The 71,137-nt window shown below is 47.7% G+C and overlaps 5 protein-coding genes across 6 annotated transcripts; 2 read left to right on the top strand and 3 right to left on the bottom strand.

The window, feature by feature from the left end:
* Nucleotides 1-28,892: 28,892 nt before the first annotated feature.
* LOC125516301 (heavy metal-associated isoprenylated plant protein 27-like) lies at nucleotides 28,893-29,878 on the bottom strand. Its single transcript, XM_048681783.1, has one exon. It carries the CDS (start codon nucleotides 29,753-29,755, stop codon nucleotides 29,276-29,278), a length of 480 nt encoding a protein of 159 aa, XP_048537740.1. The 5' UTR covers nucleotides 29,756-29,878; the 3' UTR covers nucleotides 28,893-29,275.
* Nucleotides 29,879-44,588: 14,710 nt separating this feature from the next.
* On the bottom strand, nucleotides 44,589-46,667 carry LOC125512678 (probable metal-nicotianamine transporter YSL7). The gene has a single exon (XM_048677769.1). It carries the CDS (start codon nucleotides 46,665-46,667, stop codon nucleotides 44,589-44,591), a length of 2,079 nt encoding a protein of 692 aa, XP_048533726.1.
* A 5,274-nt stretch (nucleotides 46,668-51,941) lies between these two features.
* On the top strand, nucleotides 51,942-58,864 carry LOC125512219 (transcription factor IIIA-like). 2 transcript variants are annotated; one of them, XM_048677310.1, is made up of 7 exons: nucleotides 51,942-52,055; nucleotides 54,400-54,543; nucleotides 55,038-55,178; nucleotides 57,239-57,533; nucleotides 57,695-57,930; nucleotides 58,034-58,177; nucleotides 58,310-58,864. In XM_048677310.1, the coding sequence occupies exons 2-7, from the start codon at nucleotides 54,400-54,402 to the stop codon at nucleotides 58,496-58,498; spliced, it is 1,149 nt and encodes a 382-aa protein (XP_048533267.1). In that variant the 5' UTR covers nucleotides 51,942-52,055; the 3' UTR covers nucleotides 58,499-58,864. The 2 variants fall into 2 exon arrangements, with proteins under 2 accessions (XP_048533267.1, XP_048533268.1); XM_048677311.1 differs by lacking the exon at nucleotides 51,942-52,055 and adding an exon at nucleotides 55,326-55,485 and having other exon boundaries at nucleotides 54,395-54,543.
* Nucleotides 52,064-54,460, top strand: LOC125512218 (putative pentatricopeptide repeat-containing protein At5g59200, chloroplastic). Its single transcript, XM_048677309.1, has one exon. It carries the CDS (start codon nucleotides 52,330-52,332, stop codon nucleotides 53,929-53,931), a length of 1,602 nt encoding a protein of 533 aa, XP_048533266.1. The 5' UTR covers nucleotides 52,064-52,329; the 3' UTR covers nucleotides 53,932-54,460.
* Nucleotides 58,865-59,636: 772 nt separating the features above from the next.
* On the bottom strand, nucleotides 59,637-60,503 carry LOC125512220 (protein H2A.6-like). The gene is made up of 2 exons (XM_048677312.1): nucleotides 60,225-60,503; nucleotides 59,637-60,130 (listed from the first exon to the last, which is right to left on the bottom strand). Exons 1-2 carry the CDS (start codon nucleotides 60,399-60,401, stop codon nucleotides 59,861-59,863), a joined length of 447 nt encoding a protein of 148 aa, XP_048533269.1. The 5' UTR covers nucleotides 60,402-60,503; the 3' UTR covers nucleotides 59,637-59,860.
* Nucleotides 60,504-71,137: the final 10,634 nt, after the last annotated feature.

The following is a 71,137-nucleotide window of genomic DNA, read 5'->3' as shown; positions in this document are numbered from 1 at the left end:
AACATTTGAAAAGTTCAAAGAATTTCAGAGTGAAGTGAAAATCATCATAACAAGAAAATAAAGTTTCTACGATCTAATTGTGGAGGAGAATATTTGAGTCACGAGTTTGGTCTTCATTTGAAACAATGTGCAATAGTTTCGCAACTCACGCCACCCTGAACACCACAACGCAATGGTGTGTCCGAACGTCGTAATCGTACTTTACTAGATATGGTGCGATCTATGATGTCTCTTACTAATTTACCGCTATCGTTTTGGGGTTATGCTTTAGAGACGGCTGCATTCATGTTAAATAGGGCACCATCTAAATTCGTTGAGACGACACCTTATGAACTGTGGTTTGGCAAGAAACCCAAGTTGTCATTTCTTAAAGTTTGGGGTTGCGATGCTTATGTGAAGAAACTTCAACCGGATAAGCTCGAACCCAAATCGGAGAAATGTGTCTTCATAGGATACCCAAAGGAGACTGTTGGGTACACCTTCCATCACAGATCCGAAGGCAAGATATTCGTTGCTAAGAATGGATCCTTTCTAGAGAAGGAGTTTCTCTCGAAAGAAGTGAGTGGGAGGAAAGTAGAACTTAATCAGGTAATTGTACCTACTCCCTTATTGGAAAGTAGTTCATCACTGAAATCAGTTCCAGTGATTCCTACACCAGTAAGTGAGGAAGCTAATGATCATGAAACTTCTGATCAAGTTACTACCGAACCTCGTAGGTCAACCAGAGTAAGATCCGCACTAGAGTGGTATGGTAATCCTGTTATGGAGATCATGTTACTTGACCATGATGAACCTACGAACTATGAGGAAGCGATGATGAGCCCAGATTCCGCAAAATGGCTTGAGGCCATGAAATCTGAGATGGGATCCATGTATGAGAACAAAGTGTGGACTTTGGTTGACTTGCCGATGATCGGCAAGCCATCGAGAATAAATGGATCTTCAAGAAGAAGACTGACGCTGACGAAAATGTTACTGTCTACAAAGCTCGACTTGTTTCAAAAGGTTTTCAACAAGTTCAAGGAGTTGACTATGATGAGACCTTCTCACCCGTAGCGATGCTTAAGTCCGTCTGAATCATGTTAGCAATTGCCGAATTTTATGATTATGAAATTTGGCAAATGGATGTCAAAACTGCATTCCTTAATGGATATCTTAAAGAAGAGTTGTATATGATGCAACCAGAAGGTTTTGTCGATCCAAAAGGTGCTAACAAAGTGTGCAAGCTCCAGCGATCCATTTATGGACTGGTGCAAGCCTCTCGGAGTTGGAATATACGCTTTGATAGTGTGATCAAAGCATATGGTTTTATAAAGACTTTTCGATAAGCATGTATTTACAAGAAAGTGAGTTGGAACTGTCGGTGTCAAAACCGGCGGATCTCGGGTAGGGGGTCCTGAACTGTGTGTCTAGGCCGGATGGTAACAGGAGACAAGGGACACGAAGTTTTACCCAGGTTCGGGCCCTCTCGATGGAGGTAAAACCCTACGTCCTGCTTGATTAATATTGATGATATGGGTAGTACAAGAGTAGATCTACCACGAGATCGAGGAGGCTAAACCCTAGAAGCTAGCCTATGGTATGATTGTTGATGTGTATGTTGTCCTACGGACTAAAAACCCTCCGGTTTATATAGGCACCGGATAGGGTTAGGGTTACATAGAGTCAGTTACAATGGTAGGAGATCTTCATATCCGTATCGCCAAGCTTGCCTTCCACGCCAAGGAAAGTCCCTTACGGACACGGGACGGAGTCTTCAATCTTGTCTCTTTATAGTCCAGGAGTCCGGCTGAAGGTATAGTCCGGCCATCCGGACACCCCCTAATCCAGGACTCCATCAGTAGCCCCTGAACCAGGCTTCAATGACGACGAGTCCGGCGCGCATATTGTCTTCGGCATTGCAAGGCGGGTTCCTCCTCCAAGTACTTCATAGAAGATTTTGAACACAAAGATAGTGCCCGGCTCTGCAAAATAAGTTTCCACATATTGCCATAGAGAGAATAATATTTACACAAATCTAATCTGCTGACGTATTCCGTAGTGTGACATCACACCACGGCCAAGCTTTTATTCGAACCATTTTACTGTCCCATCTCAGCGCGTTATGCGAGGCGGTTTCCTTGGCACGTCTTGTTAAAGCAGAGATCGTGTCCCCTTATTCCAGGATTCTCATCAATACGGGCGTGGGTAACCCAACCGCGCCATTGATTATGGAGCTTGGGAGATAAGCGAGTTTTACCAGGCTGGTGGGGACGCGTAGTCGCGTCCACCCATATAAGGGGATAAGGATCCACCTTTTCACCTACGCCTTCTTCCTCCTTCGCCTATAGGCGAACGCACCCGAGCTCCAGCGCCCAAGTCCGCACTCCCCACCTCAACCTTCTCCAGCCATGTCCGGAGCGGGAGGCAAGTGGATGGTCTCCTCCGTCACGGAGGGACACATCAAAAAACTAAGGAAGGCCGGATACCTGTCTAACGACATTGCGCACCGGCTTCCCGAAGAGGGGCAGCTCATCCCCACCCCTAGGCCCCATGAGAGGGTGGTGTCCCTCCCCCATTTCCTCTGCGGACTGGGTTTCCCTCTCCATCCATTTGTCCGGGGGCTCATGTTCTACTATGGCCTGGATTTCCACGATCTGGCCCCGAATTTCGTCCTCAACATCTCGGCGTTTATCGTCGTGTGCGAAGCTTTCCTCCGCATCCGCCCCCATTTCGGCCTATGGCTCAAGACTTTCAACATCAAGCCAAAGGTGGTGCACGGCAACCAGGTGGAGTGCGGAGGCGCCATGGTGGGCAAGATGGCCAACGTCCTATGGCTCGAGGGCTCCTTTGTGGAGACCATGAAGGGGTGGCAATCGGGGTGGTTTTACATCACCGAGCCGCGCGACCCTAAGTGGGTCGCAGCCCCCGAGTTCCGGTCCGGACCCCCAACGCGGCTCGCGTCCTAGAAAGAGACGGGCCTGTCGTGGGGTAAAAAAGGAGAGCTGACCGGACTCCAAACATGCGTCAAAACCCTGGTGGACAAGAAGCTCAAACTTGTCAACGTAGTCTAGGTTATGCTCATCCGCTTGATCCTCCCGTGCCAACAACAGGCTTTCAACCTGTGGGAGTTCGACCCGGCGCGGCACCAAACTCTGAGCAGGCTCTTCGACACGACATACGAAGATGCCTGGAAGGTGCTTTTCAAGGGCGCCGAGGCTCCCGCATCCGCTACTGAGGATCGCGGATTCAATGCGCAGCGTCACGCTCTTGTGGTAGGGTATCAGTTTTTCATAGTTTGACTCCATGCGGGATCTAAGCTCCGTTTCCTTTGACAGGATTGGCAGGTGACGTCCGGACAGATCAACTGTCCGGCTCCTTTGCCTGAAGGCCCAGTGGACGCTCGCTTGGCGAGGCTGCTGGTTCCGGCACCCTATGTGGTGCCGGAGAAGAAGGTCAAGAAGAAGGCCACGGGGACTCGAAAGAGTGCCCGACGCCCGGAGGTGTCGGATTCATCATCCGACGAATCCAAGACGCACTCCTCCCGCGAAGACGAGGAGGAGGAGGAAGAGACCCCTCCCCCTCCAGCGAGGGAAGGGAAGAAAAGGAAGGCCGCCCCAACTGGGGAGGCCGAAGGGTCCAAGAAGGGGAAAACCCTTCCTCCGGACTATTCCGCCAACGCCGACGATGGCGGAGGGGAGGGGGCGCCCAGGGCCAAGCCCCTGGCGAAATCATAAGTATTCGGACACCAGAGTGATTCATAGTATTCGTTTATTGCACAGCTTTCCCTTATGTCGAATGTGTTTATGCAGCCCACCCAAAGACCGGCTCGACGCGTCGTCGAGCGGCTCATTGGACTCGTCGGATGTGAACTCGCTTCTGACGGCTTCCTCCCCCCGCCCTACGGACGACACCGAAGTGTTGTCCCAGCAGGTTCCAAGCCGGGGGAAGGTGGTCCTGGAGGCGCCGCAAGGCGACCTCCCGGACTCCAGGAGTAAAGGGGATGAAACCCCCCAGGGCTCCAAGTCCGGCCCTAGGCCGGACACCGCTCCGGAACCTTCAAAGGTTCCAGAGTCCGGCGGGCAACCTCCTTCCAAGAGGAGCAAGCCCGCCGTGCCGGTGACCTCCGTCCAACCAGAGGCGCCGGACAATATGTTGGAGGCGCTCCAAGGCGCCTCCATCGACGAGGGGCACCGCACTATTATGAGTGCGGTGATCCAGAAGGTTCAGTCCGCCAAGAGCGGACTGACTGAAGCTTGTACTAGCCTTTTAACAGGCTTTGAGGTAAGTAAAGAATGTGTAAATAATATTACCGCATAGACAGTAGCCCCTGATGCTCTGTTTGGCGTTCGGGAAGAAAAGCCGAATAGAGGATCAATTAAAATTCGCAGGAGTCTAACAAAAAAGGAGTCAATATGCGTATGCGGGCTTCTCTGCTTGCGTCCGCCGCACTGACTGCGGAAGTGGACACGCTAAAGCAGGACCTCGAGCGGTCCGAGCAAGAGCTCGGGCGTGCCAAGAAGCAGCTCGAGGACAATGAAGGTAAGAAATACCTTGTTTAAATATATATAAAAAAGGTGCAATTGCAAAAAATGACAGGATTATTGTGGCTATTGTAGGGGCCACGTCTGAGGTGGCGACCCTTAAGCAAGCACTGGACGAGGCCGAGAAGAGGGCAGCCTCGGAGTGCACCGAGCGGGAGAAGTATGAGGCCAAGGTTGGCAAGGTGCGGCAAGAGCTCCAGGCTCTCATGGAAAAACATGAGAGTTTGGAGCTTGACTCAAAGACGCGAGCGTCCGAGCTCGCGGTGGCTATTGAAAATGCCAAGTCTGCCAAGGCTGAATCCCAGAAGACCCTCCAGGAGTTGGAGGAGGTGAAGAAGATAGCGGCGGGTAAGGCATTCTTTATGCAAAGCAAACACATAAACGTGAGTTACTTGTTACTTACCCGAATCCAGAGCTCTCCAGGGGCGTTCGTAGATCTTCCCCGAAGTGTGTCCGATGCCGCCGCATTCTATCGAGCTGAGGAGGGCAGCTCGACGGAGAAGGTGTTCTCGTCTTAGTACGCTGAGGCCGGACACCCCGTGCCCCTGAGCGACCAGCTGAAGCAACTGGTCGAGCTCCACAAGGCGGCCGAACAGGCCATGAAGGGCCTCATAGTTCGGCTGTGGCCTGGAGAGGCTCAGCCTGGGAGCTATTTCAGGCTAGTGCGGCGGCTGGTGGAGGCCTGTCAAGGCTCGAAGTCATCAAGCACTCCGTCTGCATTGAAGGTGCCCGTAGGGCCCTTGCCCGTGCTAAAGTGCACTGGGGCAAGCTGGATGCTGAGAAGCTTGTGAAGGACGGGCCACCACCGAGGAAAGAGCATCGCAAGCCCGAGAATTATTATAAGGATGTTCTGAAGGGTGCCCGCCTTGTGGCGGATGAATGTTCTAGGGATGTAATTTTTGAGTGAAACTTGCTCGTTTTGTCCTGTTCGCTGAAAACTTGTTCATATGCGCTAAGCAATGCTGTTTGAATTTAAAATATTACCTTCTGTATGGCTGTTTATCAATTCTGAGAGATGGCGAGTCGTCGGCTTCTGCCCCCGTGCCGCTAGTGCTGGGGTGTTCGGGGATAAACCTGAGTGCTCTTTTTCCCATGTTTGGGTCCTTCGAGGGAGGCGCTCAGCCCAGCGAACAAGGCAATCGGACTATAATGCGTGAACACTCTCACTTAGCCATAGAATTCTATAATTTTAAATTTCGGCGAAGCCCCTGGTATTCGGAAGACCGAGTTCGGGGCGCTATCCACGCCTTGGCCGGACAGAGCTGGCTCCTCGCCCTAAGCGGCATAAGTCTTTAGGGACTCGAAAAAACCTCTCGAACAGTGACCAGCTCTCACTTCATCATGACAGTCAGTTTTAACTTTCTCCACTGAGGTGCTCGACCCAGCTCAACTGGGGCACAATCGCAGTGGTTCTCCTAGTGCTACCTTAGCCGATATAGCGGAACGTAAGGCACCAAAACATAGGAGCCGGGCAAACCCAACTATTGACCCAAGACATGATTCGGAGCCGATGCATATAATGCTATAAGTTCGGGGTGCCGTACTTGTTAAAGTGTTCGGACTTCTCGCACCATGTTGAGGGGTACTGAAGCCCCTGGCGTATTTTGGCCGTACCAAAGTGTACGGGTGCAACATGTCGTTAAGGAACATATATATATATATATATAAGAGTAATGCAAAAATAGACAAAAGCTATGCATTGTTTATTAAAGAGGGCTGCGATCAAAGCAGAACGATACAATTAATGTGATAAGCAAAAGGTTGGACTATGTAACATGTCCGTTCCAGGGGCAAGCTGCGGAATAGTATGCGAAACAGGTATACTGCTCGTGATAGAGACCACCTGGGAGTTCCGTAATGCGGCGTGGCTTGTCTGCTTCCCTGGTTCTTGCATCGTTTGTGCGGCAATTGAACTGCCGAACAGGCCTTCCGAAGGATGGAGTCCTGGAAGTAAGAGAAAATTTAAAAAATCGGCAGCCCTTGGTGCGGTTTAAGCCGTGTTTCGGGCGTGCCGTGATGGTGCCCCTCCCCCTGTGCCCATGGTATCTCTAGAGCGTAGTTATGTACGCGAAGTACTGGCGTCGCCTTTTTGCGAGGGTTGGGGTTGGGGCCGCATTGCTACGCCTGCTCGGATCATGCCAGGCGGTCTTGTTGTAGGTTACTCCGGGCGCGCTTGACGGTGGCCGGTCGTTTAGTGGCCAGACTGGAGAACTGCCTGGAGAGGCTGCTTTGTACTTCCGCTGCAAGGGCCACCATGTGCTCCTCCGTTCGGAGGGAGCGTTCGGTGTTTCCATTGACCGTAATTACTCCTCGAGGGCCTGGCATCTTGAGCTTAAGGTATGCATAGTGCGGTACCGCATTGAACTTAGCGAATGCGGTTCGCCCGAGCAGTGCGTGATAACCACTGCGAAACGGGACTATGTCAAAGATTAACTCCTCGCTTCGGAAATTATCCGGAGATCCGAAGACCACCTCAAGTGTGACTGAGCCTGTACAGTTGGCCTCTACACCTGGTATTACGCCTTTAAAGGTCGTTTTGGTGGGCTTAATCCTCGAGGGATCTATGCCCATTTTCCGCACTGTATCTTGGTAAAGCAGGTTCAGGCTGCTGCCGCCGTCCATAAGGACTCTAGTGAGATGAAATCCGTCAATAATTGGGTCTAGAACCAATGCGGCGAATCCGCCGTGATGGGTGCTAGTGGGATGGTCCCTTCGATCAAAGGTGATCGGGCAGGAGGACCATGGGTTGAACTTTGGGGCGACTGGCTCTATCGCGTATACGTCCCTTAGCGCGCGCTTCCGCTCCCTCTTGGGGATATGGGTTGCGTATATCATGTTCACCGTCCGCACTTGTGAGGAAAAACCCTTCTGTCCACTGTTGTTCGGCGGCCAGGGCTCCTCGTCGTCATCGCTATGCAGCCCCTTGTCCTCATTTTCGGCATTTAACTTGCCTGCCTGCTTGAACACCCAACAATCCCTGTTGGTGTGATTGGCCGGCTTTTCGGGGGTGCCATGTATCTGGCATAAGCGGTCGAGTATCCGGTCCAAACTGGACGGGCCCCTAGGATTCCTTTTGAATGGCTTTTCCCGCTGACCGGATTTAGAGCCTCTGAATCCGGCACTAACTGCCATATCATCAGTATTGTCGTCATTAATGCGGCGCTTCTGCTTGTTGCGACGCGACCTGCCACTACTGTCCCTGGTGTCCGAATTACCAGGGTTCTTGGTCATATTGTTGCTACGAGCAAGCCAGCTGTCTTCTCCCGCGCAAAAGCGGGTCATGAGTGTCGTGAGTGCTACCATAGATTTCGGTTTTTCCTGACCAAGGTGCCGGGCCAGCCACTCGTCACGGATATTGTGCTTGAAGGCTGCTAGGGCCTCAGCGTCCGGACAATCGACTATTTGATTTTTCTTTGTTAGGAACCGTGTCCAGAATTGCCTAGCCGATTCCTCTGGCTGCTGAATTACATGACTTAGGTCATCGGCGTCTGGGGGTCGCACATAAGTGCCCTGGAAATTGTCGAGGAATGCGGCTTCCAGGTCCTCCCAACAACTGATTGATCCTGTTGGCAAGCTGTTAAGCCAATGCCGAGCTGGTCCTTTAAGTTTGAGTGGGAGGTATTTGATGGCGTGGAAATCATCAACGCGGGCCATGTGGATATGAAGGAGATAATCCTCAATCCATACCGCGGGGTCTGTTGTACCATCATATGATTCGATGTTTACGGGTTTGAAACCCTCGGGGATTTGATGATCCATTATTTCGTCTGTAAAGCAGAGTGGGTGTGCGGCGCCTCTGTATTGGGCTATATCATGACGTAGCTCCAGTGAGCCTTGTCTACTGTGTTCGGCCCTGCCGAATTTGTGGCCGGCGTGACGGATGCCGTCTCGAGCCGTGGGGCGCCCACGCGATCCGTAGATCGATCTTGTTTGCCTTGCCTTGTCCTCCAACATGTCTCGTAAGTCCGGCGCATATTCCCGTGCCTTGGTACGGGGTGCGGCTTGAGTGGAGGGCCGAGAGGCCTCTCTGTCGCGGCCACGAGGTGGTCGGTCAGCCGCATCAAGTGCTTCCTCCTCTAATCGGGTTAGCAACCTGCGCTTTGGGTAGCTCTTGGAGGGGCGTTCGAGTTTATGCTCTTCGGCCGCAAGGACTTCAGTCCATCTGTCGACTAGCAAATCTTGATCAGCTTTAAGTTGTTGCTGTTTTTTCTTGAGGCTTCTTGTCGTGGCCATAAGCCTGCGTTGAAAACGCTCTTGCTCGACGGGATCCTCTGGCACGACGAATTCGTCGTCGTCGAGGCTTGCCTCGTCTTCGGAGGGAGGCATATAATTATCGTCCTCGACCTCTCTGTCTGCCGCTCTCTCATGAGGGCTGGTTTCTCCATCCTCCTGTGCTAAATCTTGCTGGAGGGGGTTTTCTTCGGTGCTTTCCGGAGTATTATTATCTCCCGTGTTGGAATCACCGTGTTTGTTTTGGCGGGATTTTGAGCGGCGCCGCTGACGCCGGCGCTTAGCCTGTTTCTTGGAGGGGTCATCCTCCAATGTTCCATCGCCATCTCCTTCTTTTGGGGTGTCCACCATGTATATGTCGTATGACAAGGTGGCTTTCCAGGGCCTAATAGGCGCTGGTTCTTCATTGTCTCCTTCATCGGCGTCCATACCGTCGATGTCTTCGGAGTCGAAGTCGAGCATGTCGGTTAGGTCGTCGACAATGGCTACAAAGTGGGTGGTGGGTGGGCTTTGAATTTCTTCATCGTCCGTACCCCAACCTTACTGATCGTAGTCCGGCCAGGGCTCTCCTGATAAAGAGAGAGACTTCAGTGACTTCAGGATATCACCGAAAGGCGAGTGCTGAAAGATGTCCGCGGTAGTGAACTCCATAATCGGCGCCCAATCGGATTCGATCGGCAGGGGCGCGGAGGGTTCGGAGTCTGGAGAGGAGTCCGGCTCCTTGGAGTCACGAGTCTCGCAGAGTGCGGGGCTGGTGTTCGGCTCAATCGCCATTAAGGTTGCAGCCCCCGAGGCGGCGTCCAACCGCACATCCTCGATCGGCGCAGTTGGCTCCGAATTAGGGATCGGAGCCGATGCGGGTGCGGCCTCCAGGGCACTGTTCGGCGGCAGAGCTAAATCATGCTCGTCGTGACAGAGCGGCGCGCTCGGCAGTGGCTCGAATCCGTCGAAGATCAAGTCTCCGCGGATGTCAGTCGTGTAGTTTAAACTTCCAAATCTGACCTGACGGCCAGGGGCGTAGCTTTCAATCTGCTCCAGACGGCCAAGCGAATTGGCCCGCAGTGCGAAGCCGTCGAAGACGAAGATCTGTCCGGGGAGGAAGGTCTCACCCTGGACTGCATCGCTATTGATGATCGTAGGAGCCATCGAGCCTGACGGCGACGACACAGAGGAACTCTCAATGAAAGCACCAATGTCGGTGTCAAAACCGGCGGATCTCGGGTAGGGGGTCCCGAACTGTGTGTCTAGGCCGGATGGTAACAGGAGACAAGGGACACGAAGTTTTACCCAGGTTCGGGGCCTCTCGATGGAGGTAAAACCCTACGTCCTGCTTGATTAATATTGATGATATGGGTAGTACAAGAGTAGATCTACCACGAGATCGAGGAGGCTAAACCCTAGAAGCTAGCCTATGGTATGATTGTTGATGTGTATTTTGTCCTACGGACTAAAAACCCTCCGGTTTATATAGGCACCGGACAGGGTTAGGGCTACATAGAGTCGGTTACAATGGTAGGAGATCTTCATATCCGTATCGCCAAGCTTGCCTTCCACACCAAGGAAAGTCTCTTCCGGACACGGGACGGAGTCTTCAATCTTGTCTCTTTATAGTCCAGGAGTCCGGCTGAAGGTATAGTCCGGCCATCCGGACACCCCCTAATCCAGGACTCCCTCAGGAACTCTGTAGCATTTTTGATATTATATGTAGATGACATATTGTTAATCGGAAATGATATTGAATTTCTGAAGAGCATAAAAGGATACTTGAATAAGAATTTTTCAATCGAAGACCTCGGTGAAGCTGCTTATATATTGGGCATCAAGATCTATAGAGATAGATCAAGACGCTTAATTGGACTTTCACAAAGCACATACCTTGATAAAGTTTTGAAGAAGTTCAAAATGGATCAGGCAAAGAAGGGGTTGTTGCCTGTGTTACAAGGTGTGAAGTTAAGTCAGACTCAATGCCCGAGCACTGCATAAGATAGAAGTCATTCCCTATGCTTCAGCCATAGGTTCTATCATGTATGCAATGCTGTGTACCAGACCTGATGTGTGCCTTGCTATTAGTTTAGCAGGGAGCTACCAAAGTAATCCAAGAGTGGATCACTGGACAGCGGTCAAGAACATCCTGAAATACCTGAAAAGAACTAAGGATATGTTTCTCGTATATGGAGGTGACAAAGAGCTTGTCGTAAACGGTTACGTCAATGCAAGCTTTGACACTGATCTGGATGAATCTAAGTCACAAACCAGATACGTGTTTTTATTAAATGGTGGAGCTGTCAGTTGGTGCAGTTCCAAGCAAAGCGTCGTGGCGGGTGAGGGAGTCCTGGACTAAGGGGTCCTCGGGCGTCCGGCCTGTTATCTATGGGCCGGACTAATGGGTTGTGAGGATATGAAGACTGAAGACTGTACCCGTATTCGGATGGGACTCTCCTTGGTGTGGAAGGCAAGCTTGGCGAACAACTATGGAGATTCCCTCTTATGTAAACGACTCTATGTAACCCTAGATACCCCCGGTGTCTATATAAACCGGAGGGTGTAGTTCGGAAAGGATATACTCAATACCTTAGTCATACATGCTAGACTTCTAGGGTTTAGCCATTACGATCTCGTGGTAGATCAAATCTTGTAATACTCGTATTCATCAATATCATTCAAGGAGGACGTAGGGTATTACCTCCAACAAGAGGGCCCGAACCTGGATAAAACTTCGTGTCCCCTGTCTCGTGTTACCATCAACCTTAGACGCCCAGTTCGGGACCCCCTACCCGAGATCCGCCGGTTTTGACACCGACATTGGTGCTTTCATTGAGAGTTGAACTCAAGACCTCCCGCTTACCAAATGGGTGCTCTAACCAACTGAGTCTACGTGTGAAGCGGAGAACATAGTTGCTTCGGAAGCAGCAAATGAAGGAGTTCATATCCGATCTAGGTGTCATACCTAGTGCATCTGGTTCAATGAAAATCTTTTGTGACAATACTGGTGCAATTTCCTTGGCAAAGAAATCCATATTTCACAAGAGAACCAAGCACATCAAGAGATAATTCAATTCCATCCGCGATCAAGTCAAGGAGGGAGACATATAGATTTGCAAGATACATATGGATCTGAATGTTGCGGACCCGTTGACTAAGCCTCTCTCACGAGCAAAACATGATCAGCACCAAGACTCCATGGGTGTTAGAATCATTACAATGTAATCTATATTATTGACTCTAGTGCAAGTGTGAGACTGAAGGAAATATGCCCTAGAGGCAATAATAAAGTTGTTATTTATATTTTCTTATATCATGATAAATGTTTATTATTCATGCTAGAATTGTATTAACCGGAAACTTAGTACATGTGTGAATACATAGACAAACAGAATGTCACTAGTATATATGCCTCTACTTGACTAGCTCGTTGAATCAATGACGGTTATGTTTCCTAACCATAGACATGAGTTGTCATTTGATTAACGGGATCACATCATTAGAGAATGATGTGATTGACTTGACCCATCCGTTATCTTAGCACGATGATCGTTTAGTTTGTTGCTATTGCTTTCTCCATAACTTATACATGTTCCTATCACTATGAGATCATGCAACTCCCAAATACGGAGGAACATTTAATGTGCTATCAAACGTCACAACATAACTGGGTGACTATAAATATGCTCTACAGGTGTTTTCAATGGTGTTTGTTGAGTTGGCATAGATCGAGATTAGGATTTGTCACTCCGATATCGGAGAGGTATCTCTGGGCCCTCTCGATAATGCACATCACTATAAGCCTTGCAAGCAATGTAACTAATGAGTTATTTACGGGATGTAGCATTACGGAACGAGTAAAGAGACTTGCCGGTAACGAGATTGAACTAGGTATTGAGATACCGACGATCGAATCTCGAGCAAGTAACATACCGATGACAAAGGGAACAATGTATATAGTTATGCGGTTTGACCGATAAAGATCTTCGTAGAATATGTGAGAGCCAATATGAACATCCAGGTTCTGCTATTGGTTATTGACCGGAGACGTGTCTCGGTCATGTATACATAGTTTTCGAACCCGTAGGGTCTGCACGCTTAACATTCGGTGAGGATCGGTATTATGAGTTTATGTTTTTTGATGTACCGAAGGTAGTTTGGAGTCTCGGATATGATCATAGACATGACGAGGAGTTTCGAAATGGTCGAGACATAAAGATTGATATATTGGATGACTATATTCAGACACCAGATGAGTTGAGGGGGTCACCGGATAATTATCGGAGTGCCGAGGGGTTATCGGAACCCCCGGGGGAACTAATGGGCCACATGGGCCTTGCTGGAGAGAGATAAGGGTCGGCCAAGGCAGGGCCGCGCGCCCCTCCCCCTCTACTCTGAATTGGACTAGGTAAGTGGGCGGCGCCCCCCTTTCCTTCTCCCTTCTCCCTTTCCTTCCTTTCTCCTTCCTCCTCCTAGTTGGACTAGGAAAGGGGGAGTCCTACTCCTACTAGGAGGAGGACTCCTCCCCTCCTTGGCGCGCCACCAAGGGCCGGCCGTCCTCCCCCCTTGCTCCTTTATATACGGGGCCAGGGGCACCCTAGGACACACAAGTTGATCATTGATCCCTTAGCCATGTGAGGTGCCCCCCTCCACCATAATCCACCTCGGTCATATCGTCGTAGTGCTTAGGCGAAGCCCTGCGCCTGTAGCTTCATCATCACCGTCATCACGCCGTCGTGCTGACGAAGCTCTCCCTCGACACTCAGCTGGATCAAGAGTTCATGGGACGTCACCGAGCCGAACGTGTGCAGATCGCGGAGGTGTCGTACTTTCGGTACTAGGATCGGTAAGATCGTGAAGACGTACGACTACATCAACCGCGTTGTCATAACGCTTCCACTTACGTTCTACGAGGGTACGTGGACAACACTCTTCCCCTCTCATTGCTATGCATCGCCATGATAGATCTTGCGTGTGCGTAGGAATTTTTTTGAAATTACTGTGTTCCCCAACAGCGGCCCCAGGGAGGGTGTGCCCCTAGGCTTGTGGGCACCCCATGGATCCTCTAACCCTAATCTCTGCTCTATAAATACCCAAATATTCCCCTTACATTAGGGGGTACACCAAAAATACTTGTCCGCCACCGCAAGCTTCTATTCTCATGAGATCCCACCTTGGGGCCTTTTCCGGCACTCTGCCGGAGGGGATTCTATCACGGAGGGCCTCTATACCAACCTTGCTACCCTTCCAATGATGTGTGAGTAATTTACCACAGGCCTACGAGTCCATAACTAGTAGTTATATGGCTTCTTCTCTCTCTTTGATCTTCAATACAATGTTCTCCTCGATGTTCTTGGAGTTCTACTCGATGTAATCTTCTTTTGCGGTGTTTGTTGAGATCCGATGAATTGTGGATTTATGATCAGATTATCTATGAATATTAGTTGATTCTTCTCTGAACGCTTTTATGCATGATTAAGATAGCTTTGTATTTCTCTCTGATCTATTGATTTGGTTTGGCCAACTAGATTGATCTAACTTGCAATGGGAGAGGTGCTTTGTTTTGGGTTCAATCTTGCGGTGTCCTCACTGATACGTCCATTTTGCATCATGTTTTCTTACTATTATTTATATTGTTTTTATGCATAATAATGCTTTTTGGAGTAATTCTAATGCCTTTTCTCTCATATATGCAAGGTTCACACAAAGAGGGAGAATACCGGCAGCTGGAATTCTGGACGTGAAAAAGCTACGTCAGGCTACCTATTCTGCACAACCCCAAATGACCTGAAACTTTACGGAGATTTTTTATGGAATATATAAGAAATACTGGAGCCAATAAGTACCAGAGGGGGCCCACCAGGTGGGCACAACCCACCTGGGCGCGCCGGGGAGCCCAGGCGCGCCCTGGTGGGTTGTTCCCTCCTCGTCCCACCTCCGGTGCCCCTCTTCTGGTATATAAGTCATTTTGACCTAGAAAAAAATAAGGAAAGGACTTTCGGGATGAAGCTCGCCGTCTCAAGGCAGAACTTGGGCAGGAGCACTTTTGCCCTCCGGTGGAGCGATTCCGCCAGGGGAACTTCCCACCCGGAGGGGGAAATCATCATCATCATCATCACCAACAACTCTCCCATCTTGGGGAGGGAAATCTCCATCAACATCTTTAACAGCACCATCTCCTCTCCAACCCTAGTTCATCTCTTGGGTTCAATCTTTGTACTGGAACTATAGATTAGTACTTGTGGGTGACTAGTAGTGTTGATTACATCTTGTAGTTGATTACTATATGGTTTATTTGGTGGAAGATTACATGTTCAGATCTATTATGCTATTTAATACCCCTCTGATCTTGAGCATGATTATCATTTGTGAGCAGTTACTTTTGTTCTTGAGGTCACGGGAGAAATCTTGTTGCAAGTAATCATGTGAACGTGATATGTGTTTGATATTTTGATGGTATGTATGTTGTGATTCCCTTAGTGGTGTCATGTGAACGTCGACTACATGACACTTCACCATATTTGGGCCTAAGGGAATGCATTGTGGAGTAGTCATTAGATGATGGGTTGCGAGATTGAGAAAAGCTTAAACACTAGTTTATGCGCTATTCCGTAAGGGACTGATTTGGATACAAAAGTTTAATGCTATGATTAGAATTTATTCTTAATACTTTTCTCGTAGTTGCGGATGCTTGCGAGGGGGTTAATCATAAGTGGGAGGTTTGTTCAAGTAAGAACATCACCTAAGCACCGGTTCACCCATGTATCAAATTATCAAGGTAGCGAACACAAATCAAACCAACATGATGAAAGTGACTAGATGAAATTCCCGTGTACCCTCAGAATGCTTTGCTTATCATAAGAGACCATTTTGGCCTGTCCTTTGCCTTAAAAGGATTGGGCTACCTTGCTGCACTTTTGTTGCCGTTACCATTACTTTCTCGTTACAAATTATCTTGCTATCAAACTACTCTTTACTTATAATTTCAGTGCTTGCAGACAATACCTTGTTGAAAACCACTTATCATTTCCTTCTGCTCCTCGTTGGGTTCGACACTCTTACTTATCGGAAGGACTACAATTGATCTCCTATACTTGTGGGTCATCACTCACCCAGTGACAGTAGGGATAGCGAGGCACTTATTTGTATTGTTACCATTAAGGATAAAAAGATGGGGTTTTTACCATATTGATTGGATCTATCCTCTACATTATGTCATCTTGCTTAAGGCGTTACTCCGTTCTTGTTAACTTAATACACTAGGTGCATGTTGGATAGCGGTCGATGTGTGGAGTAATGGTAGTAGATGCAGGCAGGAGTCGGTCTACTTGTCACGAATGTGATGCCTATATTCATGATCATTGCCTTGGATATCATCATAACTATGCGCTTTTCTATCAATTGCTCAACAGTAATTTGTTACCCACCGTATGTTTTCTTCAAGAGAGAAGCCTCTAGTGAAACCTATGGCCCCCGGGTCTATTTTCTATCATATTATTTTCAGATATATAAACCAAAACCCCAAAAAATACTTTGCTACAATTTATTTATATTTACTTCATTTTACTCTTTCAATTATCTTTTATACCTATCTCTATTAGATCTCACTCTTGTTCGTGACCGTGAAGGGATTGACAACCCCTTTTTTGAGTTGAGTGCGAGTGTTTGTTAGTTTGTGCAGGTGTATCTATTGGGGTCTTCACTACTAGGGAAAAGCCTAGCAGCAGCGCGGGTTTTGGGTGTATCAGTAGCGCGGGTGCCCGCGCTACTGATACGGCGCCACAGCTAACTTGTAGCAGTAGCGCGTGTTGACACACGCTACTGCTATACATGGTTAGTTGTAGCGTGCGTTGCAAATAGCGCTACTGCTAATTAGCTGTAGCAGGTCTTATACCTCACGCTACTGCTATTACTTTCAAAAACAAAAACAAAAATCTCGATCCCGTGCGTGTTGTCAATGGCAGCAATGCTAAGATCTAGCGATGATTGCCGTCGCCGGAGGCATGAACGGACAGTGGAAGACCAGATCCAGCAGTGGCTGTCGGAGAGGGCCCGTTTCTATGGCAGAGACAGGCCGCGGCGTGGGGCTCCTCTTCCCGACCATGCCAGATAGCTCTGGGTCATCCATGGCGACGACCTGCACGGGCATGGACATGGGAGGGTGAGTCAAACCAGAGCGAGAGAGAGAAAAGGAAAACCGAGGGAGAGAGGAAGGTGATGTAGGGAGCATCGAAGCTAGTCACCAGTGGCGAGGTGCTCCGGTGTGGTGGCGCGGGGCGGCGGCCTCCTAGACGTCGGTGGAAGACCGGCGAGCTCCTAGACGCCGGTGGCGTGAGGCGGCGGCCTCTTTCGGCGCCATGGAGGAGGATGGGTGCATGGGCAAGAGGTCCATGTGAGAGCGTATGGAAAATGAGAGGAGAGAGTGGTGGAAGAGAGGAGGGATTTGGGGGAGGAGATGGAGATTCGGCCGAGGATATGGCGACTTCACCTACCTCGTACTTAGTAGTAGCGAGGGGTATAAAACCGCGCTACTACTATCAACTTAGTAGTAGCGCGGGTTTATAACCCTCACTACTACTATGGCATGTGTCGGGGGGGCACGGTAGAGACCGCTTAGTAGTAGCGAGGGTTAAAAACCCGCGCTACTGCTAATTAGCAATAGCGCTTCTTTTTGTGCCGCGCTGCTGCTACGATTCTGTGTATAAGGTTTTCCCTAGTAGTGCTTGCTTGTGCCTCCTACTGGATTGATATCTTGACTCTTAACTGAAGAAAATACTTATTTCTACTTTGCTGCATCACCCTTTCCTCTTCAAGGGAAAAATCAACGCAAGCTCAAGAAGTAGTACTTCGTCACCTCCATGTCATACAAACTAAGCATGCTCACTGTGGATGGGCTCATTGTCCAACTTTGATCAGGTGTGCCATGGCCAGGTGGGGTGCGACGTGCTTAGCTCGGTCCCATCCTCTAAAACCCACAACAAATCAAAAAATAAACCAGCCAACATGGCATACACAGTCATCATTGGAAAAAAAATTCATGAATACGCAATAGATGCACATCTTTTCATTGATAGAAAGAAAGTTTTACATCACAAGATTATCATGATGCACTAAGCCATGTGCGCAACAAGGCATGGAGGTGATCGCAGAGCAAACAGATGAGGCTGCTCATCCCCACTATGGCCTAGGCTAACTCTCTGGGATAATGTTCCTGATTGCGGCGGTGCCGGCTCTAGCCCAAAGGCGCGCTTAGTCCTTGATTATAAAGCATATGTGGGAGACTGCTGTTGGGTTTCGTAGTAATTTCAAAAAAATTCCTACGCTCACGCAAGATCATAGTGATGCATAGAAACGAGAGGGGAGAGTATGATCTATGTACCTTATAGATCGCAACGGAAGCGTTTGGTTGATGTAGTCGTACGTCTTCACGGCCCGACCGATCAAGCACCGAAACTACGGCACCTCCGAGTTCTAGCACACGTTCAGCTCGATGACGATCCCCGGACTCCGATCCAGCAAAGTGTCGGGGAAGAGTTCCGTCAGCACGACGGCGTGGTGACGATCTTGATGTACTACTGCAGCAGGGCTTCGCCTAAACTCCGCTACAATATTATCGAGGACTATGGTGGAAGGGGGCACCGCACACGGCTAAGAATAAGATCACGTGGATCAACTTGTGTCTATGGGGTGCCCTTTGCCTCAGTATATAAAGGATGGAGGAGGAGGAGGCCGGCCAAGGCAATTGGTGCGGCCAGGATGTGGAGTCCTACTAGGACTCCAAGTCCTAGTAGGAGTCCACCAAGAGGGGAGGAAGGGAGAAGGAAGTGGAGGAGAAGGAAAGGTGGCCGGCCCCCTTTTCCCTAGTCCAATTCCGACTAGAAGGGAGGGGGGGCGCAGCAGCCCCTTGGCCCTTTCTCCTCTTCCCACTAAAGCCCATCAAGGCCCATTGCTTCTCCCGTAACTACCCGATACTCCGAAAAATACCCGAATAACTCGGAACCTTTCCGATGTCCGAATATAGTCGTCCAATATATCGATCTTTACGTCTCGACCATTTCGAGACTCCTCGTCATGTCCCCGATCTCATCCGGGACTCCGAACTCCTTCGGTACATCAAAACTCATAAACTCATAATATAACTGTCATCGAAACCTTAAGCGTGCGGACCCTACGGTTCGAGAACAATGTAGACATGACCGAGACATGTCTTTGGTCAATAACCAATAGCGGAACCTGGATGCTCATATTGGCTCCTACATATTCTACGAAGATCTTTATCGGTCAGACCGCATAACAACATACGTTGTTCCCTTTGTCATCGGTATGTTACTTGCCCGAGATTCGATCGTCGGTATCTCAATACCTAGTTCAATCTCGTTACCGGCAAGTTTACTCGTTCCGTAATACATCATCTCCGCAACTAACTCATTAGTTGCAATGCTTGCAAGGCTTATGTGATGTGCATTACCGAGAGGGCCCAGAGATACCTCTCCGACAATCGGAGTGACAAATCCTAATCTCGAAATACGCCAACCCAACATGTACCTTTGGAGACACCTGTAGCTCCTTTATAATCACCCAGTTACGTTGTGACGTTTGGTAGCACACAAAGTGTTCCTCCGGAACGGGAGTTGCATAATCTCATAGTCATAGGAACATGTATAAGTCATGAAGAAAGCAATAGCAACATACTAAACGATCGGGTGCTAAGCTAATGGAATGGGTCATGTCAATCAGATCATTCACCTAATGATGTGATCCCGTTAATCAAATAAAAACTCTTTGTCCATGGTTAGGAAACATAACCATCTTTGATTAACGAGCTAGTCAAGTAGAGGCATACTAGTGACACTCTGTTTGTCTATGTATTCACACATGTATTATGTTTCCGGTTAATACAATTCTAGCATGAATAATAAACATTTATCATGATATAAGGAAATAAATAATAACTTTACTATTGCCTCTAGGGCATATTTCCTTCAATCTCCCACTTGCTTTAGAGTCAATAATCTAGATCACATCGCCATGTGATTTAACATCAATAGTTCACATCTTTATGTGATTGGTTCACATCTCCATGTGACTAACACCCAAAGGGTTTACTAGATTCAATAATCTAGTTTACATCGCTATGTGATTAAGACCCAAAAAGTGATCATGTTTTGCTTGTGAGAGAAGTTTAGTCAACGGGTCTGCCACATTCAGATCCGCATGTATTTTGCAAATTTCTATGTCAACAATGCTCTGCATGGAGCTACTCTAGCTAATTGCTCCCACTTTCAATATGTATCCAGATTGAGACTTAGAGTCATCTGGATCAGTGTCAAAACTTGCAGCGACGTAACCCTTTATGACGAACCTTTTGTCACCTCCGTAATCGAGAAACATATCCTTATTCCAGTAAGGATAATTTTGACCGCTGTCCATTGATCTACTCCTAGATCACTATTGTACTCCCTCTCTTAACACAGTGTATGGTATACAATAGATCTGGTACACAGCATGGCATACTTTATAGAACCTATGACTGAGGCATAGGGAATGACTTTCATTCTCTTTCTATCTCAAACCATTTCGTGGAATCTGGGCTCATCATCGCTTCCTCATAGTTCGCAAGTTCGTCATGGTCTAGTAACATGACTTCCAGAACAGGATTACCGTACCACTCTGGTGCGGATCTCACTCTGGTTTACCTACGAGATTTGGTAATAACTTGATCTGAAGTTACATGATCATCATCATTAGCTTCCTCACTAATTGGTGTAGTAGTCACAGGAACAGATTTCTGTGATGAACTACTTTCCAATAAGGGAGCAGGTACAGTTACCTCATCAAGTTCTACTTTCCTCCCACTCACTTCTTTCGAGAGAAACTCCTTCTCTAGAAAGTTTCCGAACTTAGCAACAAAAGTCTTGCCTTCGGATCTGTGATAGAAGGTGTATCCAATAGTCTCCTTTGGATATCCTATGAAGACACATTTCTCCTATTTGGGTTCGAGCTTATCAGGTTGAAGCTTTTTCACATAAGCATCGCAGCCCCAAACTTTCAGAAACGACAACTTTGGTTTCTTGCCAAACCATAGTTCATAAGGCGTCATCTCAACGGATTTTGATGGTGCCCTATTTAACGTGAATGCAGCTGTCTCTAATGCATAACCCCAAAACGATAGTGGTAGATCGGTAAGAGACATCATAGATCGCACCATATCTAATAAAGTACGGTTATGACATTCGGACACACCATTATGCTGTGGTGTTCCAGGTGGCATGAGTTTGTGAAACTATTCCACATTGTTTTAATTGAAGACCAAACTCGTAACTCAAATATTTTACTTCTGCGATCATATCGTAGAAACTTTCATTTTTGTTACGATGATTCTCCACTTCACTCTGAAATTCTTTGAACTTTTCAAATGTTTCAGACCTTTGTTTCATCAAGTAGATATACTCATATCTGCTCAAATCATCTGTGAAGATCAGAAAATAATGATACCTATCGCGAGCCTCAATATTCATCGGACCATATACATCAGTATGTATGATTTCCAACAAATCTGTTGCTCGCTCCATTTTTCCGAAGAACAGAGTCTTAGTCATCTTGCCCATGAGGCATGGTTCGCAAGCATCAACTGATTCCAAAAGCCCATCAGCATGGAGTTTCTTCATGCGCTTTACACCAATATGACCTAAACGGCAGTGCTACAAATAAGTTGCACTATAATTATCAACTTTGCATCTTTTGGTTTCAATATTATGATTATGTGTATCACTACGATCGAGATCCAACGAACTATTTTCATTGGGTGTGTAATCATATAAGGTTTTATTCATGTAAACAGAATAACAATTTATTCTCTTACTTAAATGAATAACCGTATTACAATAAACATGATCAAATCATATTCATGCTCAACGTAAACACCAAATAACACTTATTTAGGTTCAAGACTAATCCCGAATTTACAGGGAGTGTGCGATGATGATCATATCAATCTTGGAACCACTTCCAACACACATCGTCACTTCACCCTTAACTAGTCTCTGTTTATTCTGCAACTCCCGTTTTGAGTTACTAATCTTAGCAACTGAACTAGTATCAAATACTGAGGGGTTGCTATAAACACTAGTAAAGTACACATCAATAACATGTATATCAAATATACTTATGTTCACTTTGCCATCCTTCTTATCTGCCAATCATTTGGGGTAGTTCCGCTTCCAGTGACCAGTCCCTTTGTAGTAGAAGCACTTAGTCTCAGGCTTAGGATCAGACTTGGGCTTCTTCACTTGAGCAGCAACTTGCTTGCTGTTCTTTTTGAAGTTCCCCTTCTTCCCTCTGCCCTTTTCTTGAAACTAGTGGTCTTGTCTACCATCAACACTTGACGTTTTTCTCGATTTCTACCTTCATCAATTTCCGCATTACGAAGAGCTTGGGAATCGTTTCCGTTATCCCTTGCATATCATAGTTCATCACGAAGTTCTACTAACTTGGTGATGGTGACTAGAGAATTCTGTCAATCACTATCTTATCTAGAAGATTAACTCCCACTTGATTCAAGCGATTGTAGTACTCAGACAATCTAGGCACATGCTCACTAGTTGAGCGATTCTCCTCCATCTTTTAGCTATAGAACTTGTTGGAGACTTCATATCTCTCAACTCGGGTATTTGCTTGAAATATTAACTTCAACTCCTGGAACATCTCATATGGTCCATGACGTTCAAAACGTCTTTGAAGTCCCAATTCTAAGCTGTTAAGCATGGTGCACTAAACTATCAAGTAGTCATCATATTGAGCTAGCCAAACGTTCATAATGTCTGCATCTGCTCTTGCAATAGGCCCGTCACCTAGCAGTGCATCAAGGACATAATTCTTCTGTGCAGCAATGAGGATAGACCTCAGATCACGGATCCAATCCGTATCATTGCTACTAACATCTTTCAACACAATTTTCTCTAGGAACATATCAAAATAAACACAGGGAAGAAAAAACGCGAGCTATTGATCTACAACATGATTTGCAAAATACTACCAGGACTATGTTCATGATAAATTTAAGTTCAATTTAATCATATTACTTAAGAACTCCCACTTAGATAGACATCCCTCTAATCCTCTAAGTGATCACGTGATCCAAATCAACTAAACCATGTCCGATCATCACGTGAGATGGAGTAGTTTCATTGGTGAACATCACTATGTTGATCATATCTACTATATGATTCACGCTCGACCTTTCGGTCTCCGTGTTCCGAGGCCATATCTGTATATGCTTGGCTCGTCAAGTATAACCTGAGTATTCCGCGTGTGCAACTGTTTTGCACCCGTTGTATTTGAACGTAGAGCCTATCACACCCGATCATCATGTGGTATCTCAGCACGAAGAACTTTCGCAACGGTGCATACTCAGGGAGAACACTTCTTGATAATTAGTGAGAGATCATCTTAAAATGCTACCGTCAAACTAAGAAAAATAAGATGTATAAAAGATAAACATCATATGCAATCAAAATATGTGACATGATATGGCCATCATCATCTTGCGCCTTTGATCTCCATATCCAAAGTATTGTCATGATCTCTATCGTCACCGGCATGACACCATGATCTCCATCATCTTGATCTATATCAATGTGTCGTCACACGGTCGTCTCGCCAACTATTGCTATCGCATAGCGATAAAGTAAAGCAATTATTTGGCGCTTGCATCTTATGCAATAAAGAGACAAGCATAAGGCTTTTGCCAGTTGCCGATAACTTTAACAAAACATGATCATCTCATACAACAACTTATATCTCATCACGTTTTGACCATATCACATCATAACATGCCCTGTAAAAACAAGTTAGACATCCTCTACTTTGTTGTTGCAAGTTTTACGTGGCTGCTACGGGCTTAAGCAAGAACCAATCTTACCTACCCATCAAAACCACAACGATAGTTTGTCAAGTTGGTGCTGTTTTAACCTTCGCAAGGACCGGGCGTAGCCACACTCAGTTCAACTAAAGTTGGAGAAACTGTCACCCGCTAGCCACCTTTGTGCAAAGCACGTCGGGAGAACCGGTCTCGCGTAAGCGTACGCGTAATGTCGGTCCGGGCCGCTTCATCCAAAAATACCGCCGAACCAAAGTGTGACATGCTGGTAAGCAGTATGACTTATATCGCCCACAACTCACTTGTGTTCTACTCGTGCATATTACATCAACGCATAAAACCTAGGCTCGGATGCCACTGTTGGGTTTCGTAGTAATTTCAAAAAAATTCCTACGCTCATGCAAGATCATAGTGATGCATAGCAACGAGAGGGGAGAGTATGATCTATGTACCTTATAGATCGCAACGGAAGCGTTTGGTTGATGTAGTCGTACGTCTTCACGGCCCGACCGATCAAGCACCGAAATTACGGCACCTCCGAGTTCTAGCACACGTTCAGCTCGGTGACGATCCCCGGACTCCGATCCAGCAAAGTGTCGGGGAAGAGTTCCGTCAGCACGACGGCGTGGTGACGATCTTGATGTACTACTGCAGCAGGGCTTCGCCTAAACTCCGCTACAATATTATCGAGGACTATGGTGGAAGGGGGCACTGCACACGGCTAAGAATAAGATCACGTGGATCAACTTGTGTCTATGGGGTGCCCTTTGCCTCAGTATATAAAGGATGGAGGAGGAGGAGGCCGGCCAAGGCAATTGGTGCGGCCAGGATGTGGCCGGCCCCCTTTTCCCTAGTCCAATTCGGACTAGAGGGGAGGGGGGGCGCAGCAGCCCCTTTGCCCTTTCTCCTCTTCCCACTAAAGCCCATCAAGGCCCATTGCTTCTCCCGTAACTACCCGATACTCCGAAAAATACCCAAATAACTCGGAACCTTTCCGATGTCCGAATATAGTCGTCCAATATATCGATCTTTACGTCTCGACCATTTTGAGACTCCTCGTCATATCCCCGATCTCATCCGGGACTCTGAACTCCTTCGATACATCAAAACTCATAAACTCATAATATAACTGTCATCGAAACCTTAAGCGTGCGGACCCTACGGTTCGAGAACAATGTAGACATGACCGAGACATGTCTCCGGTCAATAACCAATAGCGGAACCTGGATGCTCATATTGGCTCCTACATATTCTACGAAGATCTTTATCGGTCAGACCGCATAACAACATACGTTGTTCCCTTTGTCATCGGTATGTTACTTGCCCGAGATTCGATCGTCGGTATCTCAATACCTAGTTCAATCTCGTTACCGGCAAGTCTCTTTACTCGTTCCGTAATACATCATCTCACAACTAACTCATTAGTTGCAATGCTTGCAAGGCTTATGTGATGTGCATTACCGAGAGGGCCCAGAGATACCTCTCCGACAATCGGAGTGACAAATCCTAATCTCGAAATACGCCAACCCAACATGTACCTTTGGAGACACCTGTAGAGCACCTTTATAATCACCCAGTTACGTTGTGACGTTTGGTAGCACACAAAGTGTTCCTCCGGTAAACGGGAGTTGCATAATCTCATAGTCATAGGAACATGTATAAGTCATGAAGAAAGCAATAGCAACATACTAAACGATCGGGTGCTAAGCTAATGGAATGGGTCATGTCAATCAGATCATTCACCTAATGATGTGATCCCGTTAATCAAATAACAACTCTTTGTCCATGGTTAGGAAACATAACCATCTTTGATTAACGAGCTAGTCAAGTAGAGGCATACTAGTGACACTCTGTTTGTCTATGTATTCACACATGTATTATGTTTCCGGTTAATACAATTCTAGCATGAATAATAAACATTTATCATGATATAAAGAAATAAATAATAACTTTATTATTGCCTCTAGGGCATATTTCCTTCAACTGCTGGCCAGTCATCGTCGAAGACACAACCATTTCGATGCTTCCAGCGCCACCATGCAGTGAGGATGATGAGGGAGGCCGGCCCTTTGCGAGTGGCAGTGGACGCGTGGGCACAAGATGTAGCCCACCAAGCATGGAACTCCATATCCTCGTTGGGTAGGTTGGTGGTAGATCGAACCCATGCAAGAACCGCATGCCGCACTTGTCTGGAGAAGGAGCATCCTGCCAATAGGTGTTGCATGGTTTTCTCTTCTTGGTCGCAAAGTGCGCAGACAGATTTGTGGGGCAGACAATGTCGAGCAAGGTGCTTGGCCGTCCAACATCGGTCTTGCAATGCTAGCCAGACGAAGGATTTGATGTGTGGTGGTGGCGCCCAGATTTCCATGTAGGCTTCCAGTATGGGTCCTCGTAGGCACCAAGGAACAATGCATGGTAGCATGAGCTGGCGGAGTACGTGGCCGACGTGTTCCATCGCCAGCTAAGGATGTCCAACGACTCCAAGAGCTCGATGTGGCACACAGAGCACTCTAGTTCAACATATTGTATCATGGCAGCCAGCCCAAGGCCGCCTTGGATATCCTGTACCCAAAATCTGTGGTGCGAGCCATCACGGACAATGTGTATTTTGCAATGTTGGGAAACGTAGTATCCAATTTAAAAAAAATTCTACGCTCACACAAAATCTATCTAGGAGATGTATAGTAAGGAGAGGGGGGAGTGTGTCCACGTACCTTTCATAGACCGAAAGCGAAAGTGTCTGAGAACGCGGTTGATGTAGTCGAACTTCTTCTTATTTCGACCGATCAAGCACCAAACGTACAGCACCTCTGAGTTCTACACACGTTCAGCTTGATGACGTCTCTCGAACTCTTGATCCAGCAAAGTGTCGAGAGAGAGTTCTGTCAGCACGATAGCGTGGTGACGGTGATGGTGAAATGATCCGCGCAGGCCTTCGCTTAAGCACTACAAAGATATGAACGGAAGCGTAAACTGTGGAGGAGGGTGCCACACACGGGTAGGAATCCATATTATGTGTTCTAGCGGTGCCCCCCTCCCCCCCCCCTCATATATATAGGTTGGAGGGGAGGAGAGGCAGCCAAGGGGATGCCCCAAGTAGGAGGAATCCTACTTGGGTGCCTCCAGTTTCGGCCTCCCCCTTCCATATTCATCCGGAGAGGGAGGAGAGAAGGAAGGAGGGCTGAATCCCTCTCCTTCCTTTCCGTTTTCTTCTCTTTCCTTCCCCCCTATTTCGGCCTACATGGGGCACACCAACCCTCTAGGGGCTTGTCTGTCCCTTTCTTGGCCTATTAGGCCCATGTAGTTGCGAGGGGATCTCTTTTGGTGACCCGATACGTATCCGGTATCCCCAGAACACTTTCGGTGTCCGAATACTATCATTTTACATGTGAATATTTACCTCTCGATCATTTTGAGACTCCTCGTCATGTCTGTGATCTCATCCGAGACTCCGAACAACATTCGTTCACCAATCACATAACTCATATAATACAAAATCATCATCGAACGTTAAGCGTGCGGACCCTACGGGTTCGAGAACTATGTAAACATGACCGGGACACCTCTCCGGTCAATAACCAACAGCGGAACCTGGATGTTCATATTGGTTTCTACATATTCTGTGAATATCTTTATCGGTCGTACTGTAATGACAACATACGTAATTTTCTTTGTCATCGGTATGTTACTTACCCGAGATTCGATCGTCAGTATCTTCATATCTAGTTCAATCTCGTTACCGGCAAGTCTCTTTACTCGTTCCTTAATACATCATCCCGCAACTAACTCATTACTCACATTGCTTGCAAGGCTTATTATAATGTGCATTACCAAGAGGGCTCAGAGATACCTCTCCGATAGACGGAGCGACAAATCCTAATCTCGATCTATGTCAACCCAACAAACACCTTTGAAGATACCTATAGAGAATCTTTATAATCACCCAATCACGTTGTGACGTTTCATAACACACAAGGCATTCTTTCGGTATCCAGGAGTTGCATAATCTCATAATCGAAGAAATATATATTTAACATGAAGAAAGCAATAGCAATAAAATTAAACGATCAATATGCTAAGCTAACAGATGGGTCTTGTCCATCACATTATTCTTTTAATGATGTGATACCATTCATCAAATGACAACACATGTTTATGACTAGAAAATTTAACCATCTTTGATTAACGAGCTAATCTAGGCTTACTAGGTAAACTGTGTTTTTTGTCAATGTATCCACACATATATCAAGTTTTCGGTTAATACAATTCTAGCATGAATAATAAACATTTATTATGATATAAAGATATACTCCCTCCGTTCCTTGATATAACGTGTATAGATTTTTGAGAAAAAATCTAAAATATAAGGTGTATTACGTTGCACCACTCGTTTGGACAATTTTTTCAGGGATTTGATTACATTTCCTTATATCATGCAAGCTCCTCTATTTTCTCATGTCAATTAGTTAGGTGTAATCTCGTCCAAAACTTGTGAAATTTTCTCTTCATATGTGTTCTTTAATTTCCGTGCCAGACACTATACACCCTATATTTAAGAATGGAGGAAGTATAAAATAACAACTTTATTATTACCTCTGGTCATGTTTCCTTTAGAGGGATCATCACATAGACTTGAGGTGCAATCTCAGCCACTGATCACCCGTTGATCTAGTGATCGGTCCAAATTTTGCAGCTAATACCATTCCCGATAGTCTAGATGGTGGATGCTCGAAAGATGGCGCTCATGTGGTCGTCATGCGGAATGTGCGGAATATGCAGGTGACTCCAACTCCAAGGCTTGGAAGGCCATCACTAGAATTGAAACTCCAATACAAACCAAAAATAAACCAAGGGCAAATAAACTAGCCAATGTTTCCCGGGTCCAACGAGTCACAGCGGAGGTAGACAGGCAGCTTGGTAAGCTAAAAAAAAGTTATAGTGAAAAGAATTGAAAGGACAAGGGCATGTAAAACATTTTATCTTAAGTTTTGCATGTAATTTAAAAATAACAATATCTCTTAGCCTTATTTTTAATAACTAGTTATTTCTGAAAACGTGATATGACATATTGTGCTAAGAAATCATCTTTTAAAATAAAAGAAGATGTGACACCTCTAAGATAGCATCATCATTGAATATGCCCTAATTAGTGACACAAGTTTGCTTAAATTAGATAACAAATGATTACTTGTTGGTCAAATAACGTAATTGTTGCCACAAACGTTAAAATAAAGGTAAGAAATGGAATTGTAACTCTAAAAATAAACAAGAATCAACAATTTGATAATTATACATGTGAAGTTCATTAAAATATATAGTAGTATCTTACAGTAAACAGGGGACTGAATCCCCTGGTTCAAAATCACAAACTACTGTACCAAGCTAACTAGCTACGTAGGCAATATATATATAAGCAAGTAATTTACAATTTCACTTTGTGGATTCAGTACAACGTGTGCAAAATAATTATACAGACGACCCCCAAAAACAATACATACCTAGTAAAAGCTTAGCTGAAGCAAGGCCTGGCTAAAAGATACTCCTTCCGTTTCAAATTAATTATCGCAGAAATGAATGTATATAGAACTAAAATACATCTAGATACATCCATACCTGCGACAAGTAATTCGAAATGGAGGGAGTACCTACGTACGAGCACCGACTACATGACGGCGCATGCCGCGTTGGGGTTCTCGTCGGAGAAGGCGGAGGTGTACTTGACCTCGGTGGAGGAGGCCCTGGCGAGCGGCGCGGCGTCGGGGTCGGCGACGACGTTCCGGACGTAGCCGGGAGGCGCCTTCTTGTCGTAGGCGCCGGGGGCGTAGGGGTGCGGCACCACGTCGTAGGGCACGTACGGCCACGGCTCCACCTTCTTGCCGGTCTTGCGCGCCACCCGCCGCATCAGCTTGGCCGGGTCGTCGATGTACCCGGTGACGGCCACCTTGTTCTGCTTGGGGAGCACCTCGACGCCGGTGACCCCGCGGATGCCGTCGACGGCCTTACGGATGCGGCGCTCGCAGCCCTCGCAGTCGATCCGCACCTTCATCTCCACCGTCTCCAGCTGCGGCCGCTTCTTGATGTGCCGCCGCGTGCGCACCGTCGGGCACGCGCACATGTCCGACACCGCGTCCAGGATGCCCATCCTCAACTGACCTGAAGATGAATCGATCGGCAAGCAAGGCAGCTAGCTCAAGGCTACAAGCTATAGCTCTGAGAAGATTGATTAGAAGTTCGAACGACGAGCTGAGAATGAAAATGAATGGAGGAGGAGGAGGCCGGGGAGGAGATATAGGTGGCTGGACGGGGGCGGGGGCGGGCGTACGGAGGGCGACGGCGACACGTGGGGAAGGTGCGTGTGGGAAGGTGATAGGGTGACCGAGATGGGTCTGGAGTCTGGATCGGCCGGATCTGCGTGTGTGGCCGGAGGTCGCCACGTGAACCCCCGAGAAGACTGCGAGTACAAGGCCAACTCGGGTTGATACTCTTGACGGAAAATTAACAAGCATTTCTCTGTTGGTTTTGGCTTCCGTTGCGTAGGCTTTCGGCAAACGGAGGTCGCCGTCCGTCGTTGTCCCAGCCATTCTGGGTTGGAGTTGGGCGCGTTGGAGGTTGGACTGAGCTTTCTTCTGCAGTTTAGTTTGTTTTTTTTTCTTTTCTCTTATATTTTTGCAGAAGAATTCTTGTATTAGTCAATCAAAACACAAGTATAGTCATGCTTAACAGCGTTCAAAAAGACCTCCGGTCCCGACCCAAGCCATACAAGAGTTCGGCCTTGAGTCCTCCGAAAATTTGCCAAAACATGACTTAAATTATTACAACTTCATCGAATATGAGTAATACAAGAGCTACGTTCGGTCATACTATTTTTAATTTTGCTAACAAGAAAGGTGTATTTTGATCTGTTTGTATCTCCACTAATTTTCACCATGTTAACTGCCTTTAAACTGTCGCTTTCAACATCAATTGGTAGATTGCTTCACTAGAGCTAGCAACAGTCCTTGTCGGATCGATAAGATCTCAGCCTCCAATACATCATCGCACGAAAAAAGATGTATGCATGTGTCTGGATGGACGAACCAGCATGTGTCGAAAATAGAGTCTGACAAAAAGGGAGGTGGTGCTAGTGGGTGGACATGGTCTATGGACAACCCTGAAATTTCCCCTTAGTCTATTTTTCTTTCAAGTACACATAGTCTATACATAAAATCTTTTTTAAAATAAAAAAAGTAGCCTACATATAATTTAGAAAAAATATATTAACAAATAAATTTATATGAATATTTTCAGGGAACTGTCTTTTTATGTTGAGAGGATTTTCAGGGAACAGTCAACAGTGCAAACTGCAAAGGTAATCCCCATCCGACCATTCCAGCTCTTCTAAATCCTTATTTTTCTTACTTTTTCTATCAAACGAGGCGGTTTCCCTCCGATTTTATTAACAAAACCAACGAGCAAAAGCATCCACCACTGCTAATTGGGTTTTCAAAAGTTTTACCGAAGACATGGCCACAAACTCCACACCGAAACCGGGGGACACAGCCCCACACAACCAACGACCGCAACATAGTTCAAACGACAGCAACAAAGTAATAAAACTACTAATAGGCGCTGAAGGAAAGCAAAATAAAGTAGAATAGGCAGAGCCGTCTCCAGGAATTCGGGGCCCCGGGCGAAAACCAAAATGTGGCCCAAAATTTCAAATAATTCACATAAGAGAAAAATCAATATGCGTAAAGCATACTCCCATTTTATTATATATTTGCATGTCTGTTTTATTTGTACCTTATTTAGGCATATATCAAATATTAATACTAATGCTAAAAAGATAAACGATAGCAAAGCAATAAACAAACCTCATGTTCTACCAAAAAGGAGCGCCTGTCTAGCTAGTAAACAAAACCTAAGAAATTATTAGTGATCATCGATCATTTGATCAAACAGAATCTAATTAGTTTCAAATAGTAACAACCGCTAGATGATTAGATCATTCAAATACAAAGAAAATAAATTTAGAAAAGAACCTTGCTCTTGGAGATAAAATCCAGTTCGTAGTCTGGTGTAGATGTGTTCCTCAATCCCGATTGAAGCAACGAACTGACAGAGCCGCGGTCTGTGATTGTTGCATCTTCACGGCAGCCGGCAGGAAGACGATCAACAGTGGGATCGGATCGGAGGCAACTGCCGGCGCCGGCACGACTACTAGGGCCTCGCGCAGGGCAAGGGTTTGGTGCTTCGCCGATCGCCGGTCGCGAGATCCAGACGCCAGTTCACTGCATGTTCTGATCGTGCCATTGGGCCTCCAAACTTCTGTGCTAGTATTATTTTGGGCATGTGTTCAAAAAAAAAGTACTCCCTCCGTTTCTAAATACTTGTCTTTCTAGGCATTTCAACAAGTGACTACATACGGAGCAAAATGAGTGAATCTACACTCTAAAATATGTCTACATACATCCGTATGTAGTAGTCATTTGAAATGTCTATAAAGACAAATATTTAGGAACGGAGGGAGTATTATTTTGGGCCTCCCACCTTCTATCATATCGCAGCCCAGTAAACAGCTCACGTACACGTACAACGGTTGGATTCCTGGTCTTTTTAGCGATTTTTCAGCGGCATCTAAGGAAGCGATCTTTCCTGATTTTCTCTCGATGGGGGCCCCACGATTTTGGGGGCCCTGTGCAATCGCTCATCTCGCTCCCCCTCATCGACGGGCCTGAGAATAGGCAGCCCCGCACACATCTTGATCATGATCAGGGAGACGAAGCCAAGATCATAGTCAGCTCTCCAGCCTCAGCACCCCCGGCCTCCATCCCTATGATGCGCAAAAGATTTCACTTGCCACCCCGCTCAATTAGTTTTGCTCCCAGCATCAGCAGCTTTTGTTCTGAGTTTTTTATCTGCAAAATAGACCAGTCAACAATCCAGTTGCTCATTAGTCTCACGAGGATCATGGGATCATGAACTTTTTTCGATCTAAAAATGATATCATTTCTGCATTTCCAACTGGACCAAAACAAAGCAGAAACCCCAACTAAGATAAGTTTTTTGTCAGATTTCTGAAAGGTTTTCGACCAGACATTTAAACAATCATCTAAACCATTTGGGACTACTCTCAAATCAAAAGCACACTTCACCAGGCTCCAAATCAGCCTAGCAGAAGAACATTGAAAGAACAAGTGATCAATGCTTTCGTCTTTTCCATAGTAAACACACTCTTTTCTCCCCCTTCCACCCTTTTCTGATCAAATTGTCTTTAGTTAGAATGCTTTTACGAGCAATCTTCCACAGAAACTTGTGTGGGAAACCTATATCAAATTTTAACCAAAAACAAGTATAATGATTTCACAGAGAATTTTGCTGTCATTGGTGAGCATCCACTAGGTTTATCTTTGCCCCCATACATTCTAACTTAACTTCTTCACACCTATTTTCGAGACTAGCCCATAGCTTAGCACTCTCTCCAATCAAGGTTCTTCTCAAAGAAAAATTATTCCAACTCTTACTAATAGCTTCTGTAACAGAGATGTTATGATCAAAGTTGAATGTTATACAATCTGGGGTATGCCTCCTTTAGTGGTTTGGAGCCCACCCACCAGTCTTCCTAAAACCTAGTGTTCTTACCATCACCCAACTCTTTCTTAACATGTTATTTTTCTTGCTAGATGCAGTTTTGTGATGATTTAAATTCTTGACATTGTCCCCTTTCCAACATAAATGTGAAAAGCGATTTAGATATTTAGTAACTTTTGTTCCTACATAATTGTACAGGAAGGCAAGATGAATAAAAGTAACAAGACAATGGCATATATTTTTTTTGAAGTTCAAACCACGTTGAGGGAGTCCCGAATTAGGGGGTGTTCGGGTAGCCGGACTATACCTTCAGCCGGACTCCAGGACTATGAAGATACAAGATTGAAGACTTCGTCCCGTGTCCGGATGGGACTTTCCTTGGCGTGGAAGGCAAGCTTGGCGATGCGGATATTCAAGATCTCCTACCATTGTAACCGACTTTGTGTAACCCTAAACCTCTCCGGTGTCTATATAAACCGGAGGGTTTTAGTCCGTAGGACAACTTCATCATACAACAATCATACCATAGGCTAGCTTCTAGGGTTTAGCCTCCTTGATCTCGTGGTAGATCTACTCTTATACTACCCATATCATCAATATTAATCAAGCAGGACGTAGGGTTTTACCTCCATCAAGAGGGCCCGAACCTGGGTAAAACATCGTGTTCCTTGCCTCCTGTTACCATCAGCCTAGACGCACAGTTCGGGACCCCCTACACGAGATCCGCCGGTTTTGACACGGACATTGGTGCTTTCATTGAGAGTTCCTCTGTGTCGTCGCTTTTAGGCCCGATGGCTCCTTCGATCATCAACAACGATGCAGTCCAGGGTGAGACTTTTCTCCCCGGACAGATCTTCGTCTTCGGCGGCTTCGCACTACGGGCCAATTCGCTTGGCCACCTTGAGCAGATCGAAAGCTACGCCCCTGGCCATCAGGTCAGGTTTGGAAGCCTAAACTACACGGCTGACATCCGCGGGGACTTGATCTTCGACGGATTCGAGCCACAGCCAAGCGCGCCGCATTGTCTCGATGGGCATGATATAGCTCTGCCGCCGAACAGTGCCTTGGAGGCCGCACACGCATCGGTTTCGACCATTGATTCGGAGCCTACTGCGCCGATCGAGGATCAGCGGTTGGACGCTGCCTCAGGGGCTGCGATCTCAGAGGCGATCGAGCCAAACTCCAGCCCCGCACTCCGCATGGCCCACTCCGCATGGCCCGTGACTCCGAGGAGCCGGATTCCTTTCCGAAGTCTGAGCCCCATGCGCCCCTGCCGATCGAATCCGATTGGGCGCCGATAGAGCTCACCGCCGCAGACATCTTTCAGCACTCGCCCTTCGGCGACATCCTGAATTCGCTAAAGTCTCTCTCTTTATCAGGAGAGCCCTGGCCGGACTACGATCAGTAAGGATGGGATTCGGATGATGAAGAAATTCAAAACCCACCCACCACCCACTTCGTAGCCACTGTCGACGACTTAACCGACATGCTCAACTTCGACTCCGAAGACATCGACGGTATGGACGACGATGCAGGAGACAACCAAGAACCAACGCCTATAGGGCATCGGACAGCCACCTCATCTCACGATGTGTACATGGTGGATACCCCTAAAGGAAGCAACAACAAGGAAAACGGGGATGGAAAGAGGGATCGATCTCTCGAAAAACAATCAAAGCGTCGGCGTAAACGCCGACCCAAGCCCCGCCTCGATAAAGACCCAGCCATAGAGCAGGATGAGCCGGTAGACGACGAGCATGCCTTAGAGCAACCGTCCCAACAGGACAACACGGATAGAGAAACCGAACATCCCTCCCCCGGCGAAAATGGCATTCCAGACGACCCTACGCCGGACAAGCCCACGAAGCAGAAGAACCTCCACAAACGGCTCGTTGCAACCGCACGCAGCCTGAAAAAGCAGAAGCGGAAGCTAAAAACTACGAAAGATGCACTCAGGATCAGATGGAGTAAAGTAATCAATACCGCAGACAAATACGGCGACAGTCGCCGCACTAAAAGCTATCCGAAGAGAAAGCTACTGCCTGAATTCGACGAGGAGGCCTTAGAGCCATCGCATTCCAAAAGTGAGAAAGCCACACGGTCGGATAGACGACCCCATGGCCAGCATAAAGCGGCAAGCAGCGCCGCATTTAAGCCGGCATGCGACCCACTTAAGGATTCGCATCATGGCCCAGCCAGGTCCATTTACGGGCCAAGAAAGCAAGCTCTCGTAAGCAATGCAATAAAGTCATTATCAGAATCCGGCACACCCAAATACAGGGGTGCCGCACACCCCCTATGTTTCACCGATGAGGTCCTGGATTATGAATTTCCAACGGGATTCAAACCCGTAAACATAGATGCATATGATGGAACAACAGACCCTGGAGTCTGGATCGAGGATTATATCCTCCACATACATATGGCTAGAGGAGATGACCTCCACGCCATAAAATACTTACCCCTCAAGCTCGAGGACGCTTTCCGAGCAAATTTTCAAGGGACCTATGTCCGCCCTCGGATGTAGACGATCTTAGTCACATAACTCAACAGCCCGGAGAGTCAGCTCGGCAATTCTGGAATATATTTCTTACTAAAAAGAATCAGATAGTCGACTGTCCGGACGCTGAAGCCTTAGCGGCTTTCAGGCATAATGTCCGAGACGAATGGCTCGCCAGACACCTCGGCCAAGAAAAGCCAAGAACAATGGCCGCACTAACAAGCCTCATGACCCGCTTTTGCGCAGGAGAGGACAGCTGGTTGGCAAGATGCAGCACCAGTGACCCAAGTACATTCGAAACTAGGGATGGAAACGGAAAACCGCGACGCAATGAGGACCGTCGCCGGACTAAGGAAAAAAGTCCGAAGAGCACGGCAGTCAACGCCGGATTCAAAAGCTCACGACAGAATCAGAAAAATCCGCCCCTCCAAGATAACAGGGACGACCTATCCAACCTAACAAAAATCTTGGATAGGATATGTCAAATACACAGCACTCCCGGAAAGCCTGCTAACCATACCCAGAGAGATTGTTAGGTTTTCAAACAATCCGGCAGACTCAATGCCGAACACAAGGGGCTCGACACACCAAGCGAAGACGAAGACGAACCCCAAAAGTAGAGTACCAGGAAACAAAAGAATTTCCCACAAAAAGTAAAAACAGTAAACTTACTCCACATAACAAAACGTGCGGCGCCCATAAAGGTACGCGCCCCACGGTCTATCCCAAAGGAATCCCGTCACTGGTTGTCAAAACCAATCATCTTCGATCATCTGGATTATTCTAGAAGTATCAGGAACCCAGGCTGGACTGCCCTGGTACTCGATCCAATAATTGGCGGACTCCAGTTTTCAAATGTCCTTATGGACGGTGGCAGCGGACTCAACCTGATATATCAGGACTCAATCCACCACATGGGGATTGACCCAAAAAGAATTCGCCACAGCAAAACCTCCTTTTAAGGAGTAACGCCAGGTCCGGACACCCATTGCATGGGTTTTCTCCGGCTCGAGGTTATTTTCGGCTCTGCCGATAACTTCCGTCGCGAAAAGCTGACTTTCCACATCGTTCCATTCTCAAGTCGCTACCAAGCACTACTGGGACGCGAAGCTTTCGCCCGCTTTAATGCAATACCGCATTATGCATCTCTTACGCTTAAGATGCCCGATCCACGCGGCATCATCTCCTTAAAGGGGAAGCAGTGAGAACACCTCCCCCAAGCGGAGGATTGTGCGGCCGCTTTAACAGCCCCACAATACAATGGCTTCACCAGCCAGAACATCGGAACAGGTCATTAAGACCACGGACACGGATAGACGAGTCCGGCACAAAAGTATCGTTGATAAAGGCTTAGTGGCCATATACCCCTGCACTAGGGGCTTCACACGTATAAAATAAGAGACAATAAAGCTCAATTTTTCATATTTTACTTTACACTTTGTTTATTTCATATAACTTTTGTTCGGCACGCCCCTTTTTCAACTCAGTTGCTCTCTTTTTACAGATGAACGTCGTGTTGCGCCCGTCCAGGATACGGCACAACGGAGACACAGGCGCAGACGTGCAGTAGAGACCCGTTCCAAGGATTCTTTTCAGATTAAGACCCTGCGTAAACCTTTTTTACTGTCTCTTGTTGATACACATCCCCTGGTTCTATGACCAAGGAGGAGGCTGGCGTCTTGGCATGTGGCCACGTCAGAATTCTTGCGCGTACCTGGACACTAGGGGCTTATACCTCAGAGCATTACCTCGCCCGCTCTCATAAAGACCGAATACCTTAGGAAGTGTTCGGCGTCGCGAGTTTGGCCTTATATGCATCAGTTCTGAGTCATGATTTTGGTCAAATGTTGGGTTGCCCAGCTCCTGTGTTCGGCCGCCTTACGTTCCGCTCTATCGGCTAAGGCGGCACCAGGAGAACTACTGCGATTGTGCCCTGGTTCGGCCAGGCGAGCACCTCAGTAGAGAAAGCCGAAAACCGACTGTCATGATATGGCGTGAGATTGGTCAACCACTCGATGACTCTCCGGAATCTGTAGGATTCCTCCGCATTAACGAAGGGCCGTTTCCCGGCCAGGCACATACGCGCCCCGAATTCGGGCGAGCGCAGTCGCCACCAGGGGCTACCTAAATAGTCCCATTGTCAAGCTCCTATGGCTAAGTGAAAGTGTTAAAGCATTATAGTCCGGTTGCCTAGCTCGCTGCGCTATCACCTCCTTTGTAGGACCAAGGCGTTGGATTAAGTGTGAAAATGCGCCTTCTGCGAGCACCCCCGCACTATGTGCGTGGGGGCTGAAGCCAACGACTGTAATCTTTCAGATTTTGTATATATATCTTAAAACGGCCGCACAGGAGGTGTTCCAAATACTTGAAGGCACAAGTATAAAAGGCTACTACAATTCATCAAAATATTTCTTTATAATTACATATGCTATCAGAACATAGCATCCTTCGAGCACTGCGCCTCTATTACACGAGCGCCTTCAAGGACTTCCTGAAAATAGTGCTCGGAGGGTACTCGGCTTTTGTCCGAATCTCGGGATGCAACAACGGTGGTCTCCATCTCTGCCCAGTATGTCTTGACACGGGCAAGAGCCATCTGTGCGCCCCCTATGCATGCTGACCTCTTCATCGCATTGATACGTGGCACCGCGTCAAGGAATTGCTGCACCAAGCTGAAATAACTTTTCGGCTCCGATCTCCCCGGCCACAGATGACCCATGACGTACTTCATGGCGAGTCCAGACAATCTATTCAGTTCGGCCCATTGAGCCAGACGATCATCCACTGCCAGTGGACGCTCTGGATTCTGGAACTGCGACCAGAAAAGCCTTTCCACTTCGCGATCTTCTTGATCTCGAAAGTATTCGGTCGCATCAGCAGCACTCGCTGCCAAATCCAGATAGGTGTCCTCCGCACTCCACATCCGGTCCAACGGAGCAAACTTCGGATCGCAAAACTTCCTCCGCAGCATAAAGGGCTTTCCAGCCGCAATCTGTCCGGCCTGACGCAGCTCCTCCTTCGCAGCTCTCATCGCAGAGCGAGCGTCCTTGGCATCAGCAACGGCCTTCTCTAAGTCCGTCTGTCTCGCCCGGTCTTCTTTCTCAAGAAACTTGCAACGGTCAGCAGCACTTTTTAACTTCACGGCCATCTCGGCCATCTCCTTCTTGCTTCGGCAGTGAGCAGCCTGTTCGGCTCTCAGCTCTTCAAGGGCCTTCTTGGCAACCGCATCACTTTTCCTGACTTGTTCCTTAGCTCGGGCAAGTTCCGCCCGAAGACTCTCCACGGCGGCCGCACCATCTGCGTCAAGCACACACATTGTAAGATACTGGCATAAAGCTCCTCTTACCAGATGCCGCCCGAGGAATTGCATACCTTGAGCCTCATCAAGCCGCTCGTTGACGAGCGCGATGTCGGCATCTGGCACGTCAAGTTGCCGCTTTAGTTCGGCAAAATCATCAGTTCGGCTCGATTCCGGACACTTCGCCACCTGTATACAAAGGCGACATTTTAGACCTGGGATTATGATCCTCTGCGTGCCGTCAACTTCGACAATGCACAGAGTCTCAAGGGTTACTATCTACACAGGGCGCATCTTGTTTATGCGCAACTGACAAAGAAGTACATTATCAAACGTACCTCAAAACCCGTCAGCAAACTTCTCACGGCCTCATGCAATCCGCTTTCCGCGGACGAAATCCTTCCAATCACCGTACCCACCAATGCACGGTGCTCCTCTAAGATAGAAGCTCGCCCCAGCAGAATCATCAGCTCCTCCGACCGCGCATCGGACAGTGCCGGACTCGTCCTATGACCTCCATCGAAGGCCGGACGCGGAGAACCTTGGGGGGACATATGGCTACCTTCCACCCCTGCCGGATTCGGAGAATCCCTCCGCGACGACACCTCAGGGTCGCCCGCCTCGCCAGGCGGTATGGCAGGGGGAGGCGTTCCACTCTCCATCATCTCCGGAAGAAGATCCCCTGAAGGCGAGCTCTGCTGAGAAGGGCTGAGGTCCGAGCTACAAAGTAAAATTTCGGTTAATCTTCTCAGATAAAAAGCAAGGATTTCTCTCATCCCTCTAAAGGAAAATCTTTCTCTACTTACGGCTCGCTGGAGGGCTGATCCCTTTGAGGGCGTAGTTCGGCCGAGGATCTTCCCAGCGTCGGACCCTCTGACGAGGACTTTTTCCCCCGCTTTGAGGCCATGGTCTCCGGGTCGTCAGAGGCGGCCCTCTTCTTCCCCTTAGGAGAGGAATTGTCGGTTCCTCCCTTCGGAGCAGCCTCCTTCGAGGAGGCCATAGTTTCCTTGTCCTCCCCCTCACTTCCCTCCAAGGGCACGATCTTCAACATCCTGACTAGCACGGGATCCGGCCTGGTCTCAGGAAGGGGAGCCGGACACCTGATCAGCTTTGCCTTCGCTATCCACTCCTGTTTAAAAGGACAACTCTTTTAGGGGCGAATTTATGACAATTTTACGGATAGCGAGTCCGGGCACAAGGTTACTTACTTGAGTATCCGGGCGATTGCAGCTTAAACCTGTGTCCTCGGTCAAATCCGGACACATTGCTTGTGATCCAAAGAACATTTTATACATCTCCACGGGCGTTGCGCCCATAAAATGCTGGAGAGCTCGAGGTCCCTCCGGATTAAACTCCCATAGATGAAGGGAGCGACGTTTGCCGGGCAGTGTTCGGCGAATTAGCATGACCTGCGTCACCTTGACCAAGTTGAGGTCTCTTTCTAAGAGATCCCTAATGCGGCCCTGCAACAAGGGCACGTCTTTGGATAACCCCCAATCTAATCCTTTGTTGACCCATGATGCTAGCCGTGGTGGGGGACCCGAGCGAAAGGCAGGAGGCGCCACCCACTTGGCGCTCCTGGGAGCGGTGATATAGAACCACTCTCGTTGCCACAAGCCGAGCTCCTCTTGAAAGGAGCCCTCCGGCCATGGAGCATCAGCATTCTTACTTATGACAGCGCCTCCGCACTCTGCGTGCCGTCCCTCGATCATCTTCGGCTCCACTCCAAAAGTCTTGAGCCATAATCCGAAGTGAGGAGTAACACGGAGGAACGCTTCGCACACAACGATGAATGAGGAAATGTGGAGGATGGACTCCGGAGCTAAGTCATGAAATTCCAGCCCATAATAGAACATCAGCCCCCTCATGAAGGGATCCATCGGGAAGCCTAACCCCCGAAGGAAGTGAGACATGAACACTACGCTCTCACCGGGCTGGGGACTGGGAATAGCCTGCCTTTGAGCAGGCAACCTATGCGAAATTTCGGCGGTCAAGAACTTAGCCTCTCTCAACTTTAGCACGTCCTCCTCTGTGACGGAGGAGGGCATCCATCGGCCTTGAAGGTCGGAACCGGACATTGTCGAAGGTCCGAAGCGCCTGGAATCTGGAGCCTAGGGTGTTGGAACTCGAGGCGACGGGCGAACTTGTTTTAAGATTGGAGAAAAGGAGTAAGGCCCTGGTCTCTTTATAAGAGGTTGAATACCAGGAGCCCTCCCCGTAACCGTTTGGGACTCGCCTTTAATCGAGAAGACATGCTAACGGGCACGATCGGGTTACCCACATCCGTATTGATGAGAATCCCGTAAATAAAGGGGACACGATCTCTGCTTTGACAAGACGTGCCAAGGAAACCGCCTCGCAAAACACGCTGAGGTGGAAAAGTGAAAACGATTCGAATAAAGGCTTGGCCGTAGTGTGATGTCACGCTGCGGAATACGTCAGCAGATTAGATTTGTGTTAATATTATTCTCTCTGTGGCAATACGTGGAAACTTATTTTGCAGAGCCGGATACTACTCTTGGTGTTTACAAACTTTTATGAAGAATTTGGAGGAGGAACCCGCCTTGCAATGCCGAAGACAATCTACGCGCCGAACTCGTTGTCATTGAAGCCTGGTTCAGGGGCTACTGAGGGAGTCCCGGATTAGGGGGTGTTCGGGTAGCCGGGCTATACCTTCAGCCGGACTCCAGGACTATGAAGATACAAGATTGAAGACTTCGTCCCGTGTCCGGATGGGATTTTCCTTGGCGTGGAAGGCAAGCTTGGCGATGCGGATATTCAAGATCTCCTACCGTTGTAACCGACTTTGTGTAACCCTAACCCTCTCCGGTGTCTATATAAACTGGAGGGTTTTAGTCCGTAGGACAACTTCATCATACAACAATCATACCATAGGCTAGCTTCTAGGGTTTAGCCTCCTTGATCTCGTGGTAGATCTACTCTTGTAGTACCCATATCATCAATATTAATCAAGCAGGACGTAGGGTTTTACCTCCATCAAGAGGGCCCGAACCTGGGTAAAACATCGTGTTCCTTGCCTCCTGTTACCATCCGCCTAGACGCACAGTTCGGGACCCCCTACCCGAGATCCGCCGGTTTTGACACCGACACACGTGATCCGCCGAAACATCTCATCCAAAGCCGATCCATATTTGATGAATTGCAATGGCCTTGGTCATCTTGCCATGAATATGGTTGTAGTGATGTGCACACAACTTTTCCTTTGGTTATTAGTTATGCAACATAGCTTGACTTTTATATGCCTTGAAACTGTTTTTCTTTTTTAGTATTTTTGGCCCTTAGTTTCTTGTCTAGGGCGTTACCCTATCCTGGCTCTGCCACTGTATGTTATTTTTTTTCTTTATGATGTGTAATTATGGTATACACACCACCAACCCGCTAAACACCCTTGCAACCAAGTAGTATAATCATTCAAAATTCAGCCTAAAACTATCTATTGGTTAGTGTGGAAAAAGTAAAACACACTCTAGTATAAAAGTAATAAGTTGAGAGAATATGTATTTGGCGTCAATAAAATTCATCTTGTAGCACTCGTGCACTTTGCTTCAAAAGCAAAGCATGGTTAAGCCTTGGGCGGTGTTCTCTGTGCCTAAGACCATAGGGCATCTTCAAAGCGGACCCTCAAAGCTCATGCAAACATCCGCACCGAGCTATTCGGACGCAGATTTCCATTCAATGGCATCATGCATCGATCCGTGGGCCAGTCCGGACATCGGGTTACCCGCAAACCGGAAGCAAACTAGGGGGTTGCGGGAGTCCAAACACCAACCACGTAAGACTCCGACACCCCCGGCCCATCCAAAACTACACCCCAAACCCCGTCCATACTTCCCTCTTTCTCTAGATACGCTTTCTCTCTCGCCGACACCGCCGCTCTATCACCACAAATTAAGATCATGATGATCCCAATCACAAATATATGGTTGTAAGAAACAAATCCCCATACCCATGCCTGTTTTAATTATAAGTGTTTACACTCTAAGATTGTTAAGGTCCGGTTGAAAAAACTGGAATTTAATTCTCTTGCAAAGACTTGGTAGAGTCTTTGTTGCAGTAGCCATTCTCTCGTGGGTTAGATAAACTCGGGATCACTCCTTGGGAAAAGGGCGGGAATGTCTTTGTTATCTAACGGGATCTCAAAGGGCATTAGCGGTGACCCTGGCTCTAGATGGTGGGGCATGAGAGCATTCCCCATTGTCAAGTTTGTAGGTGCAGTTCATAGCTTCAGTTTGTTTGTTGTATGTTCTTGTCAGACCTTTGTCGAATAATAATATCACTTATGCATCGCTCGATGCAAAGGCCAGGGCTTGCTCCCCTTCCAAAGAAAGAAATGAAAAGAAATACTCCTAAATAAAGGCATGCACCAAGGATGGGCCACGTCTGCGGCTGACCCACCCTTCTGTCATCGGTCACGGGTTTGGCCGACGGCATGGACCGAGTCAACTGCCCTTGGTTAAGGCTATTTGGAGAAGATAAATAGGAAAACGTATTACCTTCCAAAGTACTCCCTCCGTTCTGAATTACTTGTCACAAGTATGGAATGGATGTATCTAGATGTATTTTAGTTCTAGATACATCCATTTCCGCGACGAGTAATTTGGAACGGAGGGAGTAGCTTCTCCAACTTAGATGATAAATAACAAAAATTGCTGCTCTCACAAATGCCTATATCTTTTGTATACATAGCAGAGTTAAAATCTAACGGTCCATCTTAAGAATGGTTTTGGCAATCCTCGTGCAATTGAAAATATTCCTCGCATTAGTCGATTTTGTAGAGAGAAAAGCATAGTCCCGAGACAGAAGATGGTGGTCTTGCAGTGAGCGCCAGCGAGGCGCGGGATGCCGGCGAGGTCTTGGCCAGGAAGGACCTGTGGCCTGCGACAGCGGCATCACAGGTGGAGGGGAGTCCGAGGTTTGACGGTTCGAGTGGGGCTGCGGGCTCCTCACCGATGTTGGAGAACTTGGGGGGGGGGGGGGGGGGGTAGAAGATGCCCGGGGTGGCAATGGCTCGAGCGGGAAGGGAGCATGAGATAGCGCACAACAAAGCCCGCTCGAGGGGAGGGGAGTGGGCGGTTTGGCAGGCTTTCAGGCGGCGATTACAAGAGGAAGGTAAGCAATGCATCTGGTTAGGCAGAGGAGAGAATATGACCAGTACCTGTTGAATCTGAATCCAACAACTGGGACGAAATCTGAAAGCAGGGGGAAATCACGTATAGGTGACCCTAAGAACATACCCAAAATCAAAATCTTTGTATGCCTACTCTGTTCTACTCATACATACCTAGAAATAGGGTGCTAGATGTCAGTCAAGTGATATAACACATAAGAAAGAACGAAAACTTCAAAAAAGAAAAAATCATGAATATCCGCCTAAGATTTCATGAATGTAGTATCGACAGAGACATAATCAAGTCTCACTGAGATTTAGCAAAACTGTTATGAAATATTGTATTCAGTATGGACTTGTTGCTTGCAATCGAGTTGAACATACACATCTAAGATCTACTCGTATATGCCTGAATAGTTTGTACACGGTCAATTATAACTTGGTTAACATACACGAAGCACACGTTGCACACCAAGGAGCTACGTCGCGGGCATCTTTGCCAAGAAGGCATCCAACTTCTCGTTGTCGCCTCGGGACAAGAACTTGATGCAGATGGGCGCCGTGGCCTTGGTGAGCGTGAGCAGCGACGACACGAGCGAGCCGAGCCCGTCCCCGCAGATGAGCCCGGACGCCACCGGCGACGACAGCAACCGCTCCTCAACAGGGTCCGTGCGCTCCCACAGCCACAGCACCAGGCTCCCGACGCACATGCCGATGGCCATGTCCGGCGGCACGAAGAAGGCCACGGCCATGGCGACGGTGCTCGGGAGGTACGCCTGCACGCGCCACTCCCAGCGGCTAGCCAGCTCCCGGAGCATGCACAGGGCCAGCGCGAGCATGAAGAAGATCTTGGCAAGGAGCATGCTGTGCCTGGGCAGCCCTTCCTGGCCGACGCTCAGCATGGCCATGCCGCGGTACACCCTGGCGTAGGGCACGTCGGGGATGTCGCCGCCGTTGGCCCCGCCCGTCTTGTACACCTTGTAGAACACCCAGAAGACGGTGGGGTTGATGAGGCAGCCGAACGCCGTGCCGATGAGCTCGCTGATGAGCACGGCGCGCGGCGAGGTGAGGGTGAGGTACCCCGTCTTGAGGTCCTGCATGACGTCGCCGCCGTTGGAGAGCGTGCACATCATGATCCCGCAGGCGACGAGGCCGGCAACCACACCGCCGTCCTTGAGCCCGACCCACGAACCGAAGAGCAGCATGGCGATCTTGGCGTAGGTGCTGGACAGGTTCATGTCAGTGAGGCCGAAGCCGTAGACGTTGCAGAAGGCGAAGAGGGGCGCCATGAGGTAGACGAGCGCGACGTGGTAGTAGTGCAGCTGCCGGTATAGTATCGGGACGGCGGCGGTGGAGAGGGCGGCGAGGAGGATGTAGACGCCGATGGTGACCATGTTGGGTATGCTGTCCCTGAGGAAGACCTGCGCCCTGCGGCGTTCGTCGAAGCTCTTGGCCGTCTTCTGCTGCTCCATGTCCGGGCCTTCGCTGATGAGGTGCTGGAACGGCTGGTTCACGTTGCCGCCGGCGGATGACATGGGCTGCTTGCGGCGCTTGGTCATGGTGCGCGACGTCCGGAACATGATGGAGAGGAAATTGAAGAGGCCGTCGGCGAGGATCATGGAGACGCCGATGAACACCTTGTAGCCCTTGATGCCGCTGAGGCTGCCGCTGCCGAGGTCGGCGGGGTACCAGTCCCCCTCCTTGGTCTCGATGTAGGGCCAGAGGAAGCCCCAGGACACGGCGGACCCGACGAGCATGGAGAGGGTGATCGCGTAGGGGCAGATCATGCCGATGCCGACGTTGGTCATGCCGAAGTCGAAGAAGAAGCCTTGCCTGTAGGCCTCCATGCCGAAGGTGGGGAAGGTCTTGAAGCCGCAGTCCTTCCCGGCGGAGAAGAACCACTGGAAGACGGACCAGGCCAGGGAGCCCGCGAGCGACTTGAACAGCATGGACACCTGCAGCTTGGCCTGGGTGGCGCCCTGCGGCGTGTTGAAGCTGTTGATGAGGTGCGCCGTGGCCGTGCCGCTGGGGAACGTCAGCTGGTGCCGGATGATCATCACCTTCCGGAACGGCATGATGATGAAGATGCCGGCGAAGCTGACGAGGTAGAGGAAGGCGATCATGCGGGGGATGCTCGGCTCCTCCACGTTGACGTCGTACTTGACGTGGTCGTCGCCGGCCGACTTCCGGCCCATGGCCAGGAGGAAGGTGCCGAAGCCGCCGCTGAAGGCGATGGTGGTGCAGGCGGCGACGCAGGTCTGGATCACGGTGTTCTCCTGGCGGGTGAAGGGGAGGTGGGAGACGTCCATGTACTCCAGCAGCCGGATGAGCACGCGCGAGAGGTAGAAGCCCAGGAGGCACGCCGGGATGCTGAGCGACGGGAGGAACCCCGAGTTGAGGCTGATCTTCATGGCCACCACGGTGAGGGTCACGCCCAGGACGAAGCTCACCGCCAGCGACCGCGCCGTGATGGTCTCCGACAGCGACGGCACCGGCTCCGCCTCGTACGCGCGCTCCGTCGACATGCCTTCGCTGAGGTCGCATGTGTCCGACTCCATTGTCGTACGTCGATCTTCACAAGAAATTCAAGGCTGGTTGATTGAGGAATTTCCTGGCGCGCTTAGGCACGTGCATGTGTGTGCCTTGGTTCGTTTGATAGACAGACAAAGCAAAGACACACGAACAGAACCAGATGATGGTGGGAAAATGGGGAAGAGTCTCATTTGGTGGTTAGGAAGCATTTTCTAATTAAGTGAGGTTTGCTATATTTTCTCAGCTCTAAGTATAGTTTGCCATGAGTACCATCGACCCCAAAGACTCATGCAAGCAAAAATAGCATGCACTATCTGCTTGCTTCACTAACATTTTAGTGGTTATAGCTATGACTGAATACACTAATCACTATGTTTCCAAAATATAGAGATTAAATGGTGGTGGAAAATCATGAAGAGTGGGGTGGGCTCCTTGTGGTTCTCCATCCTTAAAGCTAAGTACTTCCCTAACTCCAGCCCTATGTTTGCCTCTTCCCTCGGCGGTTCCCAGTTCGGGAAAGATCTTGTTAAAGTCCGACCTCTTTTTAAAGATCACGTTAGATTTGTGGTTGGCAATGGCCATTCTACTTGTTTTTTGCTTGCTTTTTGTGTGGAGAGACTACCCTTGTTGTAGCTTTTACTACGCTTTTCTCTTACTACCTGGACCCGGAGATCTCCATCTCTGAGCTCTTCGATAATAACTGGGACTTGGCTTTCCGGCGCTCTCTGTCTCGTGAAGAGTTTGATGATTGGCAACGACTTGTTGCCTACATCCCCGTGCTCTCGGAGAACGAAGACTCGGTTGTATGGCCCACTCTGCTTCTGGCCGTTTTTCGGTTAAGTCTTTGTATGCTAGGTTAATTTCTGGTACCCCCACTACTAAGTTTAGACTAATCTGACGTGCTCGGATTCCTCCCAAGATTAAGATTTTCTTGTGGCAAGCTTTTAAGGGTCGCCATGATTGAGACTTTTATATTCTTTCTTTCTACTTTTTTTGTATGTTTTCTCACTTGACTGAGACTTTTTTTGAGGGAATGCCATCATGGTTCACTTTATTGCTTTCAAATTGTTGTTACATCATCCACATGCAAAGAAATGATAAAGCTAGGAGATTCATCAACCCAAACATTGTGATTCTGACCAGCCTCCCTAACTAGACTATGAGCAATCCACAAGCAAAGAAAAGATAAAACTTGACAGAGACTTCGTTAAGTCTCAGCCGATTGAGATCTAGTCACACCCTTTTGAAAAATGGGGCATGCGCAATACTTACAATATTGGTTCCTATAGCCTTGGGTTTGTGTTGCCGCGGAAGATTTTTGCCATGGTCTTTGCAACCAATCTATTACGATGACGACTTCTCTAACGCTCTCGCTGAGGTTGCGGTGTCCATCGTAGGTGGCGAAGAAGACAAAATTAAAAGACTTTGGGTCTGTGTTATTTTTTTCTTTTCTTATATGGGTCTTGTAGTGTATTCCTTCATGTTTAGTTGGTTATAATAAAATGACAATGGGTCTTTTTTTTCTTTTCTTATATGGGTCTTGTAGTGTATTCCTTCATGTTTAGTTGGTTATAATAAAATGACAATGGGCCTTTCTTCTAAAAAGGAAAAACATCACACGACATCACTATCACCGTTGAACGAAACCGAAATAGCTAGAAGACCCTCAACCAAATTGCCTCAAACATGATATGTGCTTTTTCGCGATAAAAATTGATAGCAAGTATGTGAAGAACTGATGTACATGTTGTTTAAATATAGTTTTTTTCTTACGAACACACGAAAACTTTGCATGCCGATGTATTAGAAGAAGCATAAGGTGTATGTACAAGGTTTTTATGGCATCGACAACAGCCATCACAGAGTTTGTGGAGAGTGGCGGGGCGTAGCCTGAGGCCCCAACCAACTCAACTATCCAATTCGCCTATCGCTGCTATCTCCATATTTCTCCCACCCTTTGGACCCTGCTTCGATGCACAGTTGCCCCTCGGCGGCAATCGCCGCGCAGACCCGCTGGACAATGCTCGGGGAGGCATAAAAGGCACGAGCATTATGCTCCAACCACAACATTCAAACCACCAGGAGCACAAGAATGTCGACCCCTTGCATTGCTGCTTGGGAAACCCTGGCGGGCACGTGACCACTTACAACATTTGTTCCTATAGCCATGGTGGCTTTGTGTTGCTCCTGAAGATTTTGGCAAGGTCTTTAGCTAATACATTATGATGACCATTTCTCCGATGGTGATCTTGGGGTGTTCATCGTGGGGCTGTGAGAAGACGGGGTTGAAAGACTATGGGATCACACTTTACTTTTTACTTATATTCGGTCTTCTAGTGTAGTCATTGACTTTTGCTAATATAATAAAACTAGACCACGGAGGCACACTTTGTTGCGCCCAGCCATGAACCCTCATAATTAGAGAAACATATGATTATGTGTGTCCAAGAAACCTGCAATTTTTGCAAGAACAAATTGAAAAATAGGGAAACCTGTGAAGAATCCATCTTCTAAGAAGCCAAGAACATAAAATCTCCCATAAAAAAGTCATGATGTAGCTATCTAACAACATGATGGAGCAAAGGAATGATATAAATAATGCTCATCAATGTATTAATTGCTCAAGTTTCTTCTCATGAACAATGGTGAGCTCAAATTTCAAAATTAAATTACTAAGCAGTTGTGCTCGTTTCGCATACAGTGCATGTAAGCGATTCAACATGGCTTTTACAGTGTTGTTTATAACCCAAAAGGGGGCCATTGCCTTAGCCATGCATTTGGCATATGCAACTCATCTTTGCTTTATCTTCACGACCTCTCTCATTGATTTGCTTTTTTTAGCTGTTGACCTTGCTTTCATAGAAGAACAAATGATTGTTAGCTACAAGTCAATAATATATAGTACAAGTTAAACATTTAATTGAAGAAACAGAGCACTCACTATGTTAAATGGAGTTGAGAAATACTACTGTCATCCAAGGAGGGAAAAATATACCTAACATGCTTTATTCAACCAACACCAAATTGGCATATATCATCTTGGAAAATTACTAGATAAGTGACGCGAAATCATAGTAGGGCTTACACAAATTCCAAAAGTATTTCACTGAAATAGTTCAAGCATACCATATTGAAGTTTAATGTTGACAACCTAGAAATTAAAAAGTTCATGTTGTTCTCATTATCTTTTGAAACATAGAGAAATAGTATGATACTCCCTCCAATCCATATTACTTGTCATTGCTTTAGTATAACTTTAGAATTCTTGCGATTGACACATTCCACAAGTGTCTTCACAAGGGCAGTCTTGTGATTGTCCATAAACTTCATCCTCTAGTGGATCATCCTCACTTCTCATCCATGAATGTATTATCTTTGAACTACAAAAACGTCTTCTATTTAGGGACAAAGGGTGTAGAAGGTAATGCAACAAGACACGAACAAGTTGGATGGAGAATATGAAGATGCCAACTTTGATTACTCTACCATATTTTTGCACATATATTTCCTGACTAATTACAACATAATTGCAGTGAACCGGTTCCACCACTAAAAACCTAAATCGATGGACTCATTGTCATTGATTCAATCAACATCATGTTTTTTCTTAAACCATGACGACAACGACTTCTCTTTTTTTCTGAGAAAAACCAGAGAGCAACTAACTGGAGGTTAACCCTTGCAGGGACCTCTAGGGGTCACTTTTGGTGCCCTAGGAGCATCCCAAGCGGTGCGTATATCTGCATCCACATGTTGCTTGTTGGACGCTTCCTTTGGGTTTCATTCTTTTAATTTTTCTGTACGCATTTTCGGGTTTTAGATGTTTTTTAGGCTTTCGGTTTTCATCTAGTTTTTCCTAGGTTTTGGAGGGGGGAAATCCACGGACTTTTTTTGCGTGAAAAAAATGTGCTTCCATGAGAAGCACATGCTTCTTGTGCAGGCACAAGTTTGCTTCCGCGAGAAGCACAAGTGTGTTTCTCCGAAAGGAAGCACAATATGCTTCTCGGAAGAGAAAAAGGTGAAAAAAAGTGTGAGATGTTTCCAGAAAAAAACGTGTGAATGCCTGCTAAGCACACTGTGAATGCTTACTAAGCACCCTTCCGTGCCATGTTGCACTAGCACATGTAAAAGTCTCGCCTAACTGTTTTGTCTGCTCGAATGGGCTAGAAGATACAAAGTATCAATTATTTTTATGCAATAGAGCAAAGGAAGTGTGGAGAAGGATGGGGATGGATGATATTATCGATATAGCTTTTCAAGTAGATCGTGCTGAGTGAAGCGGTTTTTGGAATATTTACTTTCAGTGCTAGATCATGAATTGTGTATGATGGGCATCCAAAATGTACATGAAATGATTGTCATATCAGCCTGGTACATGTGATGGGAAAGGCGTAAATTGGTTCACAAGGAGACAACTCAAAATGCACACCAGATTTTAATGGGAATCCGGGCTCTTACAACCAATTTTGTTACTGCTTCCCTGCAAAAGGTCTCCATGAAAACAGGGGATGGTCTTGCCCTCCTGTAGGGTTTGTTAAACTCAACGTTGATGCTTCTTTTGACCATGACTTACTTAGGGGCACGATGAAAGCAGTCTTAAGAGACGACAAAGGTAGATTTATTGCTGGGGTAATGGTAAGATTGACTGGTGCGCGGATGTTTCGATGGCTGAAGCTCTGGCCCGTAATGGTAAGATTGACTAGTGCGCGGATGTTCAGATGGCTGGAGCTCTGGCCCTAAAATTTGGTTCGTCTCTAGCGCAAAGGATAGGATGCAATCGCATTATTATTAACTCGGATAGCATGGAGGTGATTGATACCATGACGGAAAAAGAACGATCATCAGGGGCAACGGCGGCAGTTTTTTTATGATTGCTTTCATTTAGTTTGTGATTTCACTATTTTTTAGGTTGAAGCATTGTAACAGAGAATCAAATAAAGTTGCTCACGAACTCGTCAGGTTGGCTAGATTTCCGTTCTTTGCTGATTGGTTTGAGGAGCCAGATGTTGAAATTGTACCATCCCTCATAAATGGTGTAATGGTCATTTCCAATGAATAAAACATGTTTTTTTGTCAAAAAAAGAGAGAAATAACTCTTAGCTGGTGATTTCGTCCAGTTTTCCTCTTCTTCTGAAAACAGGATGACAACGGCGGGAATATGCAGCTTCCCGCCGCGTGGGAGCTCCCTCCTCCTTTCCAGACGTCGGCCCATCCGCTGCCAAGCCCACTAGGCCCAGGCCCAGGAAGACACCGGCGCGCTAGGGTTTTAAAGAGGCACCAGCCAGCCTCCGTAACAGCCAAGGAACACCACTCCCTCCCTCCGCCGCCGCCTCCCCACTGCCCACGAGCCAGCGGCGTCATCCCCAGCTCCGTTCCCCACGGCCGCACCCTCCGCCTCCGCCTCCGAACCCACGGTGAGCACCCGCCCCCGCCCTCCCTCTCGAATCCCCAGCAAACCTCTCCCGCGATTTAGTCCGAACAATCGTCAGCACCGCTGCATTTCATCCGACGAGCCGAAAATTGCTCGGAGACCTTCGCCGCGCGCCTAGGTTTCCCCCGGCACTTGCCCAGATCCGCGACGACCTGCGGCGATTTGTCGCTCATGAGCGCCTGTAGAGCGGATCGCTTGCTAGTTTTCCCAGTAATTTCGGCTCTAATTCCAGGTGGCCACGGTCCGAGGGGAGGCGGATGAACAGGAGCGTGTGCCACCACCTGCTCGCCCAGTGCAGATCCCTGCGGGAGCTCGAGAGAATCCACGCCCGGGCCGTCACCCATGGCCTCCACCCGTGTAACCAGTCCATCTCGTGTAAGCTCTTCCGGTGCTACGCCGACTTCGGCCGCCCCGCCGAGGCGCGCCGGCTGTTCGGCGAGATCCCCTGCCCGGACCTCGTCTCCTTCACCAGCCTCATGTCGCTCCACCTCCAGCTGAACCAGCACCATGAGGCCATGTCTGCATTCTCGCGTGCAATCGCCTCCGGCCACCGCCCTGATGGCTTTGTGGTTGTTGGCGCGCTCTCGGCGTCCGGCGGGGCTGGGGATCTGCGTGCTGGTCTGGGGATCCACTGCCTGATTTTCCGTTGTGGGTTGGGCTCAGAGTTGGTCGTCGGCAACGCTCTGGTTGATATGTATAGCCGGTGTGGGAGGTTTGAGGGCGCGCTAGGGGTGTTCGACGAAATGGCTGTGAAAGACGAGGTCACCTGGGGCAGCATGCTGCATGGGTATATGAAGTGTGTCGGTGTGGACTCAGCGTTGTCCTTCTTTGACCGGATGCCCGTGAAGAGCACGGTGTCCTGGACGGCGTTGGTGACCGGCCATGTTCAGGCCAAGCAGCCTATCCGAGCTCTAGAAATTTTTGGTAGGATGGTGCTGGAGGGCCACCGTCCTACTCATGTTACAATTGTAGGCGTACTATCTGCTTGCGCTGACATTGGCTCTCTAGATCTTGGGCGTGTCATTCATGGGTACGGAAGTAAATTCAATATCAGCACAAATATAATTGTTAGCAATGCTCTGATGGACATGTATGCAAAGAGTGGAAGCATAGAGATGGCATTTGCCGTGTTCGAAGAAGTGCTGGTGAAGGATGCATTCACATGGACAACCATGATCTCGAGCTTCACTGTCCAGGGTGATGGGATAAAAGCTCTTGAGCTCTTTGAGGACATGCTAAGGTCTGGGATTGTTCCAAATAGTGTCACCTTTGTGTCTGTTTTGTCAGCCTGCAGCCATGCTGGGTTAATACAGCAAGGCAGAGAGTTATTTGATAAAATGCGTAGGATCTACAACATTAAACCGCAGCTTGAGCACTATGGATGCATTGTTGATTTGTTAGGACGGGGTGGGCTATTAGAGGAAGCAGAAGCCCTGATATATGATATGGATGTGGAACCTGATACTGTTATATGGAGGTCACTTCTTAGTGCATGCCTAGTTCATGGCAATGATAGATTGGCTGAGATTGCTGGGCGGGAGATTATAAAGAGAGAACCAGGGGATGATGGGGTTTATGTGCTTCTTTGGAACATATACGCCTCATCAGATAGGTGGAAACAAGCTCTGGATATAAGAAAACAAATGCTGACAAGGAAGATCTTCAAAAAACCAGGGTGTAGTTGGATTGAAGTCGATGGTGGTGTCCATGAATTCTTGGTACAGGACAAGGCGCATGATGCTCGAAGGGAAATTTACGACACCTTGGAAGGAATTGATAGGCAGTTAAAGATGGATCTTAGATCATCCCCACTGGAAGAAAACTCATTAATCTGTGTGGATGAGGAACTCTTATTCTAAATATGTATACTGGCCATTTCTTCATTAATAACTTATATAAGATATTTTCTGAGTTCCTGAGATAGTCTTGTGTCTTATCCCAGAATTTTTGGATTTTGTACCAAATACTGTTATTAATGCACTGTTCATATATTGTTATGCCTTGTCTTGTAATTATCAGTGCCTTTTTCTGTATTATGCTTAAAACTTGAAGTAAATGCACTGTATTTTTCTGTTTGATTGGGGTTTCACGTGCTGTGGAGTCATTAACATTCATAAGTTATCCACTTTAAAAGCATGCGATACTTCCATTGGTTGTTGATATTTGATAAAAGAAGAGTAGATAGGTAGTCCAGTTATGTACATGTTTGCAATCATTTTCAGCTATCTTGTTTTGTTCTGTTTGTATTCCGTACCTATGAATGTTTCATCAAGTTGCTTGCCTTGTAATAAACACCACTTCTAACTTTCTCTTTCACCTACTGTTAGATGTCTTCTGGAGATGGGATCGATGGAGATGAAAAGTCTGAAGAGACACATGGCAAAGATATTAGACGCATCAAGTGTGAATTTTGCACTGTTGTTAGGTCCAAGATGTATCTCATACGAGCTCACATGGTAGCTCAGCACAAGGTACACTATTTTACAGATATTTTTAGCTCGTGGTTAAGATTATATCTTCGTGCTGAAAGGCAGTGTGCACACATATTTGGTTTAGTTGATGTATAGGTGTATCTTTTCTGATTTCTGCCCAGTTTGATTAATCAAGTTTTTGTCAAGCTGTAAATAACTTCACCATGCATACAGACTAGGCGAGGAAAAAAATTAGGTGCTGTTATAAAGTTAGAACATAAATATCCCTATCACAACATTACAACCACTCAACCAGAATCACCGCGATAGCTATGACCCCGATCTGCAGACTTGCATTATAGTATAACACTTCAAATGAAAATATAGATGCGAATCATGGATGCCTCTTCCTACTTAAATAGGAAGTCAAATCCAGTGATTTTGTCTGCTCTGTATATCATAGATTAAATCCAGCCCTTTCTCTCTTATGCATTTTATACCCTGTTGACAAAATGTGTGATATTGATAATACTCTCTCCCAAATTTATCTACAGGATGAGTTGGACGCATCAGAAATCTACGACTCAAATGGTGAAAAGGTTGTTTATGGGGTTGGACACACATGTGAAGAGTGTGGAGCTTGTTTCCGGAAGCCAGCTCATCTGAAGCAGCATATGCAAAGTCATTCCAAAGAGGTTTGTATTTCTCATGGATGAATAGAATTTGAGACTACTGGATAAGATAACACAGCACGGTTTCCCTGTATTTTCTGCATCTGTGGATCTTTCCAGGAAACAAATTGTTCTATTTTATACAATTCTCTAAACACAGTTGTTTTGCAGGGTTTAGATAATAGATACTTAACAGCGTGAAGCATTGGATCCCATTACAGAACTCCAAAATGCATGGAGGCACATTTTAATCTTGGTTGGACTAGTAACAGGTTGGGATGACCTCCTGTGAAGCTCCAACAAGATTGCCTCCTTCACGCTTATTCAGGAGGTTTGTCCTTGTTTATACTTGTTTTAATCATTACATATCTGTGATAATCTGCATAATATGTTGCGCCTCTTTGTTTCCAACAAAGTTACATTTGTTTGTTTTTGTTTGTGATATGCAAATGCTTGCTGAAATGTTTTCCATCTACTCCCTCCATCCCATAATATAAGATGTTTTTGCAAGCTAAGCTAACATAGCTTGCAAAAACATCTTATATTGTGGGACCCAGGGAGTATTGAGTTGTATACAATATGTTGAGTTTCATGGCTAGTCTGCAGTTACATAGGGCATGTAAGCATTTTTAACTGTTATAATTGGCTTGATGCTGTCTATTGGGGCATTAAGGCATAGGCAACTAGTTTAATGTTGGCTTGATGCTGTCTATTGGGGCATTAAGGCATAGGCAACTAGTTTAATGTTGGCTTGATGCTGTCCATTGTTCATTGTGATGTTGCATAGTTGTAAAATGGATCCTTCAGGGAATATGGGATGCCATCTATCTCCTATCTTTCTACTGTCCTCTTTCTATGTTACTTCTTTGGGCTTCATGTTTTGTGGTCCTTAGTTGGAGCTAAGATTGGATCCAAAATCAAGATGCCATCTCAGAAAGCTTGGTCCTTATTAATTAGGTTCTTTAGCTCGCTATGGTGTGGATACTTATTCAACATAATCTATACTCGACAGTTAATAATTGTATGTGTTGTGGATCCTTTGGAGATAAGGGTGGCAATGCCCTTATCTTATCCTGCTATCTCTTAGTGGGTTTCCTTAAGGGAGCTTTGCTAAGAGTGAGAGGATCCGATATCAAAATGTCGTCTCAGAAAGCTAGGGCCATTCTTCATTGGTTCTCAGCTCGCTATGGTGACAATATTCATAACTCAACAAATAACTATTAGGTGTGTTTTGGATTCTTTGGAGATAAGGGTGGCTATACCCTTGTTTTATCCTACTGTCTCTTAGTGGGTTTCCTCAAGGGAGCTTTGCGAAGAGTGAGAGGATCCAATAACAAAATGTCTTCTCAGAAAGCTAGCACCATTCTTCATTGGTTCTCAGCTCGCTATGGTGACAATACTCGTAAGAATAAACTTATAGGTGTTCTTGGATCCTTTTGGAGATGCTAGCACCATTCTTCATTGGTTCTCAGCTCGCTATGGTGACAATACTCGTAAGAATAAACTTATAGGTGTTCTTGGATCCTTTTGGAGATGAGGATGGCAATGCCCTTATCTTATCCTGCTATCTCTTAGTGGGTTTCCTTAAGGGGGAGCTTTGCCAAGAGTGAGAGGATCCGATATCAAGATGTCGTCTCAGAAAGCTAGCACCATTCTTCATTGGTTCTCTGCTTGCTATGATGACAATACTCCTGTCATTGGACTTTAAGAGAACAAATATTGTGCTAAACTTGGGTCATTTAATTAGTTAGGTATTTGCTGCATTATTCTTTAACCCATTTTCCTTATTACTATAAATGTTTGATTGAAATGACTATGTAGGTTCCTATCTATTATCTTGAAATTAAATTTTGAGCATAAATTTGAGTTGAAGGGTTTTATGACTTTATCTTGTAGTTGTTTCATGAGAATCCAATTTTCAGAATATATTTATCCCTCATTATTTGGATGATATATGTGTTTAAGGGTTTGAGATAGGGAAGATTTGCATCAATATTTTTCTGTTTGGGTGACATGTAATATTTACTAAACCATAAGTACTGCAACCGTTTGAATTTGGACTTACTTTTCTTGCTTGACTGCAGAGATCCTTCGCCTGCCCACTTGAAGACTGCCCCTTCAGCTATATAAGAAAAGATCACTTGAACCGGCATATGCTTACACATGAGGGCAAGTTGTTTACATGCCCTCTAGAAGGTTGTGGCAAGAGGTTCAGCATCAAGGCAAATATTCAAAGACATGTTAAGGAAATGCATGAGGATGAGCACGAATGCAAAATCGATGACACTAAAAGCAACCAACAGGTTATTTGCCAGGAGGAGGGCTGTAAAAAGGCTTTCAAGTATCCTTCACAGCTGAAGAAACATGAGGAGTCACATGGTATAACCTCAGTGATAAGAATCCATCAGTAGACTGCTTGTTAAATCAGATTGTGTATCGAAGCGTGTTCTTTATTATTTTTTTCTGGAGTTCATTCCTTGTTATCATGGCGTGCTTACGGGATGTCTTGACCTGATGCATGTTTTGCTATTTTCTGGCAGCCAAATTGGACTATGTGGAAGTAGTCTGCTGTGAGCCTGGCTGCTTGAAGACATTCACAAATGCCAAGTGCCTGAGGGCTCATAACCAGTCTTGCCATCTATATACTCACTGTGATATTTGTGGGGAGAAACACCTGAGGAAGAACATTAAAAGGCATCTACGAGCTCACGACGAAGTGCACTCTACTGAAAGGTTGAAATGCAGTTTTGATGGCTGTGAATGCTCCTTCTCCACCGTAAGACCTTAGATACACTTTCTGATACCCTTACTCTTCTTTCAAGTGTGGTTTTGTGTACACATGTTTTCGTCTGAACTCACTTGTCCCCTTTCCATTGCAGAAATCAAATCTAAACAAGCATATGAAGGCGTGCCACGACCAAGTCAGACCTTTTGAGTGTCGGGTCGCGGGGTGTGGCAAGACATTCCCCTACAAGCATGTCAGGGACAATCATGAGAAGTCGAGTTGTCATGTATACGTAGAGGTGAGTCTTGCTAGCTGATCAGTGTGATGGAGAAATTCCATATGTCCTTTGGCGGATGCCTATAGTCGCTAGTATAGTCAACATATTCTCTTGCTGCCCAAACCAAGTGAATGCCGCCCTAACTTAATGCAGGGCGACTATGAGGAGATGGACGAGCAGCTGCGCTCGCGCCGAGGAGGTGGGCGGAAGAGGTCGGCTGTGACGGTCGAGACGCTGACTCGCAAGAGGGTCACCATCCCCAGCGAGGTCTCATCGCTTGATGATGGGGCGGAGTACATGCGCTGGATGCTCTCCGACGGGGATGATTCGAACCAACGCTGAGTAGGCGTGTGCTGTGTATGTTGTTGCAGTACGTTTTTGAGGTTGTCAAATGTATAGGGGGTCTCTACGGTGTTTGGTGCTCAAGTCGGTGTAGTTGCGTGGAAATCGTGTTTGTGTGTATTTATGCAGAGTTCTGATTTAGTAAGTATATATAGTACTAGTAAGTGAAGCAGTCGTGTTATATACGGGTAGTAAGTAACTGGTTTGGAGATAGTAGCAGTCTGGGCCTTTGAGTTGTTGTACTTGTAATAGCCATCTTGAAGCTGGGTTGTGTTTTGTTGTCGAATTGGTTGAATATGTGCATGTTTTAACCAAGAGACTACTCCTAAATACTGCTAGTAGAAAGTTGGGTCACCTATTTTGGAACGGAGGGAGTACAAGTCTTTGTAGATATTTCAATATGAACTATATATGGAACAAAATGAGTGAATCATATTCTAAAATACGTCTATATACATCCGTATGTAGTCCCTACAGAAATCTCTAAAAAGGGAGTAAGAAAGTTCAAGGAGTTTGTCTGTTTACTGATGTCGTTCAATCCAGCAAAGTTTGGAGTGTACATCTCAAAAGGAAAAAGTTTGGTCATCTGAAGTCCAAACTTGTGAAGCCTTGATGGCCAGGTTCCAGCCAACGTGCTGAATCTCCTACACTCCAGACGCTCATGAATTTGCTGAGTATGTACATGAGATTTACTGAAACATCAGTCGGTGCGATGCAACTAAGCAACAGTACATGGAATTTACTGAAACATCTCTGTCCCTACTCCTCGGCAGCAAGAGTTTCAAGTATTTTGATTATTATTACTCCAATTTGGTACCCCCACATCATTTCTATCTTTCAGAACGTATAAGATGGAAACACAATTGGCCTCCAATTTGATTCTTCCAGGTTCCTGCTGCTTGAAGGAAACACAATCGGCCTCAACATGGTGGCCCTGTTAATAGGGCGATAATTAACTGAGAACTGAAAGATAACATTTGGGATAAGAAGTGTAACATGACTGGATGAAGTTGAGCACCATGCTTCAGTAGGCCAAGAACACATGGGGCAATTTTCAGATCCACACCAAATGTTTCCGAGGCAAAGACAGGTGACAAAGATTCACAAGACTCATTTCAGCCATTGATTCACAAGAGAATTAAGATTTAAAGGATTGCATCTTTCTTTAGCCATTCCCAGAAAGTAAATCACAGACACAATGCCATGCCGGCCTTGCTCATCGAGATCCGATGAAAGGGCCACTACACTACAGACTACCAGCTTGCACTTCCAGACGAAGCACTACACTACATACAAGATCCAACCAAACGAGAGCCATGGAACTAGGCAACACGACACGGCCCCTCGGCGTAGCAGGCTAGGCTACTCCTTGGTGGCGGCGGTCATCTTCTTGGGGGACTTGGCGGTGGTCTTCTTCTTGGGCGACTTGGTGGCCTCCTTCTCGGCGGCGGCGGCCGACTTCTTGGGGAGCAGCACGGGGTTGATGTTGGGGATCACGCCGCCGTGGGCGATGGTGACGCCGGCCAGCAGCCTGCCGAGCTCCTGGTCGTTGCGGACGGCGAGAAGCAGGTGCCGCGGCACGATGCGGGTCTTCTTGTTGTCCTTGGCCGCGTTGCCAGCCAGCTCCAGGACCTGCGATTTCCAGCGCCGAACGAAATCGGTTATCTGTCGAACACAAGAACAGAGCAGAAACAGACGCTCGGGGGCAGGAAAGATCTGTGCGTACCTCGGCGGCGAGGTACTCGAGGACGGCGGCGAGGTAGACGGGGGCGCCGGAGCCGACGCGCTGCGCGTAGCGGCCCTTCTTGAGGAAGCGCCCGATGCGGCCGACGGGGAACTGGAGCCCGGCCTTGACGGACCGGGTCACCGCCTTCTTCCTCTCGCCGCCCTTCCTCCCGGCCATCTCGCTTGCTTGCTTGTTCCTCCGGCGAACTGGAAACCACTCGGGATGCGGGGGAGCTCTCGGGTGCTGCTGGATCGGAGAATGCTCTGAGTCTGTGGGTTGGGACGGCGGCGAGGGCGCGGGTTTTATATTGGGCGCGGGGAGCGTGGGGGGGGGGGGGGGGGGGGGGCGATCCGTGGGAGCGTCCAATCGACGAATCAGAGCGCAGAGGTTTTTCGTCCTCGGTTGGCGCGTCTTTTTTCGTTCCTTCGTTTCGTTTCCGCGTGCGGGGATCGAAATTTGAATCGAGGAGCCGCGCAAAAACACTTTATAGTAACTTTTTCTCTCTGTTTTTATTAATTAAAGAAGGCAAATTTGTCGTTCCCTAAAAGAGGAAAAATTATTAAAGTATATCAAGCTAATACGGTTCGGTTTTTGCTATATCTCTTGTGCCTGAAATGTTTCCTCGCGTCAGCCAATTTCAGCTTTGCACGAGACCGAATGTGGGGGCGACGTGAGGAGCAGCAGCGACGAGCGTCGGCCACGCCGGATCCAGGGACGACACTGCGAGCGACAACGAGTTGTGTCCCACTTGGAGGTGAGGAAGAAACTTCACCGAGGGGTGGGGTACACCAACTGTCCTGGAAGTCGTCCCAGCTTCAATAGACGCCGAAGGGTTGACTGGAAATTGCTGATGAGCCCCCAATTGAGCCGCCAATTCCGCCTCACGACGGGCCCTAGCCTGATCCACAAGGGCGTGAGCATTGTTTGGCATATGGTCATCTCGTGGCGGGTCATCATTACGAGGCGGGTTACGATGCCGCTCACTGCTAGAAACCGTCGACGACTCAATGCGCCGGCTATAACTTCGACTCGGGGGCGGGAGTTGAGTGAACATGCTCCCGACTGTATGGATAAGCCGCTTGCAGTGCCACAGCCTTTTGTAGAAGTTCCACAGCGTTCCGGGTCTCTATCGCAACCGGAGACTCGCTTTCGATTGGGATAGCCGCCAGCCGTGTAGCCGCTGCTATCATGTTGTCCACCCGGGTTAGAATAATGGCCAAAGGGTGTCGGAACCCGCTGAGGCGGGGTCAGATCCATACGGGGCGGGTTTGGCACACGAGGCTGAGTCGTCGCTCCGGTTCCTGGCGCCTCAGCAGCACGGGTTACACCGGGCGGGTTACTCGTTCCTGCCCTGGGTGTGTTGAAAAGATTTCGTCCCTTAAACTGTGAAGGTAAGCGGCTCTGGTGCCTCCTTCGAAGAACACCATTGGACGCATTCTGATCCAGACTCACACGAAATGCCTCTGCTCTTATCCGTTGTGACTCAGCTTCCAACGAAGCCCGCTCGGTTGCCATCCTGGCATTCTCTGCAATAAGATCCTCTCGGGCCTTGGCCACCTCGTCTCGCACCTTCGCAACCTCTGCATTGTGACGCCCCCGATTTAATCGTACACTAATCATGCACGCAAATGTGTACAATCAAGATCAGGGACTCACGGGAAGATATCACAACACAACTCTACAAATAAAATAAGTCATACAAGCATCATAATACAAGCCAGGGGCCTCGAGGGCTCGAATACAAGTGCTCGATCATAGACGAGTCAGCGGAAGTAACAATATCTGAGTACAGACATAAGTTAAACAAGTTGCCATAAGATGGCTAGCATAAACTGGGATACAGATCGAAAGAGGCGCAGGCCTCCTGCCTGGGATCCTCCTAAACTACTCCTGGTCGTCATCAGCGGGCAGCACGTAGTAGTAGGCACCTTCGGTGTAGTAGGAGTCGTCGTCGACGGTGGCGTCTGGCTCCTAGGCTCCAACATCTGATTGTGACAACCATGTAGAAGGGATAGAGGGAAAAGAAGGAGAAAGCAACCGTGAGTACTCATCCAAAGTACTCGCAAGCAAGGAGCTACACTACATATGTATGCATTGGTATCAAATGGAATAAGGGTATCATATGTGGACTGAACTGCAGAAAGCCGGAATAAGAGGGGGATAGCTAGTCCTTTCGAAGACTACGCTTCTGGTAACCTCCATCTTGCAGCAGGAGAAGATAGTAGATGATAAGTTCACCCAGTATCATCGCATAGCATAATCCTAACCGATGATTCTCCCCTCGTCGCCCTGTGAGAGAGCGATCACCGGTTGTATCTGGCACTTGGAAGGGTGTGTTTTATTAAGTATTCGGTTCTAGTTGTCATAAGGTCAAGGTACAACTCCAAGTCGTCCTGTTACCGAAGATCACGGCTATTCGAATAGATTAACTTCCCTGCAGGGGTGCACCACATATCCCAACACGCTCGATCTCATTTGGCCGGACACACTTTTCTGGGTCATGCCCGGCCTCGGAAGATCAACACGTCGCAGCCCTACCTAGGCACAAAAGAGAGGTCAGCACGCCGGTCTAAACCCTATGGCGCAGGGGTCTGGGCCCATCGCCCTTTGCACACCTGCACGTTGCGAACGCAGCCGGAGAGCAGACCTAGCAACCTCCATTACAAAGGAAGTTGCGTTACGCGGTCCAACCCGGCGCGCGCCGCTCATTCGCTGACGTCACGAAGGCTTCGGCTGATACCACAACGTCGAGTGCCCATAACTGTCCCCGCGTAGATGGTTAGTGCGTATAGGCCAGTAGCCAGACTCAGATCAAATACCAAGATCTCGTTAAGCGTGTTAAGTATCCGCGAACGCCGACCAGGGCCAGGCCCACCTCTCTCCCTAGATGGTCTCAACCTGCCCTGTCGCTCCGCCACAAAGTAATAGTCGGGGGCCGTCGGGAACCCAGGCCCACCACTACCTGGATGGAGCCACCTGCCCCTTCAGCCCCCATCTCCGAACAGTATCATAAGTAATGTAACAGTATAAGTATATATCATATGCCCGTGATCACCTCCCGAAGTGATCACGGCCCAGTAGTATAGCATGGCAGACGGACAAGAGTGTAGGGCCACTGATGGAACACTAGCATCCTACACTAAGCATTTAGGATTGCATGTAAGGTATCAACAGTTGTAACAACAATGACAGGCTATGCATCAGAATAGGATTAACGGAAAGTAGTAACATGCTACACTACTCTAATGCAAGAAGTAGAGAGAAGAGTAGGCGATATCTGGTGATCAAAGGGGGGGCTTGCCTGGTTGCTCAGACAAGGAGGGGTCGTCGATGTAGTCGATCACAGGGGTACCGGCATCGGTCTCAGGGTCTACCGGAAAGAAGTAACGGAGGGGGAACACAATAAATAACAGAGCAATCAAATGTAACAAAAAGCAAGAAGCGGCAATACGTTGTGCTAGAGGTGACCTAACGTAGGGATAGGTGATACCGGCGAAGGGGGGAAACATCCGGGAAAGTATTCCCGGTGTTTCGCGTTTTCGGACAGATTAACCGGAGGGAGAAAGTTGCGTGTTTGCTATGCTAGGGATGTGTGGTGGACGAACGGGCTCCGTATCCGGATTCGTCTCGTCGTTCTGAGCAACTTTCATGTACAAAGTATTTTCATCCAGGCTACGGATTATTTTATATTATCTTTCAAAGTGTTAAACATTTTCTAAAATTATTATTAATTCGAAAATTTGGAATTATGACATCAGCCTGACGTCATCATGATGTCAGCAGTCAACAGAGCATTGATTGGTTAAACTGATGTGTGGGTCCCGCTGTCATAGTCATAGTTTAATTAACAGGTATTAATTAACTAAACCAGTTAATTAGGTAAATTAAACAGAAGTAATTAAGTTAAGTTATTAATTAAACTAGTTAATTAATTAACATTATTATTATTAATTATATATATATATTTATTTATTTATTTATTTTAACAGGGGCATGGGCCCCTAATGTCAGTCGCCCAGGGGGCCTTAGCGGGGCGGGCGGAACGGGTGCGGGCGTGGGCGCCCGTGTGCGCCCGAGGCCACCAGAGGGGCGCCGGCCACGGCAGCTGGCCGGAGTAGGGCGGCGCGGCGACTGCCGTAGAGGCACAGGTGAGCGGAGCGCGAGCCGCACCAGCGCTAGGCGGCAGCGGGTAGAGCGTGCGCGGGACGACCACGGGCGCGTGGCAGGGCGCCTAACGCGCACCGCGGGCACGACAGTACGACGGTGAGCGCGAGCGCTCGAGGGATAGGGCGCGGGGTGACTGCGGTGAGCAGCGACAACCAGGACCGCGGGGCGTGCACGGCGATGACAGGAACAAGGGGGAGATAGGAAGGGTTCTCACCCCCGTTTGCAGGGGATCAGGGTCGACGAGGCTCGATGGAGCCATCGAGGGAGAGGTGGGGAGGCGACGCCGACGAGGTGGTGACGAGTGGCAACGACATGACGGGTGGGAAGGCGTCGCGGTCCGGCAACGGCGAGCGGCGAAGCTGGGGCGGCGCCAGGGGGCAGCTGCTTCGGGGTGTCGCCGCGAGGGAGGGCTTCGAGGGAAGAGGGGCGAGGCGACGGCGTGCAGCGGCGTCGGGAGGCTCCGGCGAGGGGGGGCCTGAGCGACGGTGCCGTCGGGGACACGGCGGGGGAAGGGGGGAACGGCCCGATCCAGATCCACTCGGGGCGGGGTGGGGAGACGAGGTGGGTCGAGGGAGGAGTGGGGGGTTACGGGCGACGTGGGTTAGGGTTTGGAGGGGTTATGGGGGCGCCGGTCGGGCCGGCCTGGCTAGCTTAGTGGCCAGCTGGGCCGAGGCCCAGCGGGGGGGGGGGGGCTTTTCCTTTCTTTCTTTTTGTTCTGTTTACTTTTCTTCTTTTTATTTTTATTTTTCTGTTCTGTTTTATTTTAGATACACATTATTTTTAGTTTAAAAAAATGATAACAACTCTTAAATTAATGTTTGAGAACCACCCACCGCCATAAATGTTTTACCCCGAAATAAATTATTTTAGAATTTTATTAATTGAAAAAGGTATTCACTTAATTGTTTTTGTTGCTGTTTTAATCACTTTAGAGTAATTAATTATTTTATAAAAATGTTATTTCTCCACCAATACTATCCATGTTTTATTTGTCACAATAAGAACATTTTAGTTTTGAGTATCGAAAACTTTTATTGCTTGACTTTAATTCGAATTTGAATTTGGATCGGTTCTGCACTAACGCGAGATTAACAACAGTAATCGTGGTGATGTGGCATCATTAACGTGTGATTACTGTAGCCTAATTATCCGGGCGTCACAATTATGTTGTGCTTGATTTGCCGGAGTTACCTCTGTAGCTAACAAAGTCGCCAAAGCTTCCAAGAGCTCAGATAAAACTTGAGTCGGCGGCCGTACAGAGCCGCTCACCCCGGCTATCGCAGCAGTAGTTGAGCCGGATGGCATAGCCGCGGCCGTTGACGAATTTAGCACCGGCTGCGTACCAGCCATAAAAACAGCAGCCCTGCTCGGCGGCTCATAGGGATCCGAAATACTGTCACCATCGGAATAGCCCCTGAGCCCGCGGTCATGAAGCTGATAGATTGATTCGGTTTCTCCAGTCGAGGACTCATCACCTGAATAGATGGCCGTCTCTCCACCAGATACAGATCCTTCCTCAAGATCCGCCCCATGAACAAAACCCACAAAGACGCGCTTTCGGCTGGGTTGATCCCTGGCGGGTCGCGCGCGCTGAGCCGTCTCGATGACGTCGGCGCAGGTGTTCGGCTCGTGTTCCGACTCGCCGATCTTTTCTATGAAGACGTGAATTCCGCTGAAGGGGACCCGGTACCCGTACTCGATTGAGTTGGCCTCAGGGTCCCAGCCAGCATCGTCGATGTAGATCTTGCCGCGACGACTCTTGGTCATCCAGCCCACGTCGTATCCTTTGATCCCTGAGAAGTTGCCCTTCAAGAACTCGAAACCACCTTGCTCTGGCCCCATGGTGGGTGCCAACTGTCATGGTTTTGTCACGGAAGATGCCCTTGTGAAAGGACTAGGGTGTGGAGCCATCGCAACATCGGTTAGCTCGAAGGGGTTGAACGGGACAAAGGACACATGAGTTTACCCAGGTTCAGCCCCTCGCAACGAGGTAAAAGCCTACTTCCTGCTTCTAGTTGTATTGCTTGAGTTTCGATTACAAGGGAGCGATTACGCTTGACCTAGCTATCGATCAACTGTTTCTTGACTTAACCTGCCGCCGGGTCTCGCCTTTATATACACAGGATGAGGTCTAGCGGCTTACAAGAGTCCGGGTCGGGTCACACAACGTAATCGTCCTTGGTTCTAATTTCCTTGCCTTACAGAGCAAGTCAACATCGGGCGGCTCACACCTTCGGGTCTCGAGTCACCTCCGGATCTTGGGCCTTCACTAAGTTTGCTTATGAGCCGCCGTCTTCATGTCTTGTATTCTTGGGCCTGCTTGGGCCCTTTGCCATGAGTCACCAACGGTGTAACCCGGCCCCTCCTGGGCGGGTCACACCTCGGGGTTATATCCCCAACAGAAGGGAAGGGGCGTCTAGGGTAGGCGTCCTAAGGCTGGCCGTCGACCCCTTGGGGGTTCCCTAGGCAGCCTCCTCTCCCTCTCCACCTATATATATATGAGAGGAGGGGAGGGGGAAACACACACCATGATTCGCAAGCCATGTGCGCCCCCTCCCCCTCTAGTTCTAGTTCCTCCTCCGTCCACGTCCGTTGTGCTTGGCGAAGCCCTGCGGAATAGTTTCACCACCATCGTCACCACATCGTCGTGCTGCCAGAACTCATCTACTACTTCACCTGTCTTGCTAGATCGAGACGGCGAGGACGTCATCGAGCTGAACGTGTGCTCAACAAGGAGGTGTCGTACGTCCGGTACTTGATCGTGATGGATCGTGAGGGTGTACGATTACATCAACCGCATTGATAAACGCTTCCGCTTAGCGATCTATAAGGGTATGTAGATGCTCTTCCCATATCATAGCTATGCATCTACATGGATGGATCTTGCGTGTGCGTAGATTTTTTTGTTTTCCATGCAACGTTCCCCTACACTCCTGCCCAAGTTCAACCTCGAGACGGCGGCGCTCTATTCTGGAAGTCCTCTCCTTATTTTTTTCTAGGGAAAATGACCTTATATACCAGAAGATGGGCACGGAGGCTGGCTAGGGGGCCCACTACTGATACGTCCATTTCGGATCATGCTTTTATATCGATATTTATTGCATTATGGGCTGTTATTACACATTATGTCACAATACTTATGCCTATTCTCTCTTATTTTACAAGGTTTACATAAAGAGGGAGAATGCCGGCAGCTGGGATTCTGGGCTGGAAAAGGAGCAAATATTAGAGACCTATTCTGCACAGCTCCAAAAGTCCTGAAACTTCACGGAAGACGTTTTCAGACTATATAAAAAATACCCAACGGAAGAGATTCACCAGGGGCACACCCTGCCCACGAGGGTGGGGGCGCGCCCTACCCCCCTGGGCGTGCCCCCTACCTCGTGGGCCCCCTGGTGGCCCTCCGGTGGCCATCTTCTGCTATATGAAGTCTTTCGATGGGAAAAAAATAAGAAGCCATCTTCTCGGACGAAACTCCGCCGCCACGAGGCGGAACCTTGGTGGCACCAATCTAGGGCTCTGGCGGAGCTGTTCTGCTGGGGAAACTTCCCTCCCAGAGGGGGAAATCATCGCCATCATCATCACCAACGCTCCTCTCATCGGGAGAGGGCAATCTCCATCAACATATTCATCAGCACCATCTCCTCTCAAAACCCTAGTTCATCTCTTGTATCCAATTCTTGTCTACAAGAGCGGGATTGGTGCTAGTAGGTTGCTAGTAGTGTTAATTACTCCTTGTAGTTGATGCTAGTTGGTTTAATTGGTGGAAGATCATATGTTCAGATCCTATATGCATATTAATACCCCTCTGATTATGAACATGTTTATGCTTTGTGAGTAGTTACGTTTGTTCCCGAGGACATGGAAGAAGTCTTGCTATTAGTAGTCATGTGAATTTGGTATTCGTTCGATATTTTGATGAGATGTATGTTGTCTCTCCTCTAGTGGTGTTATGTGAACGTCGACTACATGCCACTTCACCATTATTTGGGCCTAGAGGAAGGCATTGGGAAGTAATAAGTAGATGATGGGTTGCTAGAGTGACAGAAGCTTAAACCCTAGTTTATGCGTTGCTTCGTAAGGGGCTGATTTGGATCCATATGTTTCATGCTATGGTCAGTTTTACCTTAATACTTTTGTTGTAGTTGCGGATGCTTGCAATAGAGGTTAATCATAAGTGGGATGCTTGTCCAAGTAAGGGCAGTACCCAAGCACCGGTCCACCCACATACCAAATTATCAAAGTACCAAATGCGAATCATATGAATGTGATGAAAACTAGCTTGACGATATTCCCATGTGTCCTCGGGAGCGCTTTTCTCTATATAAGAGTTTGTCCAGGCTTGTCCTTTGCTACAAAAAGGATTGGGCCTCCTTGCTGCACTTTATTTACTTTTGTTACTTGTTGCTCGTTCCAAATTATCCTATCACAAAACTATCTGTTACCACTTATTTCAGTACTTGCAGAGAATACCTTGCTGGAAACCGCTTATCATTTCCTTCTTCTCCTCGTTGGGTTCGACACTCTTACTTATCGAAAGGACCACGATAGATCCCCTATACTTGTGGGTCATCAAGACTCTTTTCTGGCGCCGTTGCTGGGGAGTGAAGCGCCTTTGTTAGGTAGAATTTGGTAAGGAAAAATTTATATAGTGTGCTGAAATTTACTGTCACTTGTTACTATGGAAAGTAATCCTCTGAGGGGCTTGTTCGGGGTATCTTCACCCCGACCAGTAGAGCAAAGAGTTGCTCCTCAACCTACTGAAAATGAAAATGTTTGCTTTGAAATTCCTTCGGGTATGATAGAAAAACTGCTAGCTAATCCTTCATTATGTAGTACATCGCTTTTGGTGCAAAGAGTTGCTCCTCAACCTACTGAACCAACGAGCCCCATGTTCTCTCGCACTGGTGCTGGCCATCGCGACAAGTACATTCACGTGATCATCACACTTCTTGGTGTCTTTAATAAACATATCCAATTTACGAATCAAAACCACCACACATCAAATTAGTAACGCTCGCTAAATTCTTGGCATGATGACAGTTGGACCATTGACCTTGCGCATCCGCAAAACTGCCGAGTGGGCCCATCGATCCCCCTGTTCTATCGCGTTCGAGTTGGGCGTCGCAACAAGTCCATTCACGTGATCATTGCGGTTCCTTGTGTCTTTAATAAACATATCCAATTTAAGAATAGAAACCGCCATGCCTCAAATTAGTAATGCTCGCTAACTTCTTGGTGTGACGACAACTAGACCACTAACCTTGCGAATCGACGAAACTGCCAAGTGGGCCCAACGAGCCCCATGTTCTCTCGCACTGGTGCTGGCCATCGCGACAAGTACATTCATGTGATCATCACGCTTCTTGGTGTCTTTAAAAAACATATCCAATTTAAGAATCAAAAATTCAAATTAGTAACGCTAGCTAAATTCTTGGCGTGACGACAGCTGGACCACTGACCTTGCGCATTGATGAAACTACCGAGTGGGCCCATCGAGTCCCCTGTTCTGTCACGCTCAGCTGGGAATCGTGACAAGTTCATTCACGTGATCATTGCGGTTCTTCGTGTCTTTAATAAACATATCTAATTTAAGAATAGAAACCGCCACGCCTCAAATTAGTAACGCTCGCTAACTTCTTAGCGTGACGACAACTGGATCACTGACCTTGCGAATCGATGAACGAGCCCCATGTTCTCTCACACTGGTGCTGGTCGTCGTGACAAGTACATTCACGTGATCATCACGCTTCTTGGTGTCTTTGAAAAACATATCCAATTTAAGAATCAAAACTGTCACACTTCAAATTAGTAACGCTCGCTAACTTCTTGGCGTGACGACAACTGGACCACTGGCCTTGCGCATTGATGAAACTGTCGAGTGGGCTCATCGAGCCACATGTTCTGTCGCGCTCAAGCTGGGCATCATGACAAGTCCATTCACGTGATCATTGCGGTTCTTTGTGTCTTTAATAAACATATCCAATTTAAGAATAGAAACCGCCACGCCTCAAATTAGTAACGCTCGCTAACTTCTTAGCGTGACGACAACTGGACCACTGGCCTTGCGAATCGACGAAACTGTCGAGTGGGCCCATCGAGCCCCATGTTCTGTCGTATGCTGGCCTCGTGACAAGTCCATTCACGTGATCATTGCGGTTCTTTGTGTCTTTAAAAAACATATCCAATTTAATAATAAAAACCGTCACACTTCAAATTAGTAACGCTAGCTAAATTCTTGGCGTGACGATAGCTGGACCACTGACCTTGCGGATTGATGAAACTGCCGAGTAGGCCCATCGAGCCACATGTTCTGTCGCGCTTAAGCTGGGCATCGTGACAAGTCCATTCACGTGATCATTGCGGTTCTTTGTGTCTTTAATAAACATATCCAATTTAATAATAGAAACCGTCACTTCAAATTAGTAACGCTGGCTAAATTCTTGGCGTGACGATAGCTGGACCACTGACCTTGCGGATTGATGAAACTGCCGAGTAGGCCCATCGAGCCACATGTTCTGTCGCGCTTAAGCTGGGCATCGTGACAAGTCCATTCACGTGATCATTGCGGTTCTTTGTGTCTTTAATAAACATATCCAATTTAAGAATAGAAACCGCCACGCCTCAAATTAGTAACGCTCGCTAACTTCTTAGCGTGACGACAACTGGACCACTGGCCTTGCGAATCGACGAAACTGTCGAGTGGGCCCAATGAGCCCCATGTTCTCTCGTACTGGTGCTGGCCG

This window comes from Triticum urartu, chromosome 6 (genome assembly GCF_003073215.2).
Source record: "Triticum urartu cultivar G1812 chromosome 6, Tu2.1, whole genome shotgun sequence".
Classification (NCBI taxonomy): domain Eukaryota; kingdom Viridiplantae; phylum Streptophyta; class Magnoliopsida; order Poales; family Poaceae; genus Triticum; species Triticum urartu.
The sequence above is the reverse complement of the archived record's forward strand: the minus strand, read 5'-3'. Positions and strand labels throughout refer to the sequence as shown.

What these genes read in the sequence shown, in the direction of transcription:
- LOC125512220 (XM_048677312.1), bottom strand. Translation starts at nt 60,401, where the DNA reads ATGGCCGGGAGGAAGGGCGGCGAGAGGAAGAAGGCGGTGACCCGGTCC. An exon ending in TCGAGTACCTCGCCGCCGAG is followed by an intron (nt 60,131 to 60,224) that starts GTACGCACAGAT and finishes TGGAAATCGCAG; the next exon opens with GTCCTGGAGCTGGCTGGCAA.
- LOC125512218 (XM_048677309.1), top strand. Translation starts at nt 52,330, where the DNA reads ATGAACAGGAGCGTGTGCCACCACCTGCTCGCCCAGTGCAGATCCCTG.
- LOC125512219 (XM_048677310.1), top strand. Translation starts at nt 54,400, where the DNA reads ATGTCTTCTGGAGATGGGATCGATGGAGATGAAAAGTCTGAAGAGACA. An exon ending in GAAACATGAGGAGTCACATG is followed by an intron (nt 57,534 to 57,694) that starts GTATAACCTCAG and finishes ATTTTCTGGCAG; the next exon opens with CCAAATTGGACTATGTGGAA. An exon ending in GTGAATGCTCCTTCTCCACC is followed by an intron (nt 57,931 to 58,033) that starts GTAAGACCTTAG and finishes TTTCCATTGCAG; the next exon opens with AAATCAAATCTAAACAAGCA.
- LOC125516301 (XM_048681783.1), bottom strand. Translation starts at nt 29,755, where the DNA reads ATGGGCATCCTGGACGCGGTGTCGGACATGTGCGCGTGCCCGACGGTG.
- LOC125512678 (XM_048677769.1), bottom strand. Translation starts at nt 46,667, where the DNA reads ATGGAGTCGGACACATGCGACCTCAGCGAAGGCATGTCGACGGAGCGC.